The following is a 72,089-nucleotide window of genomic DNA, read 5'->3' on the forward strand; positions in this document are numbered from 1 at the left end:
CTTGAGATTAGGGTTTTGACCACTGGTCAACCCTAATCAGTTGCATTGGGCCAATCAGGGCTGGATCAGGAGATGAGGTTTCTGAAGAAGATGAGGATCATTTTGTGATTATATGGTGATTATTGAGGCTAGGGTTTCACCCTTGAGCCATTTCAGTTGGAGATTGGGGTTCAAATTGATCTGTGCATTGCCTGATTCATCTGTCAGTTGAAAAGTCAACTGTGGTCAACTGTACATGATCTGGTGAATTTGGAGGTGGAAATGAGTTAGACACACTGCATTCATGTTGGAACAAGTGTTAAATGACATCTCAAAGCTTAAAATTGAAGAAAATCAGGTCAGGACAAACACTGCCAAAAATAGCAAGTGACTTGTAACTGAAGTTTCCAAAAGTGGAAAGTTTTTGACCTCAAAAACAGAAGTCCAAGGAAGCTTCAAATGAAAAATTGTTCAACATGACAGATGTAGATCTTGTTCTCACCTTTCCAAAAAGTCCAAGAACTTGAAAATCCAATGTACGGTTTGCAAGATATGGCTCAGTGAATTTCAGAAATACCCGTAATCGGGAGGGCATAACTACCACATGGTTTATCCAAAATGCAAGTTCTTTATATGCACAAACTCCATTTAATGTGTACTTCAAAGTTGCATATTTGGATTTTTTGGAAAGGGCTCAATGCAAAATGCCATTTTTGAAGTGAACTATTTGGAAGGAAGGGCAAAATGGTCATTTTTGGAAATATTGAGAATTTGGGAACAAGGCTTATACCAACAGCTTCCAAATGCTATTTTGAGCTGGTTTTCAATATCCATTTTATGCTGTCATGCTTCAAGGCATTGAAGAGCTCGAATCCAAACTTCACCATAAACCATTTTTTCCATTTAATTCATTTGCTTAATTATGTTTAGACTGGGATTAAGAGATGATATATAATTAATTCCCAACAGAAATAGACTCTAACTACAACTGCATAATCACATTTGGAAGGGCTTTTTCGGCCAATCACCCTAATCTAATCACAATCTCACAATTTTCAACTCTAACAGAAAATCATTTTTCTGCACAATTTCTCCACACTCACTCTCACCATCTCTCTCGGCATAATCACTCTCTCACAATTCTCAACTTGGTTCTCACAATCATTTTTCAACTCAAACAGAAAATCATAACTGAAAAAATCACACTCTCACATTCTCTCTTTTCTCAAAATTTTCCACAAATCCTTTTGCTCATTTTGACAAATCCTATCAAGTTCTTTGGAAATTTCTCTGTGGATTGAAAAATTGCAGGTACTGTTGAGCCTCTGTTGATGAAAGCTGGAGCAAAACCGCAACCGATTCCAACTGTTACGAAGCCTTGAACGTCCATGACAGTTGTTGATTCTTGATCATCTAAGCATCTTCGAGCTCCTAGAATCATTCTACGCACCTTCCAACACCGACTCCTTCATCTGTTTCGCATCACCGGAGCTGGAAATCGCAACGGCATCGCAACTGTCATCAAGAAAAGGTTGGGAATCAAACTTCACAGATAGATTAAATTGAGCTAGGTATATCGTAGATTGATGTGTATAGATTGTATATCAAGTATTGGATTGTAGAATTGCTGGAAATTGTATGAATTATTGTGAAATTTAGGTTTTCGTCGCGATCGCTTTTTCCATCGATTCGTCCTCCTCTTGAATTTCCGAACATATTCGATCCCATATTCGTGATCGCGGTTCAAAGCCGGTTCCAACGATGTGCTTCTCATCGATTTCCATCAAGATTCGCGCAAAACCTGCGTTCGCGATGAAGAACTTCAAGAACAGTGATGAACTTCATCAATTTCTGGAAAATGCTTCGCTTTGATCCGCTTCGTTTCCAGTTGCCTTTCGATCTTGTGTTTTTGCGCCCAGGCGTGATCTCAGCCATCCATTCTAACTTACTGCAACGGCGCCGTTTTGGCCCTAACTCACTGCTTCGTTAATTAATTCAATAAAATCCAAATAAATCATATTAATTCGAAATAATCATTAAATAATTATTTAAAATCTTAAAAAATTCATAAATGGCTCAAAAATAATCAAAAGAATATAACAATTTTTTTGTTAGTTTTGTTTCTTTCTCTACTATTTTATAAAAAATAAAAAAATATAGGTGCTTGGGAATTTTTAGAATTGACATAGAGGTCCTTTTCATGTACATATTTTCATACACATTACCATTTTAATTCTACAATCCACATACTCCATCCAAATTAATTGAAAATTGAAACATGGCTTCTAGACATCCTTCTGGATTTTTTGACATAGGTTTGGGAATTTTTAGCCTATGGTCTATTATATATGAATTATTGAAGTTGGACATGTATATATGTGACATAGTTTGGTATGCTGAATTCACCAAATTGATTACCATGCTTCCCATTGGCCAATGGCCCTAATTTTTTGCGTGAAGCTTGTTTAACATGTTAGCTATCACTGATAATTTTTGTGGATTTTTACAATCCATTTTCGATTTGATTCATATTTTTTCTTGCTGCCTAGCATATTAGAGTTCCATAGGTATAACCTTTAGCATTTATGTTACCATATCCTCATAATTAATCCAATGGACATGAAAATTGATAGCATAATTCCTGACACATTAATGTAGCTTTTGGCTTTGGTCCTACTGATTTATGATGCACCATTGCTGTTTACCATCTAATTGAAGTTGGTGCATAATTTGGACTTCATTTGATGTAGTTTTTGCATGCTGTACCATGTTTAATTAATTCCCATTGATCTACTAGTTCAAATGATTTGAAATTTAATATGTGGCTTGTTGAATGCCTTCTGGTTAGGATAGAATTTTTGTGGATTTTTTGGATCCTTTTTGACATGTGGTTGGATATGATCTTGCTGGTTGTTTGTATGAGACTCAACATTGCTTCATTTGCCTTCTAGGTTGCATAATTTAAAATAGGAACATAGTTTGAATATGGGACCAATTGGGATCCCTTTGTATTTGATATTACTTGGTTTTCATCATGAATTGGCTGCTGTTTTAGGATTTTTCCATCTTTTTGACCCTAGGCTAGTCCTAGTGGTCATAGTACTTACCTTTGAGTGTGATTGTACCTTTTCAGGTTAAAGATAATGATTAAGGAGATTTGCTCCACATTATGGATTGTGTTACTTGACACATATGACTAATGTATTTGTTTTGTAGGATGTTGGTTCATGTGAGCCTTGTGCTATGCACCTCATTATGTGTATAATTGTACTTGGTTAATTGATCATTATATTGTTGTCTGTTTGTGAAAGTAGATGCTGATTCTGTTTGACTTTTGTACAGGTACCTTTAGTTGCTCAATTCCTTGCGAACTTTTGCTTTGCGTTGCTTAAGCAACTTGCATTGAGGTAGGTCTTCTTGACTTCATGTAGTCTGGAGACCCGGCTGCTACCGGGCCGGGCAAATAAATGTCTGAAGTCCTCCTTAAGAGGCAATGATTGTGTTTGTTTATTTTTAAGCCCAAGCAGGAAAAGTCCTTCAAGTAAGGCAATTGGTGGAAGGTAGGGACAAGCAACCTGTCCCCCACTATTCAGTGAGTCTTCTCCTTGCTCCCATTACATGGTTGTAGCATTGAGATCAAAAGCCCAAGATCCTGTGCAGTGCACATTGAGTCAGAGTCATCGAGTATAGAAGGGTTCCCCCATTCTGGACCCATGCTCATTTGTCAGCTCCCCCTGGTTAGGGATATGAGCTGTGAGGTCTGATCCTCACTTCACCTCTTCATCTGCTTCACCTTAGCCTCGTAATGGCAAGGTTAAGAGCAAAACCAGCCTGTACAGACGACTCGCTTCGGCGGTCAAACCCCGTTGATTGAGCCTCTTGTTTGGTTATAGTGGGTGTTTTGTGATTATTTGATTGACATGTTGTTTGAGATGCCTGTTCTCATTTAATGTTGATATATGATTGTATGCTTGTGTGCTAGCTTCTTTCCTGGTTAGGTTAGTTTGCTTATGCAAGTAGGATAGAAAACCGAACTTAGGGTTAACGATGCATGACAACATTAGGCTCGAGTCTCAGCTCCCTAGTTGTGTATCTTTCCCCGGTTTCTGGTTAGCAATTTAGTCCCTTTCAGGGGAACTACATCGCCCTGATCCTCGTGCCAGACGAGGTATGTAGGCAGGTGGTCGTGCGAGACCACTCCGGGCAACCTTTTTCTTTTTTGCGTGTGTTTACTTGTTATCTGATTATGTATGTTTGGGTTCGGATGCCGACGTAAGCCCAGGATTGGCTGTCGAGCTCCATGTTTGCCCTTTTGAGTGTGTTTTGGTTCGGATGCCGACGTAATTCCATCCAGTGGTTGTCGGGCTCCATGTTTGCCACCCTTGTTTGTTTTGTTGTTTTGTGTTGTTCGGCGGGCGTAAGCCGAACTACAGTGGCTCTGATTCTTGTTCCAGACAAGATATGTAGGCATAAGGTGCGATACCTTACCGAGCCCCTTCTTCTTAACCCCACCTGTGTGATCCGGTAGCGTGTGTGTGTGATGTATGTTTATAGCAACCTTATCTTTCTAGAGCGTGGATCCCGTCGAGTACGACGGACGTGAGGGGTGCTAATACCTTCCCCTCGCGTAACCGACTCCCGAACCTTTTCTCTCTGGTCGCGAGACCATGTCTTTCCAGGTTTCTCTGAGCGTTTCCTTTCCCTATCTTGGGATAAATAACGTTTAGTGGCGGCTCTGTGTGTTTTTATTTTTAGGCTCGCCGGTTGATTTTTCGCAGGATGCGACAGCTGGCGACTCTGCTGGGGATTTGAGCATGTTGACCTATGCTGGTCCATGGTCCCTAAGCGAGTCTCTCCTAGCGCTTTAGTATAGGTTTGGTTGCTTGTATTGTTTATTTATTGCATTTATTATACTAACCATTGTTTATATACTTGCATTAAATGTTTGCATGCATCATACTATCATGTTGTTGCTGTCCTCTGCAGGTGGTTTGTTGTGTGGGGTGGGTGTTCTGAGTGGGGCTAAAACCCAGGCCCGAGTGTACACCTAGGATTAGCGTGGTCTCATGTCGCTCATGTGTCGGTTGGGCATATTGTTGCGACGTGACATACCACAAGTCGGACGAGGTTCATCTGAGAAGTGCTCTTCCAGTGGGGTTCTCCACTTTGGTTGGGTTATCTCTTTTGGGCTGTTGACTCTGATGACCGATCATTTCCCGGATCTTTGGTTTAGACGATCTTAAGGGAGCTACAATGGCACACCCGCAAGGGCAAACCCATTGAGTATCTCCGCCCGATCGTTGAGACTATTATCCGCCTTAGGATGACCTGTTTAGAATTAACCTGTGAGGGGAGGTTGATTTGTTCAGATGCATAATCAGATGGTGACTTTTTGAGCTGTGATTCAGAGACATATTTATGAGTCGGATTTATGGTTATTTGTTGCCGTGACGCCGGAGTGCTGTCCGTGATTTATCAGTGGGGATCCGTTTATTTCGGATTCCCCGGGCCGAGATATTTATCAGTGGGGACCCGTTTATTTCGGATTCCCTGGGCCGATTCAGATGGTGATGGTGTGTCTGATCAGAGACCAGTGGTGATGATGATGTATCTGTCTTCCGTTTATTTCGGAACCCGTGGGTCAGAATTGTGATTGTGTATTCCTCAGATGGTTATGATCAGTTCAGAGCCCAGATTCAGTGCAGATGACCAGATGGCTTGGAGGATGGCAACGCATTGCATTCATTCATCAGCATCATTGCATCTTGCATTAATTACCTCTAACACATGTTTACCCATATGCAGGGACCCTTTGGATCGAGATCTTGGCTGAGAGACTTTCTATTCAGAGATGAGAAGACCCGGCTTGAAGGATGATGTTGCTTACAATTTCTTTGACCCGGATATCAGTGTGTTGAAGGATATGATAGCGTTGATCACTCCTGACCATGTGGGGTTGTTTCGTGCGGTGTATGGGGGTATTCTGAAGATGGTTTTCAGGCTCATGGACAGAGACAGGAGCGCCATCCATACTCTACTTCAGTTTTACGATCCCGAGCTGAGATGTTTCGTCTTCCCAGATTACGTGCTAGGGCCGATGTTGGAAGATTATGCTGATATTTTGAATATCCAGATCAGGGATCAAGTTCCTTTCCGGGTTACTAAGGAAGAACCTGATATTGGTGGGATTTCCCGTGCTTTCTATCTGAGTCCAGAGGAAGTGAAGAGTAATCTGAAGGAGAAGGGTAAGCTGCCTGGTTTTCATCTGAGTTTCCTAGAGGCTAAGGCTAAAGAGCAGTCAGAATTGGGGAATTGGGAAGCTGTCTGTGCTCTGGTTGCGGCGAGCATTTATGGGATCATTTTGTTTCCCAACCAGAAGAACTTTGTGGATATCAATGCCATCCGCCTGTTTATTCGAAGGAATCCTATCCCTACATTGATTGGAGATGTCTATTATTCGGTTCATAACCGGAATGAGAAGAGGCGTGGGGGTTTGATTCGATGCTGCGCGCAGTTATTGGTCAAGTGGTTTATGGGTTACTTACCATCCAAGGGTGCTTTTGTTCTTCTGGGCCAGAATGTTACTTGGGCGACCAAACTGATGGGCTTGAGGGCTAAGGACATAGATTGGACTCACAGTAGTGGAGTTGGACAGGACTTTATCTGCAGTTGCAGGGGTTTTCCTAATGTGCCGCTTATAGGGGTTCAGGGTTGCATCAATTACAACCCGACACTTCTTAAGAGGCAAATGGGATTCGCTATGGAGCTTCCACCGTACAAGAGTGAGATTCAGGAATCTGTGTACTTCCCGGTTGAGGGTAACCAGGATAGGGTAAAGCAGGTATCCGATGCATGGCGCAGCATTCAGAGGAAGGGCAAGGCTTCCTGGGGTAGAGCTAACAACAGATCTTTTCCTCCGTTCGATGATTGGCTCAGAAAGAGAGTGGAGCTTACTTGTCTACCATTTCCTATGGTCGATCCGTGGTATCCGTTGGTTGAGGAGACTCCTTCTACTGTTAGTATGGATGAGTTCTTAGAGATGAAGCGGGAACGAGACCAGCTACTTGCAGAGAAGACGGAATTGGAGATGAGTGTTGCTCGGGTTCAGAGAGCTAATCAGGAGCTCAAAGCGAAGATGGAAGATCAGGATAAGCGGCATGCTTTGGAGACCAAGCGATTTGAGATGGATACAGCCTATTATGGGAAGATCAGCCAAGCTTTAGCATCGTCCAACCGGGAGCATGACATCACAAAGGAGAAGCTGTTCAGAGCATCAAAGGTGATTGAAGATGAGAAGAGGAGGCAAATCCTAGTCAGGGATCAGAGGGATGAGAGAGCCAGAGTCCTCGCTGCAGAGTGGAGGCGGCGGAGAAAGCAAAGATCAGGACCGAGAGAGATCATTACATGGCAGAGAGAGACCACTACTTCAGACAGATGAAGATTCATCAGAAGGAAGTTGGAAGACTACAGCAGGAGAACATAGAGCTCAGGTTCGCCGCAGAGTTCGCGAGGATGGAGGGCGAGATAGGGCCATCTGCGGGACCCTCATCCAGTTAGATCTTTCTTTCGTTGTGAATTACCGTCAGGCTTGTTGACGGAATTCACTTGTCTGTATTTCTTTCCTATTCTTGAGGATTGTATCTGACCTTATCTGGTTGATGTATGACTACTGCACTGATTGTGCACTTTTGCTATGTGATGGTGATTTTCATTCAGTGATTGGTTTTCAAGCTTTATTTGCTTTACCGTATGCACTTACACAAGCACACACATGGTTGGGGGTATTCTTGCTAAATCACATATCTCCGATCTGCACAACAAAATCAAACACTGCTAATCAGAATGTTAATGCCGGCTTATTATTTGTCTCGATGATGCCAGGGTCGAGAGACAAAGTGTCCTTCATATGGATAGGCACTGCATACATGCATTAATCATGATAACTTGTGTTTTATTTTGCAGGTGACTATTACTAACGTGCTTGTTTGTAAACAGGAACCATTGCTCGCGCTCGAAGAGTAGTACCCCTGCACTCAACTCGCCCTCACCGATATTACACAAGAAGAAACACTCCCAGACTCATGGAGTTTCCCAGTGCTGATATGCTGGAATTGAAGGAGAAAATGACCGAACTGATCAATATAATGCAAGGTTTTGCCATTGGTCAGAAGGCTCTCGCAGATAAAGTTGAGAAACTCGAGCGGGTTTCTGCTCAGAACAGTGGGGTCAACCTGGATGGAGTCTCCAACCAGGGGCAGGGATCTCGTGATGGTGGAAAGAGGACAACAGTTGGTCTGGTGAATAATGCTGGTGCTGCTGGTCAACCTGGGCCTAGTCAGAATATGAAAGACAACTTTGTGCCTCCGTTTTATGGGTTTGACGAAGATCAGGAGGAAGATAGAGAGGCTGACCAGTTCTCTATGCGAAATGAGCCTTTTGTGCCTTACGACATTCCTCCTCAGAATAAGGAAATCCAGCTGCTGGCTGAGAAAATCAAAGTGCTGGAGAGCTATGCCACGCCTGGGGTGGTAAATATGTCCAACATGGGGCTGGTGGAGGGGATTGTCATTCCTCAGAAGTTCAAGGCGCCTGCGTTCGACAAATACAATGGCAGTTCTTGCCCGGAAACTCATCTCCAGGCATTTGTCCGCAAAATCTCGGCATACACCGCGGATCAAAAACTGTGGATGTACTTTTTCCAGGATAGCCTGTCTGGAGGCTCCTTGGAATGGTACACCAAGTTGAGATCGTCCGATATCAAAAGCTGGCAAGATTTGGGAGATGCTTTCTTTAAGCAATACCAATTTAATGCTGATATGGCTCCGAGTCGTACCCAGCTGCAGGGTATGTCTCAAAAGCATAACGAAGGATTCAAGGAGTATGCGCAGAGGTGGAGAGAACTGGCTGCAAGGGTGCAACCTCCTCTGGTGGACAGAGAGATGTCCGATTTGTTCATGGGGACCCTGCAGGGGCCGTTTGCAGAAAGAATGGTGGGTTGCCCTGTCACCAATTTCTCTGACATTGTGGTGGCAGGAGAAAGAATCGAAAGTTGGTTGAAGCTGGGTAAAATCCAGGGTGGTGCATCTGCGTCTTCTTCAGGAACGAAGAAACCGTTCGGTAATAACGGTCAGAGAAAGAAGGAAGGAGACACCAGTGCAGTTTATACACAGCGCGGACCCAGTAGGGACCGTTACTTCCAGCACAATGCTGCAGTAACAATTCCTGCTGAGTCTCAGTCAGCACAACCGCAACAACAACAGCAGCAACAAAGACAACCGTTCCAACAGAGGCCCCAGAGGGCTGGATACCAGGTCAGGGGCAGAGCAAATGATAGACAATTCGACAGGCCTCCGGTGACTTATTCGTTTCTGTTGAAGAAGCTTCTGGATCTCGGGCTGGTGCAACTGAGGACGCTGGCGCCTTTGAGACCTGATCAGAGGCCGCCCAGTTACAATGAAAATGCTAAGTGCGAATTCCACTCGGGTGCGCCCGGGCATAATGTTGAGGACTGCAAAGCTTTTAAGCACGTAGTCCAGGACCTAGTGGATTCCAAAGCAATCAACTTTGCGCCTTCTCCCAACGTAAATGCAAATCCCATGCCTGCGCATGGTCAGAGGGGAGTAAACGCTATTTCTGTGGAAGATAGAGTGGGGCTGTCTGAGGTCGATCAGTTGAAGACGCCTTTGGTTGAGTTGAAAAGACAACTGCTGATGAATGGGGTTTACCCGGGCTGTGGGTTTGAGTGTGCTGAGTGCACTATTTCTACGAACGGTTGTGAGCTTCTGAGGAAGCATGTCCAGGGTCTGATGGACGGTGGTGAGATTGTGGTCGAGAGGACTGAAGGAAAGAAGGAAGAGGTCTCCACCATAACTATATACTATGATCCGGTGGATTTGTCTAACCTGGTGGAGGAGGCTCCAGTTACCATCACGGTACCTGGGCCAATTCCATATGACAAAGATGATGCCGTGCCATGGAATTATGGGGGAGAGGTCTACTGTAACGGTGAGAAGGTTGAAGAACAGACTGCTAGTGAGACCACCGTGCTAAGGGTGGATAATGCCGGTCCCAGCGGTTTCACGCGCAGTGGAAGATTGTTTGCTCCAGATGCATTGAGGAGGGGAGAGGAAGAAAAGAGAAAAAAAGAAAAGGCCGAGGCTTTAGCCAGGGCAAAGGGTAAAGCTGTGGCAGATAACGGTAGTACTCCTGTGATGACACCGGCGCCTGCGGGGTCGGATAACAAATTTAATGATGAAGCTGAAGAGTTTCTGAGAATAATCAAGAAGTCGGAGTATAAGTTGGTGGATCATTTGCAGCAGACTCCGTCCAAAATCTCCATTCTTTCATTGTTACTGAGCTCAGAAGGGCATAGGGAGGCTTTGTTGAAAATATTGAAGAAAGCCTATGTTCCTCAAGAGATTACAATTAACCAATTGGAGACGGTCGTATCCAACGTGCATGCCAGCCATGGGTTGGGCTTTACTGATATGGATTTGACCGTGGATGGGAGAAATCACAACCGGGCTTTGCACATTGCGATGGAATGCAAAGGAGCCGTGCTTTCGCATGTGCTGGTTGATACCGGTTCCTCGTTGAATGTGTTGCCTAAGAAGGCCTTGGCAAAGTTAAACTGTGATGGGCTGATTTTGACCCCGACTGATTTAATTGTGCGGGCGTTTGATGGGTCAAAACGGGCCGTGTTTGGGAGGTGGAATTGCCAGTGAAGATTGGCCCGGAGGTGTTTAAGTCAACCTTCTATGTTATGGACATCCAACCAGCTTACAGTTGCTTGTTGGGTCGCCCATGGATTCATGCTGCGGGGGCAGTTACGTCGACTTTGCACCAGAAGCTGAAGTATGTCTGGGGAGGCCAAGTCGTTACTGTTTGCGGAGAGGAGGACATCTTTGTCAGCCACCTGTCTTCGTTTAAGTATGTGGAGATGGATGGAGAGATATGGGAAACGCCTAGTCAGGCATTTGAAACCGTCAAGGTGGAGAATGCTCTGTTTGCTAAGCAAGAAGAGGAGAAACCATCCATCGCTTCGTACAAGCAGGCTGCTGAGGTAGTTAAAAGCGGAGAAGCTCCAGGCTGGGGCAGGATAATGGAGGTCCCTGAGAAGAAGGACCGATTCGGGGTCGGATATAAGCCGAGCCGAGGCTCTGGGCCGAGCAGAGGGGGTCGTGTGCCTGTGACTTTCACCAGTGCTGGAATGCTAGATCCAGACCACATCTGCATGATGGGTGAAGATACTGACAGCGACTGTGATATGGACCGATGGATAACACCGTGCGCACCAGGGATGGAAATCCACAACTGGAAGGCCGAAGAAATCATCCGGGTCACTCTCCTCGAAGAGTAATATTTTTCTTGTTTTCTTTCTTATTTGCATGCAAACCACACGTGTTGCCCGACACGTAATGGTCCATTGTAAGGGCCTCCTCATGTTCATAAATTTGTAAGATTTTGCATCATTAATAAAAGGATGTTTTTTAGTCAAAAGCGGTGTTCCCTGTTTTTCATTTATTTTTGCAGTTTAAAAATTAAAAACAAATAAAAATGGCAATGTTTTCATTTTTCTTTTTCGATTTCTCACACCGGTTCTAAAGCAGTGCATGAATCAACATTCATGCAGATGCGATTCCTCTCCGGATCTCATTGATAACAATCCTGTTACACCCTTGTATGACTTCGACAATCCAATCTATCTTGCTGAAGAAGAAGACGAAGAAGATTGTGAACTGCCAGGGGAATTAGCCAGATTGTTAAAACAAGAGGAGAAGGTGATTCAGCCACACGAGGAACAGATTGAGGTTGTGAACCTGGGTACCGACGAGGAGAAGAGAGAAGTGAAAATCGGGGCTGCTTTGGAGGAAAGTGTTAAGGGCAGATTGGTGGTGCTATTGAAAGAGTATGTCGATATCTTTGCCTGGTCTTATCAAGATATGCCAGGGTTGGATACCGATATCGTTGTGCACAAGCTACCGTTGAGAACAGATTGTCCTCCAGTGAAGCAGAAGTTGCGCAGAACTCGACCTGACATGGCAATGAAAATTAAAGAGGAAGTGCAGAAGCAGTGGGATGCTGGTTTCCTTGCTGTCACTAATTATCCGCCATGGGTTGCGAACATTGTGCCAGTCCCGAAGAAGGATGGGAAAGTAAGAATGTGTGTGGACTACCGAGATCTGAACAGAGCTAGTCCGAAGGATGATTTTCCGCTACCTCACATTGACGTGTTGGTAGATAATACAGCTCAATTCTCGGTGTTTTCCTTCATGGATGGCTTTTCTGGCTATAATCAAATCAAAATGTCGCCAGATGATATGGAGAAAACAACGTTCATTACACCGTGGGGTACCTTTTGTTACAAGGTGATGCCATTCGGTCTCAAGAACGCCGGTGCTACTTATCAGAGAGCTATGGTGACTTTGTTTCATGATATGATTCATCATGAAATTGAATGCTATGTTGATGACATGATAGCAAAGTCCCAAACAGAAGAGGGGCATTTGGTAGATTTGGCCAAGTTGTTTGACCGGCTGAGACAATTCAGACTGAGGTTGAATCCGAATAAGTGCACGTTCGGAGTGCGGTCCGGTAAATTGCTGGGGTTCATTGTAAGTGAGAAAGGAATCGAGGTTGATCCTGCAAAAGTAAAAGCAATAAAAGAAATGCCTGAACCGAGAACAGAGAAAGAGGTTCGTGGTTTCTTAGGTAGATTGAACTACATTTCACGGTTCATATCTCATCTAACAGCCACGTGCGAACCAATATTCAAATTGTTAAGAAAAGATCAAACGGTCAGGTGGAACGATGATTGCCAAGCGGCATTTGAAAAGATAAAAGAATATTTGCAGGAGCCTCCGATTCTGATGCCTCCTGTGGAGGGAAGACCGTTAATTTTGTACCTGACAGTCCTCGAGGGGTCTATGGGGTGTGTATTGGGACAGCATGACGAGTCTGGTCGAAAAGAGCATGCCATATACTACCTTAGCAAAAAGTTTACCGACTGTGAAACAAGATATTCATTGCTCGAGAAAACTTGCTGTGCTTTGGTCTGGGCTGCTCGCCGACTAAGGCAGTACATGCTGGTTCATACCACTTTGTTGATTTCCAAGATGGATCCAATCAAGTACATTTTCGAGAAGCCAGCATTGACCGGACGGGTTGCGAGGTGGCAAATGATTTTGACTGAATATGATATACAGTATACCTCTCAGAAAGCGATTAAGGGGAGTGTATTGTCTGATTACCTCGCCCAGCAACCCATTGATGATTATCAACCAATGAAGTTTGAATTCCCTGATGAGGACATCATGTTTCTCAAATCGAAAGATTGTGAGGAACCGATCCCGGAGGAGGGGCCTGACCCTGAATCCGAATGGATTTTGATGTTTGATGGGGCCGTTAACGTGAACGGAAGCGGTGTTGGTGCTGTTTTGGTTACGCCGAAAGGATCCCATATTCCTTTTGCTGCCCGGCTAACATTTGAGTGTACCAACAACGTAGCTGAATATGAAGCTTGTATATTGGGGATTGAAGAGGCGATTGATTTAAGAATCAAGAACCTTGTCATATATGGAGATTCAGCTCTGGTGATAAATCAGGTTAACGGAAAATGGTATACGCATCAATCTCATTTGGTTCCGTATCGAGATTATACGAGGAGATTGTTGACGTTTTTCACCAAGGTGAAGATGCATCATGTGCCTAGAGAGGAGAATCCTTTGGCAGATGCTTTGGCTACTCTGGCTGCCTTGATTAAGGTGCAGAGGTGGAATCAATTCCCCAGTGTGGAAGTGGGACGTCTGGATAGGCCGGCTTATGTGTTTGCTGTTGATACAGCGCCTGATGATGAGAAGCCGTGGTATTACGATATCAAACGCTATCTTGAGACGCAAGAGTATCCTGAGGGAGCATCTAAGAAAGATAGAAAGACTCTGCGGAGGTTAGCCATGGTATTCTACCTGAATAAGGATGGGGTTTTGTACAAGCGGAATTTTGATTGGGTCTTGCTCAGATGTGTTGATGATGCAGAGGCAAGCCAAGTAATGAAAGAGGTTCATGAAGGTTCGTTCGGTACCCATGCCAGTGGGAATGCAATGGTGAAGAAGCTGCTGAGAGCAGGTTACTATTGGATGACGATGGAGGCCCAATGTTTCAACTACGTGCGGAAGTGTCATAAATGCCAGATTTATGCTGACAAGGTGCACGTGCCTCCAAATCCGTTGAGCTTAATGTCATCTCCATGGCCGTTTGCTATGTGGGGCATTGATATGATTGGAAAGATAGAGCCTACGGCTTCGAACGGGCACCGGTTCATATTAGTGGCTATTGATTACTTCACCAAGTGGGTAGAAGCGGCCTCTTATACGAACGTGACGAAGCAGGTTGTAGCCAGATTTCTCAAGAGAGACATCATTTGCAGATATGGGGTTCCCGAGAGAATCATTACTGATAATGGTTCTAATTTGAATAATAAGATGATGGCAGAGCTGTGTCGGGAATTCAAGATTGAGCATCACAATTCTTCTCCCTATCGTCCGAAGATGAATGGGGCGGTTGAGGCAGCCAACAAGAATATAAAGAAGATTGTGCAGAAAATGGTGGTAACCTACAAAGATTGGCATGAGATGTTGCCGTTTGCATTGCATGGGTATCGAACGTCGGTACGCACATCTACTGGGGCAACTCCTTTCTCGTTGGTATATGGGATGGAGGCTGTACTACCTGTTGAGGTTCAGATTCCCTCTTTGAGAGTCCTGATGGACGTGAAGTTGCAAGAGGCTGAATGGGTAAGGACCCGGTATGAAGAGTTGAGCCTAATTGAAGAAAAGAGGCTAGCAGCCATTTGTCATGGGCAGTTATACCAGCAAAGGATGAAGCGTGCTTTTGACAAAAAGGTGCGACCTCGGGTGTATCACGTGGGTGATATGGTGCTGAAAAGGATCCTTCCTCCTCAAAACGATCGAAGGGGCAAATGGACACCGAATTATGAAGGTCCGTTCGTGGTCAAGAAGGTCTTCTCTGGTGGAGCCTTGTTGTTAACGACCATGGATGGTGAGGATTTTCCGTCCCCTGTGAATGCGGACGCAGTTAAAAAATACTTCGTATAATTGACCCGCTGGACGAAAAGAATAAAATAGTCCAGGCAAAAATGGGCATCCCGGCGAACCAAAAACAGAAAGAAAGGTTCGGGCAAAAATTAGGGATAAAAAATGGAAAAAATGTACACCCGGCAAGTCGAAAACCTGAGAAGGCGACTTGGGCAAAAAGGGGTATCCCGGTGGACTGAAAACCCGAAAGGGCGGTCCAGGCAAAAGAGGGATTGAAACGAACCACTGCGTCCAGCATGATCGTTTGCGCTTTGGTTGAAGCATCATGGATAATACCCGGTGGGGATCAATCAGAATTGTCTTATTCAGAAGGCAGAAAGCAAGGAGAGTCTGAGGACGTATGGGGTGTAACCGAGTTGGAACTCGATGAGATCACGGGTTTCACATTGCCATTAGGATAGATTTTTCCTTTTGAGCGCAATTACCTCTTTTCAGGAATTGCTTCCTTTGTATTGCTCATTTGAGCCACACTTTTTTTCAATTAATAAAATGCATATTCAGTCAAATAATTTTGTTTTTGTTTTTCATTACCGCTTTGATTGCGAAAACGTCCAGATATTTTTGATAAAAAATCTTGCATTTTTAAAACATACAGGTTTCCTTCCAATGCATGTTTATAAGATTGAAGCTTGAAATTTTATTTGGAAGGTTGAGTGACCCAAAGGTTGAAATCTTGACGCGCCTGGGGCACGGTTTTATCTAACGATCTGTTTTGCAGGAACTGTAGATACTTTTCACTCACTTGCAGGGTGTGATGTGGAAGCTTTGACAAGAGAAATCCCCAGAGAGTCCGGTCAGGGACGAGTGTATGAAAAATGACGAAGGCGTTGAGGCGTACGACGAGCCTTGATGATAATCAAGAAGACTCTTCAAAGTCGGAAGACTGGAAAGTTTGTAATTCCCCGCAGAGTTCGATCAGGGAAGAAGGAGGAACGGTGGAGAGACGACGAGAGACGTCCGACGACCATTGAAATTAATCAAGAAGACTCTTCAAAGTCAGAAAATTGAAATTTCTGTATAATTCCCAGGAGTACGTTCTCGTCGAGCACGAAGCGGCTTGAAATACAAGATGATGGAGCAGAAAAGGTCCGGACGAGTCCGGGAATTCTTATTTCCCAGCTAAGTCCCCAAGCAGAATCGTAGGACTAGCTCCCCAGCCGAGTCAGTGTGGTTATACCTGGCAGGTTTATAATGGTGTTTCCTCAGCAGTCAGGTCTGAAGGTTGCTACCCCCGAGTGGAGCGGGTCTTTTCCAAAGAAATATATCTCCAGCAGTGTTCATCTTACCGGAGGATTGAACAAATTCCCGTGGCGGACGGGTTTCTGCATCCCCAGCTGAGCCGATTCTACCTATGGATTGCATGGGTAATCCCCAGCGGAGTAGCAGTCGTTTCTCCTAGCATGGTCTGGATGGTCATCCCCGGTAGGTTGAAGATTGCCCATTTCCTCAGCGGGAGTATCGGTAAGGGTTCCCAAAGCAGAGTTGGGGCGTGTATCCCCAGCAAGACAAAGAGATTGTGGTATCCCCACAGAGCGCGATGATGGTTCTTCTGACCCAGCAGGTCCTCGAGAGGGTTGGGTGCAAAGGAGGTATTCCCCAGCAAGGGTGGCATTCTCCCAGCAGCAGTACTATTCCCCGGCAGGGTGGAAATCGGAGCAGTGACGAGAGCCTCAGCAGAGAGTCTCGTGTCCCCCAGAGGATTCCCCAGAGGGGGATATTTCTTTTTATGCATTCATCATGAAAAAATAGCATGGCATATTGCATAAAAAATGAATAATCGCGTAGCATTTCCATGTTTATGGAGCATTACGCAGAAAAATCAATCATGCATCATTGCAAGCATAAGCTAGTCCCAAACCGTGGTTACCGTTTGAGGGGTGGTTTTGCTGAAAGATAAAGGTGTTATTCTGAGGAGTCTAGCATCAGAACGTTAGATCAGCAATGTTCTCCAGTAGTGCGATATTGGAGGAAATGTTTCCGTCGGGCGGAGAGGGAAATAAAATCAGAGGACGTTACGTGATTAGCAGTTTTCCGGAGTTCAGACCGAGGCGGTATCCAGACCGAAGTGGCGTTCAGGCCCAGTTTCCGATTCTCAGATCGAAGAAGTTTCCGACGATCAGGTTGATGTACTTGTGGTATTCAGGCCCAGTTTCCGATTCTCAGATCGAAGAAGTTTCCGACGATCAGGTTGATGTACTTGTGGTATTCAGGCCAGTTTTCCGGAGTTCAGACCGAGGCGGTATCCAGACCGAAGTGGCGATCAGGCCAATTTCCCGGAGTTCAGACCGAGGCGGTATCCAGACCGAAGTGGCGATCAGGCCAATTTCCCGGAGTTCAGACCGAGGCGGTATCCAGACCGAAGTGGCGTTCAGGCCCAGTTTCCGATTCTCAGATCGAAGAAGTTTTCGACGATCAGGTTGATGTACTTGTGGTATTCAGGCCAGTTTTCCGGAGTTCAGACCGAGGCGGTATCCAGACCGAAGTGGCGATCAGGCCAATTTCCCGGAGTTCAGACCGAGGCGGTATCCAGACCGAAGTGGCGATCAGGCCGATGTCCCGGTGTTCAGACCGAAGGGGTTTTCAGACCAAGAATTATCAAAAGTTCCGGGGTTCAAATGCAGAGATCCGAGGATCGTTTGCGCAGAGAAGTTTCGGGGTTCAAGAAAAGAACAAGAAGAAAGAATAATACTCCCGAGGGGATGTGCGGTGTTCAGACCGATTTTCTCCGTACCAGACGGATTTTTGTTCAAAGTTTGTTTCTTCGCCGATGCTGACAGGCGTTGTTAATTATTATCCCATCAGAGTGCAAATTGTTCGCCTGTTCTTGGTATTCAATCACTCTTCATCCTGATCATCCGAAAGCCGAGGCTATTTCGTATCGACAGGTTCACAGTGGATTGAATAGGGGCAGCTGTAACACCTCAAAATTTGCCCTCCTCTCTTGGGACTAGCATTAACATATTTGCATTGCATTTTAGGACATTAGGCAGTTCATGTTGCATATCATGTGGTTACATTATGCAAGCCATTCTCCCAAGTCTTGATCAGAAGATGAGGAAGTCAAAAGTGCAAGCCTAGGTTACTGACTGATCATGGCCATCTGAGGATTGGGCCGTGAATTAGGGTTTCATGATTCTCAAGGGTATCGGTCTTCATATTGATTGAATTGATACATCATCATCATGGTTGGATGTCATCAGAAGATTGAAGAAGATTCCTTGAGATTAGGGTTTTGACCACTGGTCAACCCTAATCAGTTGCATTGGGCCAATCAGGGCTGGATCAGGAGATGAGGTTTCTGAAGAAGATGAGGATCATTTTGTGATTATATGGTGATTATTGAGGCTAGGGTTTCACCCTTGAGCCATTTCAGTTGGAGATTGGGGTTCAAATTGATCTGTGCATTGCCTGATTCATCTGTCAGTTGAAAAGTCAACTGTGGTCAACTGTACATGATCTGGTGAATTTGGAGGTGGAAATGAGTTAGACACACTGCATTCATGTTGGAACAAGTGTTAAATGACATCTCAAAGCTTAAAATTGAAGAAAATCAGGTCAGGACAAACACTGCCAAAAATAGCAAGTGACTTGTAACTGAAGTTTCCAAAAGTGGAAAGTTTTTGACCTCAAAAACAGAAGTCCAAGGAAGCTTCAAATGAAAAATTGTTCAACATGACAGATGTAGATCTTGTTCTCACCTTTCCAAAAAGTCCAAGAACTTGAAAATCCAATGTACGGTTTGCAAGATATGGCTCAGTGAATTTCAGAAATACCCGTAATCGGGAGGGCATAACTACCACATGGTTTATCCAAAATGCAAGTTCTTTATATGCACAAACTCCATTTAATGTGTACTTCAAAGTTGCATATTTGGATTTTTTGGAAAGGGCTCAATGCAAAATGCCATTTTTGAAGTGAACTATTTGGAAGGAAGGGCAAAATGGTCATTTTTGGAAATATTGAGAATTTGGGAACAAGGCTTATACCAACAGCTTCCAAATGCTATTTTGAGCTGGTTTTCAATATCCATTTTATGCTGTCATGCTTCAAGGCATTGAAGAGCTCGAATCCAAACTTCACCATAAACCATTTTTTCCATTTAATTCATTTGCTTAATTATGTTTAGACTGGGATTAAGAGATGATATATAATTAATTCCCAACAGAAATAGACTCTAACTACAACTGCATAATCACATTTGGAAGGGCTTTTTCGGCCAATCACCCTAATCTAATCACAATCTCACAATTTTCAACTCTAACAGAAAATCATTTTTCTGCACAATTTCTCCACACTCACTCTCACCATCTCTCTCGGCATAATCACTCTCTCACAATTCTCAACTTGGTTCTCACAATCATTTTTCAACTCAAACAGAAAATCATAACTGAAAAAATCACACTCTCACATTCTCTCTTTTTCTCAAAATTTTCCACAAATCCTTTTGCTCATTTTGACAAATCCTATCAAGTTCTTTGGAAATTTCTCTGTGGATTGAAAAATTGCAGGTACTGTTGAGCCTCTGTTGATGAAAGCTGGAGCAAAACCGCAACCGATTCCAACTGTTACGAAGCCTTGAACGTCCATGACAGTTGTTGATTCTTGATCATCTAAGCATCTTCGAGCTCCTAGAATCATTCTACGCACCTTCCAACACCGACTCCTTCATCTGTTTCGCATCACCGGAGCTGGAAATCGCAACGGCATCGCAACTGTCATCAAGAAAAGGTTGGGAATCAAACTTCACAGATAGATTAAATTGAGCTAGGTATATCGTAGATTGATGTGTATAGATTGTATATCAAGTATTGGATTGTAGAATTGCTGGAAATTGTATGAATTATTGTGAAATTTAGGTTTTCGTCGCGATCGCTTTTTCCATCGATTCGTCCTCCTCTTGAATTTCTGAACATATTCGATCCCATATTCGTGATCGCGGTTCAAAGCCGGTTCCAACGATGTGCTTCTCATCGATTTCCATCAAGATTCGCGCAAAACCTGCGTTCGCGATGAAGAACTTCAAGAACAGTGATGAACTTCATCAATTTCTGGAAAATGCTTCGCTTTGATCCGCTTCGTTTCCAGTTGCCTTTCGATCTTGTGTTTTTGCGCCCAGGCGTGATCTCAGCCATCCATTCTAACTTACTGCAACGGCGCCGTTTTGGCCCTAACTCACTGCTTCGTTAATTAATTCAATAAAATCCAAATAAATCATATTAATTCGAAATAATCATTAAATAATTATTTAAAATCTTAAAAAATTCATAAATGGCTCAAAAATAATCAAAAGAATATAACAATTTTTTGTTAGTTTTGTTTCTTTCTCTACTATTTATAAAAAATAAAAAAAATATATAGGTGCTTGGGAATTTTTAGAATTGACATAGAGGTCCTTTTCATGTACATATTTTCATACACATTACCATTTTAATTCTACAATCCACATACTCCATCCAAATTAATTGAAAATTGAAACATGGCTTCTAGACATCCTTCTGGATTTTTTGACATAGGTTTGGGAATTTTTTAGCCTATGGTCTATTATATATGAATTATTGAAGTTGGACATGTATATATGTGACATAGTTTGGTATGCTGAATTCACCAAATTGATTACCATGCTTCCCATTGGCCAATGGCCCTAATTTTTTGCGTGAAGCTTGTTTAACATGTTAGCTATCACTGATAATTTTTGTGGATTTTTACAATCCATTTTCGATTTGATTCATATTTTTTCTTGCTGCCTAGCATATTAGAGTTCCATAGGTATAACCTTTAGCATTTATGTTACCATATCCTCATAATTAATCCAATGGACATGAAAATTGATAGCATAATTCCTGACACATTAATGTAGCTTTTGGCTTTGGTCCTACTGATTTATGATGCACCATTGCTGTTTACCATCTAATTGAAGTTGGTGCATAATTTGGACTTCATTTGATGTAGTTTTTGCATGCTGTACCATGTTTAATTAATTCCCATTGATCTACTAGTCCAAATGATTTGAAATTTAATATGTGGCTTGTTGAATGCCTTCTGGTTAGGATAGAATTTTTGTGGATTTTTTGGATCCTTTTTGACATGTGGTTGGATATGATCTTGCTGGTTGTTTGTATGAGACTCAACATTGCTTCATTTGCCTTCTAGGTTGCATAATTTAAAATAGGAACATAGTTTGAATATGGGACCAATTGGGATCCCTTTGTATTTGATATTACTTGGTTTTCATCATGAATTGGCTGCTGTTTTAGGATTTTTCCATCTTTTTGACCCTAGGCTAGTCCTAGTGGTCATAGTACTTACCTTTGAGTGTGATTGTACCTTTTCAGGTTAAAGATAATGATTAAGGAGATTTGCTCCACATTATGGATTGTGTTACTTGACACATATGACTAATGTATTTGTTTTGTAGGATGTTGGTTCATGTGAGCCTTGTGCTATGCACCTCATTATGTGTATAATTGTACTTGGTTAATTGATCATTATATTGTTGTCTGTTTGTGAAAGTAGATGCTGATTCTGTTTGACTTTTGTACAGGTACCTTTAGTTGCTCAATTCCTTGCGAACTTTTGCTTTGCGTTGCTTAAGCAACTTGCATTGAGGTAGGTCTTCTTGACTTCATGTAGTCTGGAGACCCGGCTGCTACCGGGCCGGGCAAATAAATGTCTGAAGTCCTCCTTAAGAGGCAATGATTGTGTTTGTTTATTTTTAAGCCCAAGCAGGAAAAGTCCTTCAAGTAAGGCAATTGGTGGAAGGTAGGGACAAGCAACCTGTCCCCCACTATTCAGTGAGTCTTCTCCTTGCTCCCATTACATGGTTGTAGCATTGAGATCAAAAGCCCAAGATCCTGTGCAGTGCACATTGAGTCAGAGTCATCGAGTATAGAAGGGTTCCCCCATTCTGGACCCATGCTCATTTGTCAGCTCCCCCTGGTTAGGGATATGAGCTGTGAGGTCTGATCCTCACTTCACCTCTTCATCTGCTTCACCTTAGCCTCGTAATGGCAAGGTTAAGAGCAAAACCAGCCTGTACAGACGACTCGCTTCGGCGGTCAAACCCCGTTGATTGAGCCTCTTGTTTGGTTATAGTGGGTGTTTTGTGATTATTTGATTGACATGTTTGTTTGAGATGCCTGTTCTCATTTAATGTTGATATATGATTGTATGCTTGTGTGCTAGCTTCTTTCCTGGTTAGGTTAGTTTGCTTATGCAAGTAGGATAGAAAACCGAACTTAGGGTTAACGATGCATGACAACATTAGGCTCGAGTCTCAGCTCCCTAGTTGTGTATCTTTCCCCGGTTTCTGGTTAGCAATTTAGTCCCTTTCAGGGGAACTACATCGCCCTGATCCTCGTGCCAGACGAGGTATGTAGGCAGGTGGTCGTGCGAGACCACTCCGGGCAACCTTTTTCTTTTTTGCGTGTGTTTACTTGTTATCTGATTATGTATGTTTGGGTTCGGATGCCGACGTAAGCCCAGGATTGGCTGTCGAGCTCCATGTTTGCCCTTTTGAGTGTGTTTTGGTTCGGATGCCGACGTAATTCCATCCAGTGGTTGTCGGGCTCCATGTTTGCCACCCTTGTTTGTTTTTGTTGTTTTGTGTTGTTCGGCGGGCGTAAGCCGAACTACAGTGGCTCTGATTCTTGTTCCAGACAAGATATGTAGGCATAAGGTGCGATACCTTACCGAGCCCCTTCTTCTTAACCCCACCTGTGTGATCCGGTAGCGTGTGTGTGTGATGTATGTTTATAGCAACCTTATCTTTCTAGAGCGTGGATCCCGTCGAGTACGACGGACGTGAGGGGTGCTAATACCTTCCCCTCGCGTAACCGACTCCCGAACCTTTTCTCTCTGGTCGCGAGACCATGTCTTTCCAGGTTTCTCTGAGCGTTTCCTTTCCCTATCTTGGGATAAATAACGTTTAGTGGCGGCTCTGTGTGTTTTTATTTTTAGGCTCGCCGGTTGATTTTTCGCAGGATGCGACACTGATCAAGACTTGGGAAGATGGCTTGCACTATGTAACCACATGCTATGCAATATGAGATGCCTAATGTCCTAAAATGATATGCAAATATGTTAATGCTAGTCCCAAGAGAGGAGGGCAAATTTTGAGGTGTTACAACAGGTTAATTAGCCAACACTGCACTCTTGCATGCAACAACATAATGTCCAAGCTCGATACAATTGGATCATCCAAGAGAAGCAGACGCTTCTCCCCCACTTATTTCATTCCCAACCTGCAATGGAGAATAAAACAAGCATCGACAGTGTTCTCACACACATGTCGCATACTAGGGAATAAACATAATTAAACAACCTGGCCGGACGGGCCGACCTGCTTTGATACCACTAATGTAACACCCCTTTTTCTACCCCAAAATACTTAACATATAATCAGAGTAAATAAGCACGCATAAAAACAAAAGGGCGTCACATCGACGTTTTCAAAAACTAAAAGCTTTCAAAAACCAAACATCATTCATCATCAATATACAATACAACTGGTCATTTAAAATAACACATTTCAATTATCATGAATATTCAAGAATATGCGTTCGCAGTGGAAAATAATGAATACTCATGTATTTCATAAAATGATCCATGTCCCATACCATGATCATCTCTCAATAATCTCCTCAAGGTAAAATAAAATCATAACCAAAATATTTGGCACTATGGCCTCTCAACAGCAATTGCAAATAAGCATGTTCACAAGTAATAACATAATACTTATCCAAATAGGATACGAGTTCAATACTACTAATCTACCCCGTGTTACATGACCAGAGCATTGACTCATTACCTAGTCTCTAAGCTAAACACGGAAGCTCTCCGGCTAGATCTCGAATGAGCTACCTTCCACTTACTTCAGCAATACTACTCTGGAGTATCTGCACGATGCCATGTAAAGCATCATTCCAACAGAAGGGTGAGAATTCAAATTATTATGAAGAAGTATAATAAGACACAATGATTAAATCAACAATTAACGGAATTCATCACACCTTGTATAACCATGCAAATAATACTAACCAATATTTATTTCACAGGTTTCAAGCATACATCAAAACTCAAGGAGTATAATATTCAAATCCAATATTATATTCCCAAATATACACACAACTACAACTATCACATAAGCACATATTTTTCCAAATTATGTATCCAAACATCACCAAATTCAATTACCATATCTCATACACACCTCACAATCACATCAATGCAAACATTCAATTATCACATAACTCTAATGTGACTCAATGCAAGACATGTGACTCTATGCATATGGTACCGCAATGTGAACCCAACGTTTCACCGCTTTCCGATTCAATATCTAGAATCCAAGCCACTACGTCTATTTCCAATTAAGGATCAACGTCTGCTACGCCTATTTCCAATTAAGGATCAACGTCAATGTGAATCCACAGTTTCACCGCTTTCCGATTCAATATCTAGAATCCAAGCCACTACGTCTATTTCCAATTAAGGATCAACGTCTGCTACGCCTATTTCCATTCAAGGATCAACGTCTATGTGAACCCACAGTTTCACCGCTTTCCGATTCAATATCTAGAATCCAAGCCACTATGTCTATTTCCAATTAAGGATCAACGTCTGCTACGCCTATTTCCATTCAAGGATCAACGTCTAATACCATGTGAACCCACAGTTTCACCGCTTCCACCATGAAGCCGACCATGCCATGAATGAATGTACAAATACCAACAACATATGCAATTAAGATCATCTCTACCATCTTAACATTCCACATATCACCATAATTCAACTCTATGAATTATCCACCAATGGTACATATACACATTCATAACAATATATCATTCACAAATATAGGCTAATTATCAACTACGCACACTTAGATTGCAATTCAAAATAAATACAACTTTTAAAATCTCAATTTTTCATTTTTCAACAGTGGTAACCGATTAACGCTCGGTGGGTAACCGATTAACATAAAACAGAATCAATTTCCTGCGCAGATTTTTAAGCAAGTAACCGGTTAACGCTCGATGGGTAACCGGTTAACATAAAACAGAATGTAGAATTTTCTGCGTTTTTCATCGTTGGAGGACTTTCGGACCTCCGATTTCGATTCCGTAAAAAGTCAAACGTTCAGAAAATTATAACTCATACAATACTTCAAGTATATAACGTTAATTTGCAGTTTTAACACAATCAAATCACCACAAATCAAGAATACTCATCAAAACCTAACAATTTCAAACAACCATACAAAATTAGGGATTTTAACCTAAACATACTTCTATCCATTGACCCAATCATACTAACCCATAATAATAAGGATTCTCCCCCTTACCTCTTCAATTTTCTGGAAACCCTAGCTTCTCTCTTGTTCTTCCCCTCTTCTCCTTACTTTTCCTCTTCTCTTTCTCTATTGCCGTCAAATGATCAAAATAATCCTACTCCTCACTCTCCTCACCTCTTATATACTAATATTCTATTTGGACTTAAAGAATGATACCTCTAATTTAATTATTAGGCCCAATAAGACCTAGTATTATAATATCTCTGTTTAATTCAAATAAATTAAACCAACTCAATATGCACACCAAGTTAATTAATTCAATTATTCATTATATCTCATATCAACTAAATAATTAATTAACACACCAAATCAATTAATATAATCAATTAATTACTTAACACTCCAAATAAATAAAATATAATATAATAATAATAATATAAGAAATAATTACTAAAATTGGGTTGTTACACCTCTTCTCAACTGATACACATGGGCGACAATTGGATTTACTGCATCATGTGCCCTAGCCAATCCAATTGACGCCTCCATTCTATTTTTAAAAGGAGTCGCCAATTGGATTGACGCTTCCTCCTAAAAATGGAATACTTTGAGAAATTTTTTAAAACCAAGATTATTTTGGGAATTTTCTTAAAAAATGGGATTATTTTCGTAAAAAATTCAGAAAAAAATGCTAGTGAAAGAAAAAATATTAGTGCAATACATGTTTTTTTCTTTTTACTCAAAGTATGGTTTATGCCGTAAATCACTGTTAGTGTATTATGATTTGCTTCAAATTTTCATTCAAAAGATTTTTAAAAATTGTAGTATTAATAAACTACATAATTATCTTTTAACTGAGTTGTTTAGTGAAAGACCATTTTCTATGTAATTGATCAAATAAACTCTTAGATGTTGGCATGTTTGTGGATGCTTTCAAGAGTGTGGAGTTTCTCAATGTTATTCAAATTTTGACATCTGCAAATAATTTTTATGGTGGGTGAGTCTATTGAGAACAAAAGGTTTTAACTATAATTTGACCCCATTAATGAACGGTTGGATTAACCCCTTAATTTAGTTAGTCTTTAGATCGGATACCAAAAGAATAAAATAAAAATAATTGACATAAAAAATATTGTTTCATATAGTAATGATATTGATGAAATATTTTTTCTTTATAATTTTCTTTCTTTTCAACAATTGTTATAATAATAATAATAATAATAATAATAATAATAATAATAATAATAATAATAATAATAATAATAATAATAATAATAATAATAATAATGATGATGATGAGATAAAGTGGCTCAATTCCATGGAAATCTGAATTTTACAAATGAAACAAGCAAATACATTTGACCTAACAAGAGAAAACTAATTTGAATTCCATATCTTAAGAACGTTGTCCTGACACAGAAACTACCCCTATAAATCATCTCAAAAATAAACGCATCAAAGGATAAGAGTTTTAAGAGGAGTTAAACAAGATGACGGTAAATTAGGAGAGTTTAATAAGATGACGGTAAATTCTCTATATTTGTTAGGAGGAGTTAAGCAACTCCAATATATCACCTTGTTTTTTTCCACCTCTCTAAAAGATGTGTTGTCGTAATAAAAAAGGAGTATAATGTGGATCTATATGCTTGCATGTATAAAAGATTGTAATTGATAATCATATGTTAATCACGATAGTTTTGATGATGACTCTGATGTTCGATGGAATCGTGTTGCTTGATCATGATGATCACTGGTGATGATATTCATCCTTAAAGTTCTCAAGCCTCGTTAGGGAGAAGATTCAAGGTTTTTGTGAAGCGCTAAAATCAAAGATAATGCAGCAAGAAACATAAAACTTCAAAGTTGTGAAAGAGATGAAGTGTGAAAGCTCGTCTGGTCGATTGAGCGTTTTGCATAGTATATGAGTGATCAGAGTATTGTAAATATGTTAGAGTAACTCACAAGTTACTAAGGCAACTCTCACACACTTACCAAACGTTTTTTAGGACCCTCTCATTTTGATAAAATAACCATATAATGTTTTTCGCAAGGTTGATTACTAGCTCATATAATTCTTTATGAGTGAAAATTATGCTAAAGAATCAATTATCACTTAGGGATAATCAATTATCACTTTAGGAATGCCTCATAATCGACTATTAGGACTTATAATTGATTAGTAACAACCTAATTTGAAAATATTATATATTTATACTACATAACCAATTATCCTTATTACATAATCGATTATGAGCATTAAAAAACTCATGAATTATTTTTTTAGCTATACTTTCTCCTAAATAAGGAGGGTGCCACCTCACTATTATACATACCAGAATTCACAATTCTCTCTCTCTCTCTCTCTCTCTCTCTCTCTCTCTCTCTAAAAGTTTTAGTGCCTTTGTGAGTAAAACACATTTGTGAGGTTTTAAGTTATACTGGTGTTCACTTGTTTTTATCAAGAGTGTGGTTATCTTGAGAGTTTCTCTTGTTTGATTGTTGAGATTATTCTGGTAAAACCTCTATTTGATTTCCGATATCTAATCGAATAAAATATCATTCTTGGTTCATGAGCTTAGCATGTTAAAAGCTCCATTTTAGTTTGAGAGATTGTCCTATTAAAATCTATCAGTCGATTGTAAGAAGGTTTGTGGGCATAACATGTTAAAAGCTCAAAGATATTATTTTAGTGGAACTCTCAAGATGAATTTATTGAGGAGAGGAGTAGTCCAATAGATCGCTCTAACCTCTAAATCCTGGTGCAATCTCTCTAAACTCTTTCTCTTTACTTTCAATTATTTTTTTCCCTTTATATTTATGTCTTTTCATTTTTCGCTATTTTTATCTATGCTTTTTTAACTATATTAACTCAAACCCTTGTTTTAAGTAATTAAATTTGAATTAATCATAATTTATGAATACTATAATACACCTTCTATTTGGAGTCACTTGTTCAACATCTTTTTGGGAAAATGAAGAAAGAAGAGTCATCAGATTTCTAATCACTAAATGCAAATTCGTTTACAAGTGCATAATGGGGATACCGACATTGGCATAATTATGTGTAGTGTCTTCAACTATCTATATGAAGACAAAATTTAACACCACCACCTAGAAGGTTTATATGCTCAAAACATAATTTGAGGAGTCTTCCACGTGTTTTCTAGCATTATTGGCAAAGTATAAACCATCAAAGGAGAATAAGGCCCTCATCCTAGTATCTAGAGGGTCGATAGAGATAAATTCACGGTAAGAGAAACAACCCCTTCAAAAGGAGGAAAAGGACAATGAGTAACTCCCATAAGAGGAAATAAGAATGGTAGAGCATCTAAAATCCAATGGAGAGTTCACTGAAGTGGTCATTAGGAATGATCCCATGAAGGTCTTCAAGATTGAGGTTGGCTTACCCAAGTTTGAACAAGACCAGGTTGTCAAATGTCTATAAAAGAATGGATATTTGTTTGCTTGGCCAGCTAAATAAAAGTTAGGCATAAGTCCTGAGGTTTTCTACCATGCACTGTCTTTGTAGAGGAATGTGTCGTACATGGCCCAACACCGCCAAAAATAGTCAGAAGAGAAGACATAGACAACTAAAAGTGTTGTCCAAAACCTCTTGAAAGTCAATTTTATAACTGGAGCTAAGTACACAACCTAGTGGTCTAACGTCGTACTGGTGAAAAAGAAAATAAGCAATGGTCCATGTGCGTCAATTATTTTGATGTGAACTAAGATTGTCCCAATGACACACCCCAACCAAACACCAACAAATTGATGGATAACTCATTGAGATTCAAACTTATGAAATTCATCGATGTGTACACAAGTAACAATCAGATCCCAATGAACCCAGATGAATCCAGCAAAACAATATACATGATAGACGCAATGAACTTTGGTTACAAGGAAACGCACTTCGATCTCAAAAATGTGAGGGCTATTTACTAGCAGATGATGAACAATACTTTTAAAGACCAGATATGTGACATGTTGGATATGTACATGGACTGTATGGCTTTTTTATACAATGAAGAAGTGGATCACATGGTCCATGAGGTTTAAAGACACAACATGCACTTGTATCCGGACAAGTGCATGTTTTGTGTAAAAACCATGAAGTTTTTGGGATACTTGGTAACTCATGAGTCATAAACGGGATAAACCTCTAATCGGAATGTTAATTTTCATTTCAAGATTCATCTCTAGATCCGCTTACCCCATGTTGCAGTTTTATAAACTATTGAAAAATAAGACAACCTTTGAGTGAACCATAGAATGCGATACTGATTTATCTAAACTCAAAGAAGTATTATCCCAACCGCTCATCCTAGGCCGACCTAAGGTAGGCAAAAACCTTTTTGTTTATTTATATGTATCGGCAGAAGTTGTAAGGGCCCGTTGATGCAATATAATGAGTCTTCTAAAAAATACCAGTTTATTTCATTGAGAAAGTGATACAAGAACCAAATGAACGAAACCAAAAGATAGAAAATATTGCTTTATCCTTCATAATAATGACCTAAAAGCCAAGGCGTTATTCTCTAACATATTTCATTATAGTTAGGACAAACGACCCAAGACAAATCCTTTTCAATCCAAATTTAACAAGTAGAATGACAAAGTGAGTCGTTGAGATCTCCAAATTTGATATCTCTCCCCATACAAATCACTCTGAGCCAAAATGCTAGCCAGATTTATTACATAAACCACATCAAAGGAACCATATGCACCTTCCTGGTAGACTTTATTCGTGGACAGTTCTTCCAATGTTAAAATAAGTGGGGTTGGGATCCTTCTAGCAAGTGATAAAAATCTTACCATGAAGGTTACAATAAGGTTCAAATACCCAACTTCCATTAATCAAGCAAAATTGTAGCTTGACTAGTTAAATTGTGTATTAACCTCAACATGGGGACATATGGATGATTGTTAAAGCTGATTTAAAATCGGTCCCTTTGTAAGACCCTAATTTTGATCCTAAGATCCCTCATGATATCTCATCATTTGCATTGGCTTTGGGATCACACCTTGGTATCCTCCTTACCTATCATTCATTGGGTTTGTATTGGGAGATATAACCAAGCACTTTTGATTGTATCATACTTTGTTTTTGTTTTTTTACTAACCAAAATGCCAACAATATATCTAGTGTAGTTTCATTTGTTTTGTAGGTAATGTATGCATCCACATGTGGTCTATTAAGCTCAGATCTAGGATGTGACACCCTCGGTGCAAGATATAAATCAAGGAAAGGTTCACATTGGTTCTGAGCATCATATATGGATCCCCGTGTTCTTTATTTGTCATTTTGATCAAGATTTCATCAAGAGTTTGAAGCTTGTTTGCCTTGGAAGCCCTAATTCATTCGGGTATCTTGTGTGATTTTCTCAGCAAGTTTCTTCAAAAATTGGTTAAAGATATTAAGGGATACTCCACTATACTTCATATCAAGCATATATGATTGTCCATGATCACCAAAGAGAAAAATAACTTCAAGTTTGCAAGTTGGTTCAAAGAGGTTGACCAGAGAAGTCAACTGGTCAAATCTAGGGTTCCCTAGACCCTATCTCCTACAATTTTTATCATATGAAAATTATTCTAAGATAAAATTTACTCTATGACATTACAAATAACTTTCATGTTGTCATCAAGAGCTAATTTTACTTGTAAAGTCATTTTTTATGGTGAAACATTATAGGTTATTTTGTTTGTGCACTAGATAGAAGGTCAACTTCCAAGAATCATAACTTGCTCATTTTTTTTATATGAATGTCATCCAAGTTTCATGATCAATTTCAAGATATATTCTCCAACTTTTCTTCTTTTAGAAATGTCATATTCTACTTGCAAGGGCATGTACCAAGAGGAAACATTATAGGTCATTTTGGGCCATCATCATTGAACAAGCAATTTTCCTCAACTTCTAAAATCCATAACTCCCTCATTCAAGATTAAAATTGTGTCAAATTTGTGACCATATTGAAAAGGATTGAAATAGCTACAACTTTGAAGAATAAACCAATTTCATTTGAAGCTCATAGCAAAAGTTATTCAAGGTGTAAAAAGTGGTCATTTAAATTTTAACTTAGAAAATTTTCAGTTATGTTTGATTCTTCCAACTTCCACCTCAAAATGAATCATTATCCAAGATCTAAATTGAAAAAGTTTCAACATCAAAGTTGTTCCCCTTCATGTTATCTTTCCAAAAAGTTCAAGATCATGGCATTTGGATTTTTTTTAGTGACTTGTGCATGCGTGTAATGCAAGACCTCATTTGGAAACTTTCATGACCAACTTTCAATTAACAATGCATGGCTTCATGTTAAGGCTTCAACATCATTTGCACACAATTTGGGAATTGGATCACATCACTTTTAGGCCTTGTTTCATGCCTATGCAACCATGCACACCCTATTACTATTTTTGGAAAAAATTTGAAAGTGTGTGGAAAGTAACTTGCAAGCCTATAAATACATCTCCTTCTGCTCATAATCAGGGACTCCTTTGCCCAAGCTTTGATCTGCAACACTCCCACCCTCCATTGATAGAATAACCTTGAGGATTTCACTTGAAATCAGGTTTCATTTCCCCTTCTGTTTTGGGATTGAAACTCCAAGGGTTCAAGCTCTTTTTGCATCCAATTCACTTCCTACAAGATTCTCCCTAAATTCTCCATCATTTCTCTTGATCTTTGATTGTATGAAGTTCTACCAATGTAGGAAACAAGATTGAGTTGCTTTAAGGTTAAATCAAAGCAACTCAGTTCATACACCTCGTTTTTTCAATTCCACATATCTTCTTATATATTGTGAATTGAGAAAAATGGAGGTCAGATTCGTGCTCTCCGTCATTTTTCCTTTAAATTAGTATATAGATCTTAAATTTTGGTAAACTTTGGTGGTGGACCAGTCCGGTGAGGTCCACCAGAGAAGATGATCGGAGCCCTAGCTCCGGTGGTGTGTTGGCTTCATCCCATCCATCTGATCTTGGTCCAATGTTCTAATCATGGCCCTTGGTTTGAATTACTTTTGTTCCAACGCGTTTGACTTGGTGCATGATGGAACACGTGTGGCCATCAGATCTGCCACCTCAATTAATGAGGGAGATCTTATGGTCCTTGTTTTTTCTATTTTTATTTTAAATTCTGATTTTATTTCTAATCAGCTTATTTTGTTTAATTCATATAAATTTCATTTTTAATCCAAAAAATATGGGACTTTCACCAAAAATCTTTAAATATTTTCCTCTTCCATATTTTGAGTTAAAATCATTTTTTGGATTAATTTTGATATTTTTTATGGATTAAATGATTTTTTGACTTGTTTTTAAATATTTTTAAATACTTCTGACTTTCCAAAAATTCTCAAATTTTTTTGTCAAAGGTCTTTTAACCTTGTTTGACCTAGGATAAATCCCTTGGCCATATATTTGGTGATTTGAAGGGATTTGAGGTTTTTCCCCTTTTAAAATGCATTTTTATTTCATTTTTAAATTGATTTTTAATTGTTTAAATATTTAAAAATATTGTTGAGCCATTTGATTGACCTTGTGATATTTCATCTTTTGTTTGGCCTTGATCATGGTTGATTTGAACTTCTATTTGATCAATGTCGCTTTCCCTCTTTATATTCATCCCTCTTCTTTCCCAACATCATTGACCAATGATTTCTCTACAAGTCAAATGCTAGTTGATTCATCAATGACCTTGTGTCAGATGAATCAACATGTGCCTGATTGAGATAGATCACTCCCATTTTATTTTTGTGTGTGGTATGTTTTAGAAGCTTGGTTCTTTGTACCATGTCTCTAACATCCATTAACACCAATATTTCATTGCCCTGCCTCAGATAGTTGTGACTTCTACATAAGTCCAATTATGATTTCTTAACATAAAGCTAAATCTATCCCAAAAGGCATAGTATTCTTGTACGTGAGATTGCAAGCCTCTCATTCTTCATGGCATTGTGTGAAGACTTAACCTTTTTTTCATTTGTGAGAGCTAGTGGCATAATTTTTTATTTATCCAAGTTTGAGCCCTTCTCCCAGATGATGTCTTGGTTCATGTCTTCATACTTGTGAATGAATGGTTGAGTGTTCTCCAAGGAATGACTTAAACAATTGAATTCTTCGCTAACATTTGACTAGCTTCTCTTTATTATTGCTTTAATTTTATGCCATTTACTTAATGCAATTTAAACTCTAGCACCTTTATCATTCATTTCCATTTATATTTCATGCAAGATGTTTATGTTTCATTCATCTTCATTTTGCTCACTTGAGCCATATCTCCGTGATTGTATATATTGTGTGCTTTTGATTTTGTTTTGTTTGTGATCTTAGGATCTTAAAATACCTAATAACAACAAAACCCTAAAAAATATGTTGATGGACTGTTGGACCTCTGCCCTTGACTTGATCTGAACTCTTGGACTTAGAGTAGGCAACTATCACATACTTTGAATGACTTAGCCAATACCATTATTTGAGACTGAGTTACCTTGACTGTGCCATTCATCTGATGCAAGCCTTGAATTTCCCTTAGTCTATCTATTACTTTGTCTATATATGCTCAATCTGTTATACTGTTATTATTGTTGTTGTCTGATGATTGTTTCTCTAAGTTTGCCACAAGGAATATTTCATCTGATACATTTGAAGACAATGAAGATTGATTGCTTTTGGAATGCTTGCTTGGATTTGGGTTATATTTATTTGATGCCTTGGTCTTCATTATTATTTGCTTGGACGTTGCTTATGATTGTTTCTTACTCAATAGTCCAAAGGAAATGGGTTTATATCTGACATTCTTGTCTTGTGGATTGCTTCCCATTGATCAGATCTTTTCAACTCTGAATTTTTAAATTTCTATCTAGGATGGTCCCTTCATCTCATCCTCTTCTTCTTAAATTTATAAATCTCCCCCTTCTTTTAAAAACTTTCTTTGTTTGTGTTTTCAACTTATACATGTTTTAAATGAGTAGAAACTTTGGCCTTATGCCATTGATTTTCAAAACATTTTCTTAATCAACCTCGTAAATAAACTTAATCATATTGGCTTAACTTTCAAAAATACAAAAGAACTAACAACCTCATTTAATCTTTGGTCATTTTGTGCCCTTTTTCTTTTAAACTTTTGTTAAAATTAATCCAACAATTTCTTTTGAAATTTTTACCACGAACTACGGGGTTTTGATCCCTCATTTTTATGTTTGTACGTATGCATAAGACTGAAGGTCTTGTCAAATACGAAAGTATGATAAATAAATTTTTTTCTCATTCCCCCATTCCATTTTTATCAAACATATTTTCAACTAAAGCACTTGCACACAAAAAAGGCTCCATAGGAGTACTTAGGACACTTTTAGTGCTAATACCTTCCCTCTGTATAACCAACCCCCTTACCTGTAATCTCTAACATTTTATTAGTTTCGATTTGAAAACTTCTTAACCTTGGGATTTGTTCATACTCTCCCCCTTTCCTTTGGAAACAATAAAAGCACGGTGGCGACTCTGATTTTTCATTGACATCGGGTTTATCCATAGCTCGATAGTCACGAATGCACCGTTACACCCTTCATAAGCCATATGGGAATACTAGGCTAAAGGTACAACCATACAACAAAATTTAGTAAGTGTGAAAGCCATGATGGCTAAGTTGAGCAAGGTGGAAATCTTGAATATTCTTAGAGAACAAAAAGCAAAGGCGCACCCCCTATCCAAATTATTCAATCATAAGGAAAAATATTGCCATAAAACAGTGATTCACAAAACATTAATACCCCCCCCCCCCCCCCCAATATTAGCCACAAAGTAACTCCTTAGGAGAGGCGAATGGGAAAATCAAATCTCATAGTTGGATGGCCCATATCACATGTACATCACAACATGGGAGCTACCAAAAGGAAGCAACAAAAGTCTGAAGGTCTGCATGTTCATATTCATTGGTGGAAGTCCATAAAGGATTCACAGACCAACACCTGAGAGGGAGATATTTAGGTAATAAGATCTTGAGAGATTGTTACTACTTTATGGAAATGAATCATAATGTCAAATAACACATTCAGTAGTTCCATAAGTTTTAAAAGAATGAGGATGTACATATCACTTTATTGGTGATGATGAGTTACACATCCTCTCCTTGGTTGTTCTCCTGGTGATAGATGGATGCCTTAGGTAATTTTTCAATGACCCTCATCCAATTATTTAATTATATTCATTGACTATTTCACATAGTGGGTTGAGGCAAAACCTCTAGTGAATATAACATGGCATACTATCCTCCATTGTTTCAACTGAAACATTACCACCATGTTTGGCATACGATAGGCCATGGTAACTGAAAATGGTACATAAATGAAGTTCTATTAATGGGCCTTGGACAAAGGTTGGAAATCATAAAGGGAAACTAGGTCGAGGAACTTCCTCATGTCCTATGGGCATATATAATGGCATTGAAATCCTTCATGAAGGACACACCTTTTTGAATTATGTATGATATTGATGACGTGATCTCTATTGAGATAGGGGAATTAAGATGAATGATATTACCCTTAATTATAGAGGAAGGTGAATAAAGAAATATGCATGGAATAATTAGATCACCTAGAAGGGTGTAGAGACTGTGATGTACTAAGTGAAGCTCTAATAAAGTGTATAATGGCGTCAATGTACAACAAGAAATCTATCCCACCAGATTTTACCCCAATGAACCTTGTACTAATAAAGGAAGATGTATGAAAGATAAACGTCTCCAAGGGAAAGTTGACTCTCGATTAAGAAGGAATGTATTGATTTTCACTAGAAATGGGATATGGGTGTATACATCAGGGAAGTTGGTTGGAAAGCCGATTTCCATGACATGGAATGCAACAAAATTGAAATACTTTTGCAAATAGTTTCTAAAAAATATTTTAATCACACCTTTTAACCTTACCAAAGGTATGGGAAAAAAGCACAACCTATCCCATAAAAGAGAACAAAGGCAAGTCCCAAAATGTCACTAGACTCCATAATTTCTCCAGAGATCAATGAAAAGTTTGTGTTAGGGTGGGCATAAACCTCTTCTCTTTCTAATGACTTCTGATACACCTTTATGATGAGTCTTTCCTTTTATAAGACATGACCCACCTCATATGGTTAGTTGAATAAGGTAAAGACAATTCAAGAGAGGTTATGGTCAGAGAAGGATCAACAACAATGACGGAATGCAAACTTACTTGAGAGGTCGTTACATCAAGACCCATTGGGGATACAACATCTTCAGTAGGCAGGTTGGCTTATGAAGGATCAACTTTCGTATATTTTATTGTTGTCCATGTTATCTATAAAAGAAATCAAAATAGTTAGTAGGAATTTTGAAATTGGTTATTTTTAAATGTCAAAAAATGAGCTAATGATCTTAATTGGATCCTTCTTTATAAGGGATGTCACAAAGTATCATTTATATATATATATATATATATATATATATATATATATATATATATATATATATATATATATATATATATATATATATATATATATATATATATATATATATATATATAATGGTTTTTTCCTTACTTTCCTCTGTTTTTATTTCTACATATGCACCCTTATCAAAACTACTAAAAAACATATTCTATAATATTCCAACATATTTTTTCTCAACATAAACAATGTTCATATCATCAAATAGTAATGTTACTTTCACCCTCTTGAAGTGAGGTGGGTCGCAACAACGAGTGAACAACACTTCACAAATAGGCACGTCAGGACCAATGGGTATTTTCTCTCATATTTTACATGTGGTCTAATAGACAATATCGATTTTGGATCATATAACCACATACCAAAATTTAAAGACTTTAAGGGATTCAATAAAGTCTTCAAAAGTTATGGAAGACTATTTGAAGAAAATCAGTCCATATGGGGATGCAACACGATATAAAGTAAAAGAGAATGTGAATAAGAAAGACTCGATTGATTCTTCAACACACATATAACATTAGTGGAACAACATATGGAAATCACAAATATATGAAAGTCTATCACACAACAATTTTATTACCTAAATTTGTTGATTTTAAGTACTTCTAATATTAATGCATTTTAGTTTTGTAGGTTTTAATAAAGAATCCGAAGATTCATGGAAAAGACGAAACTATGTGGAAATCATTATGATCTGACAAACTTTATAGTGTATCAATGTGAAAGTTACGATGAAGCAACAATGAGAATGATGGAATATGAAGAACAGAGGAAAGACATAGAAAACTATAAAAGTCATGCAAATCACTGGGAAAATATATCTTACAACAAGGGAATTCAACGTCTAAAGGCCAAAGTGTTAGACAATGGCAATGATCTAGAAGGGAGGGTTGAATAGATAGCCAAATAACATTTTGTTATAAAAATTCTGCTTTGAAAAATAATTTTCTATGGCAAGCAGAAACGAATTTGGATCGACTCTTGTCTATCTAAACTGTTATTGGTAAGATCGGATATGCGTACAAACCGTAATATAAAGTATGCTAAAGATGAGAAAATCCAATCAATAAGATCAATATAGTTTGTTTGAATATAAACCACATTTAAGATAAACGATTTCCAATAAGAAGTAACAAATAAAAAATAAACTTGACAGTAATTTCTTCGAACACTTGATTTGCAGTAATTTTATCGAACACTTGGTGTGCAATACACCAAGCTTGATTCTCTTTGCTTTGAAGTTACAATATATCAATTGCATGGTTTTACATAAATGGTTTTAAACAGTTCAACACAACCATAATTTTCAACAATTCAAATTACACACTAAGTGTGACCAAAATCTAAAAAGAATTTTGTGTGTGTGTGCGTGAGAGAGAGAGAGAGAGAGAGAGAGAGAGAGAGAGAGAATACAAATATTTGTTTAGGCAGTTCCCCAATTGTCCTCACTATGTGTACGTCTCCCCTCAATTTGAAATCGATTTGAGATGTTGTAATTAACCTTTGCATTATCAGTTTACAAGAGAAATAATAGAAATTCAAACTCCAAACCCTATGTTTGATGTTGATCCTGGCTCATTCTCTACCCTTGATCTTAGCAAGATCAAGTCACACAAGATCTCCAATATGATCCTCCAATTACCGCTACTCTTTTGACCGAACTTTTTGTCCTTCAAAGCTTTCACTCAATTGAATCCAAATTGTGAAATCTTGCCCCAAACCTTTTAATTGATCCTCTAGTTACAGCTACTCCTTTGCAAGAATCCCCATTCTTCAAAGCTTTCGCTCAGCTGAATCCAAGTTGATAAGACTTGTGCAAAAACCTTCAAATAAACCCTTGATCTTGGAGTAAAAACCCTACAGGTTTTATCCTTGAAACCCCCAAATAAAACCTCAAATCAATTTGATTACACAACCCTAAATTGGATCTTATCAAATTATTCTTGCGAATAAACAATAAAAAATGATTATGTGTAGTTGATGAATGTGTCAAGAGAGGTTGAAGACGATGGGAATTCTTTGTATCTTCCAGGTTTCAATCTATGAAATGATGCATGAATGAGTATTTATATGTATGTGTATGTGTAGAAAAGAAATTAGTAAAAACAGATCTTTAGCCAAAATGCCATTTTGGAAAATTAGTTTAGAATGTATTGACTCTAAACTCAAATGAGTAAATACATAAGTTGAATGAGTCAATACGAGACCAAATAGAGTCGATATGTTGGAGGTAGTAGTAAATTTGAGAGAAGAATGTTTTAGAATGAGTCGACTCCAAACACGGGAGAGTCGGCCCATTTGCTTGATGTATCGACACATCCCTTCAATGTATCGATACATTGAAGGCAATGCCAAGTCTTTGAAAACACCTTTCAGATTGAGTCGACCCAACCAAGAATGAGTCGACCCATTTGCAGGATGTATCGACCCATTCGAGGCAGACTCAAATTCTTTGAAATTCCACTTGGTATGTATCGAGCCATACCAAAGGTGTATCGACCCATGTATGAATTTTTGTGAAAAATTCATATTTTGGGCATGTGATGGATTATGTAATCTAGTCTTACATGTCCTATGATAATGATGATATACATTCTAGACTGTAAGGTCTAAATACACAAAGATCTAAGCTACCTAGTTTTGACATCATTCAAAATACATTAAGAGCATATTACACTCACATACTCCCCCTTTTTGATGATGGAAAAACATATTAGACATCCTTGATGACTTTGGAAAAGCTTCCTCTAAATATGTGTACCATAAAACCTTGTGCTTCTCCCCCTTTGACAACATCAAAAAGAGGCAAAGGCGGATAACGTGAGAAGCATCGTGAACAAGAACGCAACAATATATAAAATTAAACACACTCAGAGGCGTTGCAAAGATTAAACGAATCAACTAAGACAAGCACTCACATAGAATTGTGTCTTAAATGAAAATAGAACACAATCGTAAATACACAACCAAGTATAGCAACATAATATTCAATTCACAATTGTCATAAAGAGGTTACAACATAAGAATACAATAAACAAAAGGACGTGAAAGCATAAATGCATTTTTCATGCAAGGGAAAGATAAATAATATTCTAACCCACACATATCATTTCAACTACTTCAAATATTTGACGTTAATGATATGAGATACATATGATGAAGAGATCAAACAAGATGTCCCTATAAGCATATAAATTGAAAATTCATGTGTAATCAATTGGAATTTTTGGAAGTGAACACATATTAACTTCATGATTTATAATTTATATCATGAATTATGGATCATAAACATGCAATCAATTTATTCATAGTTAAGCAACATATTTTATAGAAACTTTAAGGGCAAAGAGATAAATAGAGAATGATATTACCTCATAGGATGAGACGGAAAATGCACTTCACAAAAAAAAAACTTTCGAACAAATGTTAAACAAAATATATAAAGCGCGTGCAAAAACATATTCTAGGCAAGATTTGAGATATCGAGAAAGCTCAATTCCCAATGAGTATTGAAAAATGACTCAGTCGCAAGTGGTTTTGTAAAAATATCCACAAGTTGGTTTTTGCTATTAAGATGCTCAAAAATGACATCGCCTTTTTCAACATGATATCGTAAGAAATGTGACATATCTCAATATGTTTACTACGATAATGTAACACCGAATTTTTTGTTATGTTGATCGCACTAGTGTTTTCACACATGATAGAAATATGGTCAAGTTTAATATCAAAGTCAATTTGTTGTTGTTTAAGCCAAGGAATTTGAGCACAATAACTACCAGTTGCAACGTATTTCTCCTAGGAAGTTGACGAAGCAACCGAGAATTGCTTCTTGTTATGCCAACTAACTAAGGAGTTTAAAAAGAAGTGGCTTGTTCCACTCGTACTTTTCCTATCTAATTTGCAACCGAGAAAATCAGAATCAGAGTAGCCAACTAAACTACAATTAATCCCTTTGGAAAACCAAAGCCTATACTTAGATGTATCATAAAGATATCTAAGAATGCGCTTTACTGCTTTTAAATGTGATTCCTGGGGAGCGAGTTGATACCGAGCACACATGCACACACTAAACATTATAGCAGGCCTCGATACAATGGGGTATTCAAAATATCTAGTCATACTTCTATACATTTTAATGTCAACATGCTTACCATGTTCGTCTCTTTCCAAATTTCCATTTGTGGACATCAGAGTGTCAATAGACTTCGAATCTATCATTTCGAAGCGTTTAAGTAACTCGTGACAATATTTAGCTTGACACACAAATGTCCCTTCCTTGAGTTGCTTGATTTGAAGTCCTAGAAAGTAATTTAAATCCCGCATTAGACTCATCTCAAACTCATCATGCATAAGCTTATAAAACTCTTTGACTAGTTGCATGTTAGTGGAACCAAATATTATATCATCCACATAAATTTGAACTAAAAGAAGATGATTTCCTTTACGCTTAATGAAAAGTGTAGTATCTATCTTCCTTCTAGAGTATCCTTGGTCAAGCAAAAAATTATAAGTCGCTCATATCAAGCCCTAAGGGCTTGTTTGAGATCATATCAAGCTCTCTTTAGTTTATAAACATAATTGGATTACTCATGGTTTTCAAATCTAGGAGGCTGGGAAACATATACTCCCTTGATAACACTAAAATTTACGTATTTTCGACTCCGATTTCACATGCATTCTAGTTGTTTTATTGTCATTTTGTTGTGTTATTACTGTGTTTTCCTTTGTTTTCAGGTTTTTACTTTAATCGGAGCCCCGATCGAGAAAAGGAGCGAAAAAGGGCTAAAAACCCTAAAATTCAGCATTTTGTGCTTATGGCCTACCCAATGGCGGGCGCCACAGACCAAGCCATGACGTGTCAAACTCAACTTCCCTCAACTCCCACGTTTCCCCACTACATCCACTAAGGCACCTCACTTTGGCCTTGTGGCGGGCGCCACAAGAGGAAAAACGGTTCCCTCCTGTTTTCAAGTTGAAGGGCATCCAAGTCATTTACATATTTTTACTTGCTTATAAATAGAAACGCGAATTCACTTTTACAAGCATCCAAACTTAGAACAGAGGCAAACTCAGAAGCAAATTTGTTTCACTTAGGCATATATTCAGTATTTTATAGTGGTAATCGCTTCGCATTGGAGTGTTACCACAATTGTGTAATCAAGTCTGTGATAGAGTCTGTAATCGAGTTTGGAGCACTTTGGAAGGAAGTTAATCCTGCCGCCATTTTCATTTCCGCATTGCAATTTACTTAGCCCTCTGATTGGAGCAGGTTTTTATTACTCGCCTTTACTTTATTTATTTCCCGCACTCGCTTTTACTTTATTTATTTCCCGCACTCGCTTTTACTTTATCTATTTCCCGCACTCGCTTTTACTTTATTTATTTCTCGCACTCGCTTTAAATTATTTATTTCCTCGCACTCGCTTTTACTTTATTTATTTCTCGCACTCGCTTTAAATTATTTATTTCCTCGCACTCGCACTACTTTTATTTACTTTCCGCACTCGCACTACTTTTATTTACTTTCCGCACTCGCACTACTTTTATTTATTTTAATGCACTTTTACTTTACCATGTCTAGCTAAATTTATAAGGTTAGAATGTAAGGATCATAATTGAACCGATAATCCGTACAATTGTTCGTAGAAACACTTAAGGGCTATTTTAACTTTCAACTTAAGTTTTCCCGCACTTCAATTCCGTTGAGTAAGATCGAAAGCCGTCCAACGTCTTTATAAACTTAATTGTTTTTAACTATTTCAAAAACAGCGAAAGTGCTTTGTTTAGTTCATTAGGAGTTTTTAACATTAAGAAGAAAAGAGATTTTAAAACTATTTTCGGACGCGTTTATAAGTTTAGAGTCGGGTTCGTAAGAACCTCTCTTGGTTAAGAAGTCCAGGTTATAATACTTTTCAACTTAGTCAAGATACTATATTTCTTAAAAATAGGTTTACTACTCTAACGCAATGCGCGCCTTTTTATAAGTGACAATAAGAGGGTTTGATTAGGGAGTACAACTCGATTCTGAATACGCGAAAGTGACAGTTCCCGTTAAATTAGTTCTTTTCAAAGTAGGAAACATTGCCCATAAGTAGTTCTATTAGCAAGTACTTGGATTATCAATTGGTTACGTGAATTACATTCGACCCTGTCTTTATTAATTAAATCTATTTAAATACTTTACTTTTCATTGCACACTACAAAAACACCTATTTTGATTTCCTTTGATAAACACCATAACAACAGATAGCGATAGCTTGACACTTGGTCTCTGTGGATTCGACAATCTTTTATATTACTCTGACGCGTTCGTATACTTGCGAAAAACACCGCATCAAGTTTTTGGCGCCGTTGCCGGGGACCAATTTCGTCAAATTTCATTTTCCTGTTGTTATATCATTTAGACTTAGGTTATTTCCCGCCGGTCAATGCGAAGAACTCGCAGTACCGGAAGTTTAAGTTTAGTATACCCTCTGGCGGAACCTGAACGTTACGCTCGCACACGTTTATTCTTTCATAGAATTAAGAGAGCTATGGCCGAAGATCAAAACCAAAGACCTCTTAAAGATTTCGCTCAACCGTCTAATGAAGAACCTAGTTCTAGTATAGTAAACCCAATTATCCCAGCCAATAATTTTGAACTTAAACCATCCCTATTGCAGCTAGTGCAACAAAGACAATTCGCAGGTCTCGCTACCGAGAACCCTAACCAACATTTAAAAATATTTCTTCAATTAGCAGATACTTTTAAAACCAATGGAGCTTCTCCTGAGGCAATACGTTTAAGATTATTTCCTTTTTCCCTCAGAGATAAAGCCCTATCGTGGTTAGATTCCCTTCCACCCAATTCCATTACGACTTGGGATAACCTTAGAAGATTTTTTCTTGCTAGATATTTTCCCCCGAGTAAGACCGCCGTTCTTCGAAACCATATAACTAGATTTACCCAAAACCAAGGAGAATCGTTGTTCGAAGCTTGGGAGAGATATAAAGAGTTGTTACGAGCATGCCCACATCATGGCTTAGAAAACTGGTTAATCATTCAAACCTTCTATAATGGACTTCACTATAACACAAAGATGACCATCGACGCTGCCGCAGGCGGTGCTCTGATGAACAAACCTTACCCTGAAGCTAGTGCCCTCATTGAAGATATGGCTCAAAACCATCAATCATGGGGAGTCGAACGAACGACAGTTGAGAAGAAGGAAGCCCAAGGGGGAGTGCATGAACTAAGCTCTATAGACATGATGCAAGCTAAAATGGACGCATTAGCCCTCAAAGTCGAGCATATGTACACGAACCTGAATACTGTAGCCGCAGTTTCTTCGGATTGTGAGATATGTGGAACCCAAGGACACCAACCCGCAAAATGCAATCTATTAAATGAAACCCACTCCGAGCAAGTGAACTACACCCAAGGGAACCCATATTCAAATACCTATAACCCTGGATGGAGGAATCACCCGAACTTCTCCTATAAAAACAATAACCCTGTTCAAAATAATGCACCTCCGAGACCTAGTTATCAAGCCCCTAGATCAAATCAACCTATGCAACCTGTACCACCAAAACCGAGCCTTGAGAAAATTATGGAAAATTTTATCACCGCTCAAACCCAACAAAACAAGGAGTTCATGAACCAAAACATTCATGTAAACGAATTGATCACTCAGTTAGGAACCAAGGTTGACCAAATAGTTACTCATACCAAGATGCTTGAAACCCAGATCTCTCAGGTAGCTTTAAACCCAGATCTCTCAGGTAGCTTTAAACCAAGCCCCTCAGACTACACCTGGAGGAAAATTCCCTGGACTGTAAGACCCCAATTTTGTCCCTAAGATCCCTCATGGCATCATATCATACCATAGCATTGTCTCAAGGATCATTGTGTACCTTTGCCTCCTTTCCTTGTGGGTGGGCTATCTTGTGAGTGTGGTTCTTGATCACCAAGCATGTTTTTCATTTGTATATCATTGCTTTTCATTGTTTACTAACCAAAAGTACAAAAATATTGTCAGCTAACCTTGTTACTTGCAGATGAAGCAATTAGGTCAAGGCAGTTAAGGCAAAGCATTAAGCCATAGATGGTGGCCATTCTGAAGAATTTGGGCACCATGATCATTCATCAAGAGTTCATATGAGTTGTGACATCATTTTGAATCAAGATCTCAAGTGGTAGAGGCTTGGAATTCATCGAAGCATGGCTCAGTCAACCAAAACCCTAACAAAGTCAATTGTGGTCAACTGTGCATAAAATCAGGGATTTGATGGTGGGAGATGGTTGGAAAGGTCTCATTCATGTCCATACAAGCCTCATACAACATGTCAAACATCCACATTGAAGAATTGGAGGTCAGACAAAAAGTTTCCAAAAATAGTAAGTGACCTGTAATTTCCAACTGCCAAAAATGGAAAGGTCTTCTCCTCAACTTTACATCATCAAGCAAGCTTAAAATCAAATTTTGTCCAACATGAAAGTTGAAGATCTTGCTCTCACCTTTCCAAAAAGTCCAAGAACATCAATTTCTCATTTGTAGTTGGCAAGTTATGATCAAATCATTGTCAAGAAATTTTGGACTTCAACAAGGCATAACTTTTGCATCAAATGGCCAATTCATGTGATTCTTTTTTGAGCAAATTTCTTTTGATCCCCTCTATTCAAATCATTCATTACATTTCATCAAAAATCATCATACAAAAAGTTCATTTTTCAAGTGAATTCATTTTGAATTTTGGTGGGAAAAAGTGATTTTGAAAAGTATGCACAATTTTCACTCCAAACCAATTGCAATGGCCTTAAAACAGAATTTTGGACTTGCTTCAATTGAATTTCGCACTGTTCCATTGGTTACATGTGCATAAGGGTGGTTTTGACATTTTGGCATAACATGCTTATTTCACTTAATCCATTGCACTTTGCCTAATCATGTTTAACAAATTGGATTAACAGGGAGTATAAAGTGTTAATCATAACATAATTCTGCATCAACACTTCACAATTTCAGATCCAAACTCATTTTCATCTCAAATTCTCTCAAATTCTCTCAAACTTTTTCAACTTTTTTTCATCGAATTTCACCATTCCTTTTGCTTGTTCTTGTGCTAATCATCATCTGCAGGAAGTATTGAAGATCTGTTGAAGCAAAGATTGGAGAATTCTTGAAGATTTGCAGCTGTTGAAACTTGAGCATTCACATGGCATTTGGAGTTTTCTTCGAATCTGAGCATTGTTGAGCTAAAGTACATCATTCATTCATCTTCCTCTTCATCATTGAGCATCTGTTTTCATAATTGGAGCCTTGAAACACACGAATCAAGTTCTGCATCTTCAAAGAGGTTGGAACTCGATACTCTCAATTCTTGCAATTATCATGTGGTTCTTGTAGAGCTTAGCATGTAGATCATTCTGCAATTTGAATCGTGAAATTTCATTAGGTTTTGAGCAAGTTATGTGGATTTGAATCTTTGATGCCAAAACTTATTTCGATCGATTCTCTTGCCATGGTTAGAATTAGAACAAATCATTGCCAGATTATTGATGTATGTTGAATGACGATTCGATTCATATAATTTTCGTGCATTTCTGTGGAGTTTGGATCTTGAGCATGATGAACAGGTTGAATGTGTGATGAATGTTAGGTTTTCGCGTTTCCAGGTCCATTTGATCTTCATTAGCCATGTTTGCATGTAATTTCGCTGTTTCTGGCTCATGCATCCAATTACCGCACGCCACCTCACTTAATGAAACGCAGCGTTTCATTAAGTGAGCGCCATATTTGAAATCCTCAGCGGTTCGAATCCGGCCGCCAGCATCCACATGTTTTTGGCTTTTTGCATTTTCTTTCAATTATGCTTACATGTCCATATGCTTCCTCCATGCATTTTTATTTCTTCATCACATTAAAAAATCCATAACTCATGAAACAATAATCCAAATCACATGCAATTTTTTGTGGAATGTTCATCATCATGTCTACTTTTTTATGGTTATTTTTTCAAGATTTGTGCACGGAAGGATTAAATAATTGCCTAGGGTTTGTTCATACATGCCATTCCTTGCACATTGCTTACCATTTCATTTGTGAAATCATGATGGCTTATCCAATGGAGCTGAAATTTTATATGCATAATCTAGACACTTTGATGAATCTTTTGGTATAGAGTTTGTTATTTTTGCATGTCTGGATGTTGAGATATGAGCTGATCATTGGAGGTGTGACAATGTATGTCACACCATTTCTTGTTCATGTTGCTGATTTTATTTTCCATGCCATTTGAATGCCAATTGCTCTGAATTTTTGCATAATGACGCTTCTGGATGTCTAGTTTGAGTCTGATTTTTTGTAGAATTTTTAGATTCATTTCCGATTTGTTTGAGATATTCTTTGCTGTTTAGTCATAATTGGACTTTTGTTGAGTGTTCAACTTCCATGATTTGTGAAATTCTCATGCCTTATCATATGAGCCTGAAATTTTGTACATTGATTCTTAACATGATGAAGTTCATTTTGGTTTTGGTTTGGATCATTTATCTTATGTCATTTTTGTTTTATACTTGCTTGAAGTTGATGCATGATTTGGTGCTTTGTATGAGCTTGTTTGAACATGCTTTGACTTAGGGATTTTAATTGACTTGCTTCCCTTTATCCAAATGCCATGATTTTTGGTGTGTTGCTCATTCAATGTTCTCTGTTTTGGCATGATTTTTCTTGGAATTTATTGAGCCATTTTTGATTTGATTTGAGTTGGTTCATTCTGTTTACTCCAATGTGACTCCAACTTGCCTAGTTTGACATGTTTTGTTTGTGAAATAGATTTGGTGCATAGTTTTGATATGGGACCAATTGGACTTTGTTATTATTTGATTAATCTTGATTTTGATCAATTTTTATGTTCTGTTTTGGTCTACTTCTCCTCCTTTGACCCTAGGCCTTGTCCTAGTGGTCTACTTCTCATGTTTGAGTTTGATTTTCAGGTTAAGAAGCAATTGCTTTAAGGAGATCAATTCAAGTTGATTGAGTTTGGTTTATTTGATTGTTATGGACTAACTTGGTTTGTTTTGTAGGATGCCTCTAGCTCATTTGATTTGAGTTTGTGCTTTGCACATGTGATTGATTGTGTTGACTGTTGGTTCTTATCTTGTCTATTTTGACTTTGTGATTGGTATACTGATTATATTTGATTGATTTCAGGTACCTTAGTTGCTATAGTTCCTTTGTGAACTTGCTTTTGCTTTGATTGATAGCTTAAGCATTGAGGTATACTATCTCTTCTCCATGTAGTCTGGAAGACCTGGCTTGTTATGTAGCCAGGCACCTGTCTGAAGTCCTCCTTAAGAGGCAATGTTTGTGATTGTTTATCTTTGTCCCCAAGCAGGAAAAGTCCTTTTGATAAGGCAATTGGTAGATAGAAGAGATGTATAGTCCATCTCCTACTATTCTGTGTGTCACTCACCTTGCTCACACCACATGTGTTGATGCATAGTGAGTAAAAGCCCAAGATCTATCGAGTCCTTAACTTGTGGAGAGAGTTCCAACTTTCTGAACTCCCACACCTTCTGATATTCAATGCTCTCCCTGACCAGGGATAAGAGTAATTAGGCATACCCCTCATATCCTTTCATCTGCTTCACCTTAACTCTCAACGTTAAGGTTAAGAGCACCATTTACCCCATTCCAGTTGACTTTAAAGTCTAACCCTTGCTTGAGCCTATTTGCTTGGTTATAGTGTGTGCTAAATGACTTTGTTTGATTCATACGTACATGTTTGCTTGCATGCCTTTGTGCATTTATCATCATTAATTGTTCATTATTGCACGATCATCATTTCATATCCTTGTGGTTTGTTTGAGTTTGCCGATTGAGGACAACTGTAAGTCCATTCATTGGCCCTTGTTCCTATGATTTGGAAGGAATGAAGTGTAAGACCATTTCATTGGCCACTCATGTCCTCTTTGCTTAGTGCTTTTATTTTGTTTGTTGTATGTGAGGATGCAATTATAAGACCATGTTGTTGGCATTTGTACTCCCATGATCATCTGTTGGAGATTAGAGTAAGTCCAGATAGATTGGCATCTGACATCCATTTTTTTAGTTGTTTGTTGTATGTGAGGATGCAATTGTAAGATCATGTTGTTGGCTTTTGTACTCCTATTATCATCCTTTGGAGGTTGGTATAAGTCCAGATAGATTGGCATCTGACATCCATGTTCTGTTTTACTTTAGGAGATTGGTGTAAATCCATTTATTGGTATCCGGTATCCACTTTTGTGTGTGAGATTGGAGTAAGTCCATTTATTGGCATCCAGTATCATTGTTTTGTTTTAGGAGATTGGTGTAAATCCATTTATTGGTATCCGGTATCCGCTTTTGTTTGTGAGATTGGTATAAGTCCATTGATGGCATCCGGTATCACCCTGCCTTTTATTTGCTTACTTGCATTGTTGCCTCATTCCAAAGGACACACTTGAATCATCTTCTATATGATTTCAAGAGGTGAACTTCTAGGAAGTTTTACACTCCTCCATCCGCATCCTTTTGTTTCAAAACCCCTTTTCACTTGTTGATTTTAAAACTTGTAAATACATGTTGTGCAAACATTCTTATCTCTTTTCAAATTAGAAACCTGGACCCTAAGTCCTTGACTTTTCAAACTCCATTTCACAACACTTCCTTAAATTGAATCTTAATCATACCTTGACCATATTTTGTAAATACTCATTATCAATTAACTTCACCCATTCAATTGTTTTGTGGCTTTGTCCATTGTTAATATGCTTTCATACATTAGCCATAGGTTTCAATTACCATAGTGGTTGATGTAAATCTTACCTTATCCTTAGTGAGTTGATTGTAAGTCTTCCATACTTATTATAGGGTTAACCCCTCACTAGTATGTTGAAGCCGTCCTCACATGGTGGATTGTTGATTCAGGTTGAGTTTTCTCCCATTGGTAATGAAAAGCCTTAGTGCTTGTGTGTTTTAAAATGAATTCACTAATTTTTGGAAATCTTTTAGCCGAACTACGGCGTTTTGATCCTTACCTTTCATGGAAGGTACGTAGGCAACGGGTTCATCCGTTCAAACACAAAAATAATAAAATTGTACATTCTTTTCTCATCATCCCATTCATGTTTGCACAATATGTCATGAACAAATAAACATTTTTATACAACAAGTGTGAAAAGGGCTCCCTAGGAGTACCTAGGACGTGATGGGTGCCTAACACCTTCCCATTGCGTAATTTACCCCTTACCCAGATTCTCTGATCTTTTCATTAGTTTTCTATGTGTAAAACTTCTTAGGCTTTTGTTCGCTTTTTAGCCAATCCTTTGGATAAATAAAAGTGCGGTGGCGACTCGATTTCTTTGTATGCTTTGCTTATGGTTTAATCAATAAATCATATAGCGACGAATACACCGCTACATGGACAACCTCAACAAAATCCGAGAGGACAAGCCAATGCCATTACCCTACGAAGTGGGAACGCTTATGATGAGCCACCAAACCCAAGATTGAGTGAACCCGAAACTTCTAAGGAATGTACCAAACCCCCGGACAAAGTAAAGGAACCAGAGGAATCTGAAAACCAGGAAGGTCGAGAGAAAGGAGAAGAACCTAAAGATAAAATTTATGTACCGCCCCCGCCATATAAACCACCTATACCATATCCGCAAAGACTCAAACAAACCCAGATCAATAAACAATATCAAAAATTTATTAAAGTTATAGGAAAACGTCATGTAGAAATCCCTTTCATAGAAGCCATCACCCAAATACCTTCTTATGCAAAGTTTCTCAAAGACATCCTTACCAACAAACGTAGACTTGACGATCCGAAGCCTTTGGAATGTAATGCTATTTCCGAGGACAAATTAGCAAAGAAAGATAAAGATCCTGGAAATTTCTCCATTCCTTGTCTTCTGGGTAATCATATCATCGATAAAGCTTTTCTAGACTTAGGAGCTAGTGTGAGCTTAATGCCTTTAGCAGTTTGTGAGAGATTAAACTTAGGAGAATTACAATCCACTAAGATGTCACTTCAGTTAGCCGATAGATTTGTCAAGTATCCGATAGGCATTTTAGAAGATGTTCCTGTTAGGATAGGTCAGTTATTTATCCCTACTGATTTTGTTGTCATGGACATCAAAGAGGACAATGATATACCAATCCTTCTAGGTAGACCATTCTTATCAACTGCAGGAGCCATAATAGATGTCAAGAAAGGAAAGTTGACATTTGAGGTAGGTGACGAGAAAATAGAATTTATACTTTCGAAATTTCTTATGGCACCTGTGATGGGAGACTCGTGTTATGCCTTAGATATCATTGATGAATGTGTTAGAGAATTAGAACAAAAAGAAATTATTAAGTTACCATCAACCCCTATAAAGGAAGATGATGACTTTAAAGAACCTTACATCGATGATAACCTTTACGAATGTTTATCCCTTACTCCAGATCCTATGCCATGCCCTGAGAAACCAACCTTAGAACTTAAGGAACTGCCTAAGAACCTGAGATATGAGTTCCTCGATGAAAAGTTGAACCGTCCAGTTATAGTTAGTGCTACCTTGAGCCAAGAGGAAACGAACCAACTTTTAGACGTCTTACGAAGACACCCCTCAGCCTTAGGATATAATATCTCTGACCTTAAAGGTATAAGCCCATCCGTATGCATGCATCGGATTTCTCTAGAAGAAGATTCAAAACCCTCTAGGGAGCATCAGAGAAGAATAAACCCTATAATGAGTGATGTTGTTAAGAAGGAAGTTCTTAAGTTACTTGAGGCAGGTATAATCTACCAGATCTCGGATAGTAAGTGGGTGAGCCCTGTGCATGTAGTACCTAAAAAGGGAGGCATCACAGTCGTGCAAAACGATAAAGGCGAACATGTAGCTAAACATTTAGAAGGAGGATGGAAGATGTGTATAGATTATAGAAAATTAAATAAAGCAACTAGGAAGGATCATTTCCCTTTACCATTTATAGACCAAATGTTGGAGCGTCTAGCCAGACACTCCTACTTCTGTTATCTAGATGGATACTCTGGATTCTTCCAAATACCTATTCACCCAGAAGATCAAGAAAAAACTACCTTTATATGCCCTTATGGAACTTTTGCCTACAGACGAATGCCTTCGGCCTTTGTAACGCCCCAGCTACTTTCCAACGCTGCATGATGTCAATCTTCGCAGATTACCTAGATGGTATCATGGAAGTGTTTATGGATGATTTCTCGGTTTGCGGATTTGATTTCCACAATTGCCTTGCTAACCTTGAGAAAATCCTTGAGAGAAGTGTGGAGGTGAACCTCGTGCTAAACTGGGAAAAGTGTCATTTCATGGTGACCGAAGGAATAGTTTTAGGACATATAGTTTCCGAAAAAGGCATAGAGGTAGATAAAGCTAAAATAGAAGTTATAGAAAACCTAAAACCCCCAAAAACCATCAGAGAAGTCCGAAGCTTTCTTGGACACGCTGGATTCTATCGGCGTTTTATTAAGGACTTCTCCAAAATAACTAAACCGTTAACCGGACTTTTAATGAAAGATGTTGAATTCATTTTCAATGAAAAATGTAATGACGCATTTAATCTTTTAAAGCAAGCATTAATCTCAGCACCCATTATGAAACCGCCCGATTGGTTGGAACCTTTTGAGATAATGTGCGATGCTAGTGATTATGCAGTTGGAGCCGTTCTAGGACAAAGGAAAGATAAAAAATTACATGCCATTTATTATGCCAGTAGAACCCTAGATGCTGCCCAACTTAACTACGCAACAACTAAAAAAGAATTACTCGCTGTAGTTTTCGCTATAGACAAATTTAGATCTTATCTAGTAGGAGCAAAAATTATTGTTTACATCGATCATGCTGCCATTCGTTACCTATTAAGTAAAAAAGATGCCAAGCCCAGGTTACTCCGATGGATTCTATTACTACAAGAGTTTGATTTAGATATAAGAGATAAAAAAAGGCACTGAAAATGTAGTATCCGATCACCTTTCTAGGCTAGAACATCTAAAACCTGAACTAGTACCCATAAATGATGATTTCGCCTATGATAGACTGATAGCTAAAGTAGAAACCATTGAAGATAATAACCTAGATCCTCAAGAGCATTCCCAAAATTCCTTAGCAATAAGTAACGTACCCTGGTATGCAGATTTCGTTAATTACCTAGCTGCTGATATAGTACCCCGTGATCTTGACTACCACCGCAAGAAGAAATTCTTCCACGATGTAAGAAACTTCTATTGGGACGAACCGCACCTTTTCAAAAGGGGTAAAGATGGCATCTTTCGCCGTTGCGTCCCAGAAGAAGAGATAAATAGTATTATCGAGCATTGTCATTCTGCACCTTATGGTGGACATGCGAGCACCTCTAAGACATACGTCAAGATTCTTCAAGCTGGCCTATTTTGGCCTACCATGTGGCGTGATGTCTATGCTTACATTGTCAAATGTGATAGATGCCAACGCACTGGAAACATTTCAAGACGTGATGAAATGCCCTTAAGAAACATTCAGGAAGTAGAACTCTTCGACGTATGGGGTATAGATTTCATGGGACCCTTTCCACCATCCTTAGGAAACAGGTATATTTTAGTAGCTGTAGACTATGTGTCTAAGTGGATTGAAGCTATAGTTGCACCCACAAACTACACTAGGGTAGTGATCAAACTATTTAAAAATTATATATTCCCTAGATTTGGAACACCACGTTTAGTCATAAGCGATGGAGGATCACACTTTGTATCAAGAATATTTGACAAACTTTTAAGAAAATATGGAGTTAGGCATAGAGTAGCAACACCATACCACCCACAGACTAGTGGCCAAGTAGAAGTATCTAATAGGGAGATAAAACAAATCCTAGAGAAAACTGTTTCTATTTCTAGGAGAGACTGGTCTCAGAAGCTTCAAGAAGCATTATGGGCCTATAGAACCGCTTTCAAAACCCCTATAGGAACTACTCCTTATCAACTAGTTTATGGAAAATCTTTTCACTTACCATTCGAGTTAGAGCATAAAGCCTATTGGGCCATTAAAACTTTGAATTTAGACTACCTAGCCGCTGAAGAAAAGCGTACCCTAGACATTCATAAATTAGAAGAACTTAGGCAATCTGCCTACGAAAATGCAAAAATATATAAAGAGAGGACAAAAGCCTATCATGACAAAAGAATAGTAAAGAAAAACTTCAATGTAGGCGATTATGTTCTCCTTTTCAACACTAGGTTATGACTCTTCCCTGGAAAGCTACGTTCAAGATGGACTGGTCCTTTCGAAGTATCCAAGATTCTGAGATCAGGAGCCGTAGAAATCAAGAACGAAACCTGTAGTCCATTCGTTGTAAATGGACAAAGACTGGAGCTCTACGAAGGAGGAGACATTCCAACATACTACTCAAGCCACACCCTGATTGATCCACCAATTCCTGCAACTACAGGTGTATAAATTCTAATCGCCAAGCTAATGACGTTAAACAAGCGCTGTGTGGGAGGCAACCCATGGTTTTTCTTTCATTTTTACTTTTTCGCATTTATTTACATTTATTTTTATTTTATTTTATCATATTTGCATAGAGACTAAAAGTTTGAATGGTTTGCATTTTCAGGATCACTTTCTTAACCTTTACAGGATGCAGGATTTTGATGACATGCATGTGGCCTATAGAGATAATGCTCAGAGGGAGTGCTACATCACTTTGTATTAGTGCCCTATGGCACCCACACGTTATCCTGATCAGCACTGTATGGAGGCACTGGGTATCGAGCCGAGTATCCGATTCCTTAGCCACCAGCTTCACTGGGACGAGTTTGCTGATGACTTGAGTAACACAAATAGGAACCTGACTTTGGAGTTCCTCAGTTCATTCGACTATGACCCATATTCTGGACCAGATGGGTACGCTGCTTTCAGGCTTTTCGGAGTTGAGTACTCCTTCAGCCAGAAAGAGTTCGGCGACTTATTGGGTTTCCAGACTACTCCTGATGCTATCCCGGAGACACCTATGGGATATTTCCTGGGTAAGGAGGTTGAGAAGTTTTGGAGTGATATATCAGGTGGAGGAAGCCAGGATCCATCTATGCAGCTGTCTCATGTCATACATAACCCCGCCTTTAGATACTTTCAGATGATATTAGCACATTCCTTCCTGGGAAGGCCAGATACAGAGACACTACTGAGTGAAGAGGAGATCTTCCTATTATTTTGCGCATCCCAGTCTCGCCCAGTAGCATGTGGGAACTTTTTATCGAATAATCTTAGCGGTATCTCTAGATCCACCGAAGGAGTCATCCATGTTGGTGGAATCATCACACAGATTGTTGTCGCTTTAGGTCTGTCTCACAAGTTGTCATATCTTCGGATCTACTGTGGATACACTACCATGGACATCGATTTCTGTTTGACCAGAGGATTGATGAGGAGAGCCTCTTTCCACCCATGTCAGTTCCGATTGCTAGTAGACAGTGAGGCCATCCATTATTTCACACTGCCAGACCCTATGATGACCAGTGTGCATGATCCAGCGAATTGGAGTTATGCTCTAGAGGGCCAGGGAGAGACTGTCGAGGCACCGAGATCACCACCCATTGCTGAATACACGCCTACACCACCATCTCCTAGAATCACTGTTTTCTCTAATAATCATTCATTGCAGACACCCGACATACACACCCAGATTGCTGAATGCCGTAGAGAGATTGCAGAGCTTAGATAGGAAGTGGCGGACCTAACTTTACAGATGGGAGTGTCTGATCTCACCCATGCTACTAAAGCCGATTGTCTATATCAGGAGATCGCAGAGCTCAGGCAGGAGATAGCTGTGCTCCGTGGATCCACTCAGGCAGACGACACCCCTAATACCTGATCTCACCATTTCATTTTATTTCTCTTTTATATATTTATCGTGTTTGCATTATCTATTTTATATTATCGCATTTGGATATTATCTAAACTACTACTATACATTAGTATTTCTATTTTTTTATCTATATATGTTTTATATTTATTTTATTTGCATTTTAATTTTTCAGTTATTTATTTATTTATAATTAATTTCTGTTTTTGTTTTTGTTTCAGTTTCACTTTTTATTTTCGTTTTTACTTTTATAAAATTATGCAAGTCAAAGAAACTAGGAGAATCACAAGACAAATGCTATCCAGATCCCTCAAAGCCAAAAGACAAGAGAAGCCCAAACCAAAGGACCAAAATCTGGCCCAGCCAGATTTTGCCTTGTGGCGCCCGCCATAGGACCTGTGGCGCCCGCCACAGCGTCTGTAAATGGTCAGGGCAGACCCCTTTTCTTCACCATTTTTGCAACTTACAACCTCCCAAACCCATTTTTTCACCTTGGTAAAAAGTCCTTGAACCCACAAAAAGCTCATACTTTCCTAACCACCATACCACACAAATCATTAATCCACTTTCCATTTTCGATTTCATCCGTCGGATTTTGTAAAAATCCAACCTTTTCACAAAACCACTTCATCTTCTTCACCACTTTTCAAGAGCATTCAAATGGAGTTCAACGGATTCATACTTCGAGGAGGGAAACCGGGGGAGAGACAAAGAAAAATCATTGAACGGTTGCAAAATCGGGAAATCCTCCCGACAAGGTATGTTGACGAAAATTGTCTCTATACTTTAGGTATCTACCATAGCATTTTTCATTTATTAGACAACTTAGGTTTGCATAATTTCTTTACAAATAAAGAACCCACCTATGAGCGGCTGACAATCGAATTTTTAAGTTCCTTAATTTATATTGTCAGCCCTAACACTGCTAGCACAGTCGGTACTGTCAAATTTAGAATGTTTGTTGTTGAATACCAATTCAATACCGATGAACTAGCCAGCCTGTTAGGGATCCCTCATGGGGAAGGTGCCATTTGTGAGGCCCCTTTGGATTCCGAATGGTCTGTTGAGGTATTTTCCTTCTGGGAGCATTTATCAAACACTTCTATAAACTCTTTTGAAGGAGTTCTTGCCTCAACTATCCATAACCCGACCATCAGAGTTTTTAGATATCTGTTGGCATGCACTATTTTTAGCCGGGAAAATCCAAATAAGGTTAACCCTAGAGAGCTTCTATATTTGCAAGGAAGCCTCACAAATAGGAGAATTAATTCGGTTCCGTTCATGCTCGCCCATATGATTTTAACTCTGAATAAGGCGGGACCGATTTCTTTTGGTGGATTGATTACGTCTATTGCTCAGGCACTTAACCTGAACAATGAGATGGCTACCCCAGACCCCTTACCTTCTCGCACAATTAACTTAAAATTTCTGAGAGACATGAAATTGTGTCGTTCAAGGAGAGAAGGAGGTTATACACTTATGATTCATGGTGTAGCCATCCCATCTGTTATTCTACCTTGCACTAGACGTACAAATATATGTGATAAGAGGAATTGGACCTACGATTTAGATGCTCCACCTGTTTTGGGTCCTCTTCCTCCTAACATTCCTGATGAGGCGGGACCAGACACTGATGATGAATATGATCGGAGAGAGAGATCTCCCGTACCCCATGTGTCCCCCCATCATCCTTCACCACCACACACCGCACCATCTTCTTCTTCTGCAGGTACCACTCCTGGCTTCTATATTACAAAAGAGATGTGGCGTGACCACATGGCTAGAGAGCAGAGGCAGGATGACCTACTCTCTACCATCCAGCAACAAATGGCGGACAACATGAGCTTTATGCAAGAGTCGCAACGGAGGACAGACAGGTCCTACGAAACTGTTCTTCAGTCTCTGCTTGCGATAACAAATACGCAAGCCCATCAACAACACTACCACCAGCAATACTATGCTCTCATAGAAAACACTCAAGGTACCATTTTAGGTAACCTTAGAGACGTGAGGACCGCTCAGGATGCCCTACAGGCGAGGATGGATCAGAGAGACCGTCGTCGTACCCGATCCCGTCGTCCACCTCAGGATGGCGAGGGCACTAGTGGTCAACAATAGGTTGCCAGGTAACCCTTCCTTATCTTATTTCGAAACATTGGGGACAATGTTCGATTTAAGTGTGGGAGGAGCATTTATCGTTTTCCTTTTATTTTTAGTTTTATTTGCTGTTTTTAGATTGTTTATTTCCTTTTAGTTGTTTATTTGTTGTTTTTAGGTAGTTTATTTCCTTTTAGTTGTTTATTTTTTCTTTTTAGTATAATGCATGAGTCTGACGAGTCACCGAATATAGTAGATCTTTAGTATAATCTAATCTCCCCATACCTTTAGCCCCACCAAATTTTTTTGCAAAAGAAAACAGTGTTATTACGAAAGTTTTCAGGTTTTAAAGACATGTTTTGAGTAAGGATGCGGTGACTTGGGAGAACTTTGGGAAAAATCAGTATCTTTTTTAGCACCATAAGCTTCGCAAATATAGGAATCATTCCCGAAACCCCATATACCATGGCCTTAATCATCATTTGCGTATAAGTCCTCAGTAGTTTATCCTAGCAGTCACCTCTGGCCTACGCATCCTCTATGTAGGGGACCGATGCAAATAAGTGAATGATCTAGAAAAACAAAAAAATAAAAGAAAGCAAAAAGGCAACTCCGGTATAGGTGACCCTCACAAAGTCATTTAAACCAAAGGATTGTAAAAAATTGCTAGAAAAAGAAAAAGAAAGAAACTCACCCACTGTTGGTTGGTTCAGAGGTATCTGGCACTGAACTCGGTAGGGTGGATTACGATCCGACCCCCCACAACTACAGTTGGGTCCAATGAAAGGGTTTACACATATTTATGTGCCAGAAAACCCATGCTCAGATCATAATCACTAACAGGCCACTCTACTATGAAGCATGTACGGATAACGGGCTTAATGTGATTGCGCTTGAATGAAAAGGACACAAAAGAGATGAAGAGGCAGGCCTAGGTATTGTGGGATAATATGGGTTGGTTAATATAGGAATGAAGTTTATGTCCGTATTTGCGGATTAGTGTCATCATGATACCCTTAGTTCACTCAGTTAGTACCTATCACTGCATCCCGACTTGAACTTAGAATTTTTACCTGAAGCGCTCGTTTACACCGGTTTTTCTTTCATGAGCTTTATAATGTTTTGCTTAAGGACAAGCAAAGGTTTAAGTGTGGGAGAGTTTGATAACACTAAAATTTACGTATTTTCGACTCCGATATCACATGCATTCTAGTTGTTTTATTGTCATTTTGTTGTGTTATTACTGTGTTTTCCTTTGTTTTCAGGTTTTTACTTTAATCGGAGCCCCGATCGAGAAAAGGAGCGAAAAAGGGCTAAAAACCCTAAAATTCAGCATTTTGTGCTTATGGGCTACCCAATGGCGGGTGCCACAGACCAAGCCATGACGTGTCAAACTCAACTTCCCTCATCTCCCACGTTTCCCCACTACATCCACTAAGGCGCCTCACTTTGGCCTTGTGGCGGGCACCATGGCCTTGTGGCGGGCGCCACAAGAGGAAAAACGGTTCCCTCCTATTTTCAAGTTGAAGGGCATCCAAGTCATTTCCATCTTTTTACTTGCTTATAAATAGAAACGTGAATTCACTTTTACAATCATCCAAACATAGAACAGAGGCAAACTTAGAAGCAAATTTGTTTCATTTAGGCATATATTCAGTATTTTATAGTGGTAATCGCTTCGCATTGGAGTGTTACCACAATTGTGTAATCAAGTCTGTGATAGAGTCTGTAATCGAGTTTGGAGCACTTTGGAAGGAAGTTAATCCTGCCGCCATTTTCATTTCCGCATTGCAATTTACTCAGCCCTCCGATTGGAGCAGGTTTTTATTACTCACCTTTACTTTATTTATTTCCCGCACTCGCTTTTACTTTATTTATTTCCCGCACTCGCTTTTACTTTATTTATTCCCCGCACTCGCTTTTACTTTATTTATTTCCCGCACTCGCTTTTACTTTATTTATTTCTCGTACTCGCTTTAAATTATTTATTTCCTCGCACTCGCTTTTACTTTATTTATTTCTCGCACTCGCTTTAAATTATTTATTTCCTCGCACTCACACTACTTTTATTTACTTTCCGCACTCACACTACTTTTATTTATTTTAATGCACTTTTACTTTACCATGTCTAGCTAAATTTATAAGGTTAGAATGTAAGGATCATAATTGAACCGATAATCCGTACAATTGTTCGTAGAAACACTTAAGGGCTATTTTAACTTTCAACTTAAGTTTTCCCGCACTTCAATTTCGTTGGGTAAGATCGAAAGCCGTCCAACGTCTTTATAAACTTAATTGTTTTTAACTATTTCAAAAACAGCGAAAGTGCTTTGTTTAGTTCATTAGGAGTTTTTAACATTAAGAAGAAAAGAGATTTTAAAACTATTTTCGGACGCGTTTATAAGTTTAGAGTCTGGTTCGTAAGAACCTCTTTTGGTTAAGAAGTCCAGGTTATAATACTTTTCAACTTAGTCAAGATACTATATTTCTTAAAAATAGGTTTACTACTCTAACGCAATGCGCACCTTTTTATATGTGACAATAAGAGGGTTTGATTAGGGAGTACAACTCGATTCTGAATACGCGAAAGCGATAGTTCCCGTTAAATTAGTTCTTTTCAAAGTAGGAAACATTGCCCATAAGTAGTTCTATTAGCAAGTACTTGGATTATCAATTGGTTACGTGAATTACATTCGACCCTGTCTTTATTAATTAAATCTATTTAAATACTTTACTTTTTATTGCACACTACAAAAACACCTATTTTGATTTCCTTTGATAAACACCATAACAACAGATAGCGATAGCTTGACACTTGGTCTCTGTGGATTCGACAATCTTTTATATTACTCTGACGCGTTCGTATACTTGTGAAAAACACCGCATCATCCCTCATTTATGTAGCCATTAAGGAAAGCACTTTTCACGTCCATTTGAAATAACTTTATTTTTTTGGAGCAAGCAAAGGCAAGTAAAAGTCATACAGCTTAAAGGTGGGCAACCAGAGCATATGTTTCCTCATAATCTATGACATCCTCTTGGTTATATCCTTGATCCACTAGTCAGGCTTTGTTCCCAATTATCACTCTGTTTTCATCCAATTTATTTCTTAAATCCCACCTAGTGCCAATGATTTGATGATCTCGCAGAGGTGGGACGAGGTCCCACACATCATTTCTTTTAAACTGATCTAACTCATCTTGCATGGCCATTAACCAATGCTCATCAATCAAGGCATCTTTTGCATTTTTATATTCAACTTGTGAAACAAATGCAAAGTGATAACATAAATTTCTTAGCTTAGAGCGTGTGGTCACGACTTTGGTGATATACCCAAGAATGTTGTACATTGGATGTTCCTTGGAAGACCCCCAAGCCAAAGGAAGATTGATCACCTTATTTGAACTTTCATCCTTCTCCTTTTAAAGATTTTCATCTTCCTCCTCCTCCTCAAGTTTCACCGCTTCAGGTTGATCAAAATTCCCTTTTCGGTGTCAATGAGTATGTCTTCTGAAGATACACTTGTATCATGAAAAGAAATACCTTTTTTGAAATTTCTCAGACAAGATTCATCAAACGTGAAATGAACCGACTCTTCAATAATAAGTAATCTCTTGTTGTATACTTTATAAGCTTTACTTGATTGAGAGTATCCAATAAGGATACCCTTATTAACTTTTTCATCAAACTTTCCAAGATTATCCTCACCATTATTTAAGACAAAACATTTGCATATGACGACATGAAGATGTGATAAATTGGACTTTATACCTTTTAAAAGTTCATAAGGTGTTTTGTTCAAAATAGGACGCATAAGTATCCTATTTAAAACATAACACAACGTGCTAATAGCATTGGTCCAAAAATATTTTGGTAGACTATTCTCATTGATCATAGTTCTTACCAACTCCTCTAAAATTCTATTTTTGCGTTCCATAACACCATTTTGTTGCGGAGTTCTAGGAGTGGAAAAATTATGTTCAATGCCATGTTTATCACAATAATATTCAAATAGGTGGGTTTCAAATTCACCTCCATGATCACTTTGAATAACAACTATGTTTGAGCTTAATTTGTTTTGGGATAACTTTGCAAAGGAAGTAAAAGCCGAAAAGGTCTCATCTTTACTACACAAAAAGATAGTCCAACAAAATCTAGAGTAACTGTCTACTATAACAAAACCATAATAATTTCCACCTAGGAATTTTGTCCTAGAAGGACCAAATAGATCCATATGGAGAAGCTCAAGGGGTCTAGAAGTTGAAATAATATTTTTGGAGTTAAAAGAGATCCTTGTTTCCTTTCCCATTTGGCATGCATTGCATAAGTGATCTTTTGAAATTTTGATTTTCGGTAGACCGATGACTAAATCTTTTGAGACCACTTTATTGAGTAGATTGAAATTAACATGAGTTAAGCGTCTATGCCACGACCAAGAGTCTTCCATAATGGTTACTAAACACTTAGTGCTTGTTAATGATACATCGTTCAAGTCAAGCGTATAGGTGTTGTCAACCTGCAAGCCCTTAAATGAGTAGTCTTTCTTATCATTGTTTTCAATATGCAACAACTATTTGTAAAAGTAATTTTATAGCCTTGTCACATAGTTGACTAATGCTAAGCAGATTATGTTTAAGACCTTCAACAAGTATTACGTCAGAGATAGTAGTAGAAGAGGGATTACCTACACTACTTTTACCCAATATTGCACCCTTGTTGTTATCTTAGTAGGTCACGAATCCTTTCTTCTTTGGCTTGAAGTAAATAAATAAATAAATGTCACCAGTCATATAGTAACCACTATCAAGAAACCATATTCTCTTAGTAGAGCCAAGACATTCAACCTACAATAATCAAACAATAGTGATAAGTACCCAACTTTCATTGGGTCCTTGAGGGTGGGTGGAACTATTGTTGCATTTGGGCAACCATTGAAACACACCTTTAGGAACCAAGTTCTCCTAAATTTTCATTTGACAATAGTATGGCCTTTCTTACAACAACAATGACAGGTCAAGTGTCGGTGAGAGTGACTTTCACTATTAGATTCCTTTTCCACATAAATGTATTTATTTTATGGAACATTTAAAGATATTTTGAATTTAGTAGGATTAGTATCGAAGGTGACCTTTGGTTCTAATGCCTTGTCTAATTTGGATTTAAGAGTATTAAACTCCTTTTTCCAAATGTGACAAGTCTCACAACCAAACCAAAAGGGTTTCTCATCCCCAATCTTATCTTTTTTAACATCTAACATAGTTTGCTTAAAAAGCTTCCGACTGTTTTTCAGTTTCTAGAATCTTAGCTTCATAATATGAAAATATTCTTTTGTTTGAAGCTTACTTTATAAAGGCATCTATCGCATCATCATATAGATTTTCAAAAGAAACTTTTAACTTAGAATAAGACACTTCATCACGAAGTTCATATTTAAAATGACTTACATTTTTCTTTTTATGATGATGGGGCATGAGACAAAGATTTGATTTTTCGTCACTTTCATTTGAGCTGCTTTCACTTGACAATTAACTATCACTTTCCCAAGCTATGTATGCTCTTCCAATATTTCTAGACTTCTTGTATTTGTCCTTATCTTTATCATTCTTAAGTTGTGGATAATCCGACTTGTAATATTCTGGTTTACCACAATTAAAACATGAACTCTTTGACTTTCCTTTCTTATTCTTATCATATTTTGAGGAGTCAACTCGTCTTCTAAAATTGATGAGATTATTGTCGGAGTGCTTTACTTTGTTTCTCTTAATGTAGTTATGATATTGTTTATCAAACAACACCATTTTATTATCATCCAACTTCTCATTATCATAATACCCACTTTCATCATGCTCTTTTGTTGAAGACTTCGAACTAGAAGCCACAAGAGCAATTGACTTATTTTCTACCTATTTTTCTTTGTTCTCTTCTTTCTTAACATTCTCCTCGTGCTTATCTAAGATAATAAGCTTTTGATCATGTTCTTCAAGCTTTCCAAAAAAAGTTGTAGTGTCCAAAGTCAATAAATTATCGGCTTCCTTGATGGCGATAACCTTATGTTTCCATTCCCTATTAAGACATCTAAAAACTTTATTAGTAGCAATATCATTGGAAACCGGCTTACCAAGTGAATTTAAACGGTTTATAAGATGTGAGTGAAACTCTTTTACATATCGATAATGATTTCACCATGATTCATGTGAAAGAGCTCAAACTCTTGATTCGATCTTGTTTGACATCATTTGTACCCTCATGGGTAACTTGTAATGAGTCCCACATAACTTTAGCGGTTTCTCAATGAGATACACGGTAATATCCATCAACTCCTAAAGTGGAGATTAAAATATTCCTTGCTCTTCAATCACAATACAACTTTTCTCATCTTCCGCATTCCATTGTGCTTCCGGTTTAGGTATGGTAACACCTTCCGCATTGTACATAGTTATTTAAAATGGACCATTTTGGATGGCTTTCCATACATTCCTATCAATATAATTGATATGAATAACATACAATCCTTCCAATATAATTGAAAATCGGTGCTTAAATATACGACCCTTTGGTTCGAAAGCCATAATCTAATAAGCAGATTTTGAAGCACAAGATAAACTGGTGCTCGTGATACCACTTGTTAGACAAGAGCAACGATCTAGAAAAGTGGGGGTGGGGTGAATATATCTCCAAATAACATTATCTTATAAAAAAATTCTTTGAAAAAAAATTTTTTATGGCAAGCAGAAATGAATTTGGATCGACTATCGTCAATCTAAACCGTTATTGGTAGGAATAGATATGCGTACAAACCGTAATATAAAGTATGCTAAATATGAGAAAATCCAATTAACAAGTTCAATATACTTTGTTTGAATATAAACCATACTTAAGATAAACAATTTCCATTGAGAAGTAAAAATAAATAAACTTGGTAGAGGAATTTTGTCGAACACTTGGTGTGCCGTAATTTTATCGAACACTTCGTGTGCAATACACCAAGCTTGATTCTCTTTGTGTTGAAGTTACAAAAAATCAAAGTAATGGTTTAGATTGCAATGGTTTTACATAAACAGTTTTAAACACTTCAACACAACCAAAATTTTCAATAATTCAAATTACACACTAAGTGTGATCAAAATCTAAAATGAAATTTGAGAGAGAGAGAGAGAGAACACCAAGATTTGTTTAGGCAGTTCCCCAATTGCCCTTACTATGGGTATGTCTTCCCTCAATTCAAAATCGAATTGAGATAATGTAATTAACCTTTGCAATATCAGTTTGCAAGAGAAATAGTAGAATTCAAACCCCAAACCCTATGTTTGATGTTGATATTAGATCTTTCTATACCATTGATCTTATCGAGATCAAGTCACACAATATATCCAATATGATCCTCCGGTTACCGCTACTCCTTTGACCTAACCTTTCGTCCTTCAAAGCTTTCACTCGGCTGAATCCAAATTGCAAAATCTACCCCATACCTTCCAATTTTTCATCTGATTATCGCTACTCCTTTGCAAGTGAAATTCTGGTATGCAGATCCCGAATGTCGTACACGATATCACGACACCGGGGTCAGCAAATTGTCACACCATAAACAATATCAGGATTTAAGTAAATAACACTTATGTAAATAACACAAGTAGTTGTTAAACCCAGTTCGGTGAAACGTCACCTACATCTGGGGGCTACCGAGCCGTGAAGGAAATCCACTATCATAGAATTAGTTTGAAGTTATAAACAACCTCATATTTTATAAACTTCTTACCTAATCTCTACCCGTGGATGTTTCTATCTAAGACTTTTCTAGATATGAGACCCCTCTCAATTCCCTTCGATCATACGACAGTGACAACAACTTATATCAGAAAATACAATCCGCTCTTGCTTAAAAGCTCATGAGGGATTAACAATTACAACTCAATAAAACAAGTCTAATTCAAGTATCAAGGAGATACTCGAATGACTCACAAAAAGCAAAGACAACTAAATCTTAACACATACAATATTCAACGTTGCTTCAATGCCTTCTTAGGTTTAGAAACGATCTATAAATAGCATTTGAAAGACATGGGCTTCAGGCTTGATTCATAGTATATCCAAGGGCTATACACAATCTTTTGCATATTTGATTCCAATCAAATCAGATGTTTCCTAAAATGTTGATATCTTTACTTCGAAAATAAGTCAAAGCAAAATCGTCTTTTGCTTTTAGAAAACGTGTTTCTTGACCCAAACATCTCGTGAGATAAATCTTCAGAGTATCTTCAGATATCTCACACATAGAAGCAAATATTTAAATAAAATGAAACATGACACTTTCCAATGTTGAACCAACATGTCAGGACATCTTGTCCAACATCGTACTTGAATACTTGTTTTTCCAAAATGCAGCCAATCACTACACATTAGACCTAACAATTTCCCTCTTTGGCAAATTTTGGCTAAAATAACCTTTGCATAGACCAACTAGAAAGAGGGTAAAGATCACAATAATAAAACCATCATACAAGCATAACAAAAAAACATGATCCTTTACAAACCAAAAACAACAGAGGCATGCACAGCAGAAAAGAACATAGCCTCGCATCTGAGAGAGATAAACTCTCACACGAAGAACCTACTTAAGAGAAAAATAAATTCTCTTAGTCAGGATGTCAAGACATTTTATCTGACTTTATTAAAACTGACAACTCACATGAAACTAGCATATCACCATATACTCAAAAAGAAAATGCTCCCCCTGAGTAGCAGATCAGGGGAAAGAGATACTCCACCTCCATAAGTACTCACCCTCAAGGGGCAAGAGTCATGGCAAGGCTATCAATCAATCATCAATCTATCATAGAACTAATCAATCACATAACTATTTCCCCTTTTTAGCCAAAAACTTGACAAACACAAACAAACTTTAGACATAACAGAGTAATCAAAAGTTAAGTTACAAACCAAAATAACTTTAAAGTGTATAAATATTAAGGGCATAGCCCACAAAAAAACTATAAGCACAGACAAAACATAGAAGAACCAGAATACTTCAGTCCTCATCACCACTGGTTATCTATTCATCATCACTTGCATTAATACCTTCTTTATTAGCATCTTTTTCACATGTTTCATCACCTTTCAAATTTACTCCTTCTTCAGACAAGGCCTTTATCAAGATCTCAAGCCTGCTCTTCCTCTCAGTATAAATTTTTATATTTTCATCTAAGGTCTTGCAGGTATCTTTTAGGTCAGCAAGGATGCTTGTTCTAGTAATAGGCCTGGAAGGTTTTTGGGCAGATGTCATGACAATATTTGGAACATGTTTCCTAGTGAAAAAGCCTATAATATAATGACAGAGGGGGATCTATTTTGTAGACACTATCAGAACTGACCAAAATACTTGGGTGTTGACTTATTATAACACCACAAATTAATGAGGGAAATGCTATTGGCATCTTCACAATGAAGGAGGTAACATGCTTCATTGTTTGATCAAAGACATAGAATCCAAAGTAAAAATTTCTTTTAGTCCCTACAATATAAATGAACTTACCCAATCATGTAGCAATGTTGGAAGTATGATTAGTTGGTACCCAATTAGCAGCTCCAATTATGTGAAGTACTGCATACTTCACACTCAAGTCACTTGCTGACAACTTCCCTTTCCTTGGCCATTCCTTCACTTGTTTAACAGTAATCTCTTTGCAAATGATATTATCAGAAAGTTCCACTTCAGCTTGTTCTTCTTCATTTCTGCCCAAAAACATATTTATGATTTCAGAAGAGAAATCCACACACCTTCCTCTTACATACACTTTTATAAACTCCTTGCTCCTCTTGTTATCATATTCCTTTGAGATATTGATAATGAATTGTTTAACAAGCATTTCATAACACTTTCCAAAGCCAATTATAGTTTTCATTAATCCAACTTCTTGAATCAGACCCATCACTTCTTTGCATTCAAAATCATCTTTGCCAAATTCTGTTTCTAGCGTCAGTCTTCTTTGGTAAACAAATTTCCATTTTCTACATTCTCCACAGAGTGAAAGGAGATATTGTCAATTTGAACTTCGGGAATATTTGTTGGAATCTTCTTCCTAGAAATAATATTGTCCATTTTTCTACATTCTCCACGATGGCTTGAACATTGTGTTCGACATCATGGTCAAATTCACTAGACTCGAACGAGACTTCCTTCCTCTTAAGAGATTTCTTCTTGGAAATAAGAATAACTACCTTGCTTCATCCTTTTGTAGGGCCAACACTAGTTCTTCTCATGATAGATTTTGAGGGTGTTTTGGAGGATTCAACGACTTTACCTTTTTTGTTCTTTAATCTTTTAGCTATTCCTGGAGCTATTCTTTTACCAATGGGCTCATCATCAGAGTCCAGATCAACTATATTTACTATGTCTATAGATTGATCCTTCTTCTCTATATATTTTTCTTCTTTGTCAGCTAAATCACCAGACATTCCACCAGAATCCTCTTTGTCTTCTATTTTTTAGGAGACCAAGTAGATACATTGACATCAGATTTATCCAGAGGGATTTCAGTAGTGTCATCAGGTTGGGCCCAGGATATGGAGACATCCAACACAACACCAGTCTTAGGTTCAATACCCATAACTTGAGAGATCAACACATGAATATTCTTATCTACGTCATCTCTATCAGCAACAATCATGCTAGATTTACTCAAAGTAGTAACAAAACTAGGTTTATTACTGCTTTCAGAGGTTTCAACATTTTCTATAACATTTGGGACAACAAGACATTTTTCAAAAGCATCAACATTAGGTTCAACATTAATATGATCAAGGTACATGTTAGTCATTGAATAAGGATTGTTGACAGCAATACAGGGTTCAATAATTTTTACATTACTAGTAATCATAGATGGAGAGGAAGATGTACTTAATTTAGAGGTCTTGCCCTCTCTCGAAGCAGATGTCATAGCTTCTTTATAGGGGTTGCATGACCAGAAACCATAGAGAGAGGGACGACATCAATAATAACTTCGGAGATATATATGTCATTACCGACATTCTTAGGGTTCGATTGCTCTTTGGTGCGTTTGCTAGGAGTTGAGACAAAAGGTTGAGGCATTTTGGAGTCTTGATTTTGAGATATGAACTTTAAAGAAAAGATAGAGATGTTATGGTGAACGAGAATAAAGTTTAGAGAGAGAGTAGAGATAATAATGAGGGTAGCATGAAAGATATTGATAGAGTAGGTAGGATAGAGTGTTGGGAAAATAAGGAAGGTTTGTAATTATTTTCCCTGAGTTTTGTGCACCATTAAATAGAGGGAAGAGGAATTTTGATTTCTATATCTCCATATCAGTTATTGCTATAATTCTTCAAGCATGCAAATGCTCAATTCATCCTTTAACTTTTCAAACTGATTTGCATCAAAAGCTTTAGTGAAAATATCTGTCAGTTGCTTCTCAGTGGCTACATGCTCAAAAGTAACAATTTTGTCTTCAACAAGATCCCTGATAAAATGATGACGAATATCAATATGCTTAGTGCTATTGTGCTAAATAGGATTCTTAGATATGTTGATAGCACTTAGGGGTTGTCAGAATATAATGTCATGGCATCTTGATGGACATTGTATTCCTCAAACATTTGTTTCATCCAAATTAATTGAGAGTAGCTGCTTCCTGCTGCAATATATGCAGCCTCAGTCATAGACAATGACACACAATTTTACTTCTTGCTGAACCAAGATATTAGATTATTTCCTAAGAAGAAACATCCTTCATAAGTTATATTTCTATCATCAGCACTGCCTGCCCAATCTGCACCACAATATCCTATAAGCAAAGAATTTGCATTATGAGAATACAACATTCCATAGGCACTAGTCCCATTGATGTATTTTAGGATCCTTTTCACTTGAGTAATATGACACATTTTGGGTTCAGACTGATATCTTGCACACACTCCTACAACAAATGTAATGTCGGGTCTGCTAGTTGTAAGATACAACAAACTACCAATCATACTCCTGTACATACTTTGATCCACATTTACACCTTTTTCATCTTCAGTCAACTTCAAGTGGGTTGGTGTAGGTATTCTTTTATGACTAGAATTTTCCATTCCAAACTTCTTTACTATACTCTTAACATACTTTCTTTGAGAGATAAAGATAATGTCATCCATTTGTTTGACTGGGAGGCCAAGAAAGTAAGTCAACTCACCAACAAGACTCATTTCAAATTCAAATTGCATCTGTCTGACAAAATGTTGGACCATATGGTTCGACATCCCTCCAAACACAATAACATCAACATATATTTGAGCTATCATGAGTTTACCATGCTCTTCTTTAACGAAGAAAGTCGTATATGTCCCTCATTTCATGTAACCATTATTGACAAGGAACTCAGTGAGCCTTTCATACCAAGCCCTAGGTGCTTGCTTTAATCCATAAAGAGTCTTCCTTAGTTTGTAAACATGATCTGGAAAGTTAGGATCTATGAACCTATTGGGTTGTTCAACATACATTTCTTCATTCAACTACCCATTTAAGAAGGCACTTTTCACATCCATCTAAAATAACTTAAATTTAAGCAGACAAGCCACTCCTAAAAGCAAACATATGGACTCAAGATGAGGAACATGAGCAAAAGTCTCATCAAAATCAACCCCTTCAGTTTGAGTGTATCCTTGAGCAACAATTTTAGCCTTGTTTCAATTCCCTTTTCGTCAGATTTGTTCTTGTAGATCCATTTTGTCCCAATAACATTCATTCCTTTAGGCCTATGAACTAGGTCACATACATCATTTCTTATAAATTGTCCTAGTTCTTCTTGCATAACATTGATCCAGAATTCATCAGTCAAGGCTTCCTTCACTTTTTTAGGTTCAAAATTTGAGACAAAGCAATCATTTAATATCACATCTCTAGATCTAGTGGTGATCCATTCATTAAGATTTCCAATAATAAGTTTTATTGGATGAACTTTCTGAATTCTAATAGAGGGACCTTTGTTGACTTGATAGTTGTCTGGTTTAGTGCCTACCGGTTCACTGTTTGACTCAATAACTCCCTCATTTTTAGAAGTATGAGTCTGCTGAAATGATGTGCCAACATCTTCTTCAATATCAACTCATTTCTCTGTGATTTTATCATCCATTACAACATTGATGGATTCCATGATGACTTTGGTTCTGGAATTAAAAACTCTATAGGCTGTGCTGTTTGTAGAGTACCCCATAAATATTCCTTCATCACTCTTGGGATCCATCTATCTTCTTTGTTCACGATCATCCAAAATGTAATATTTGCTTCCAAACACATGAAAGTATTTGACAATAGGCTTCCTTCCTTTCCATAGTTCAGAGAGAGTAGATGAAGTACCAGTTCTTAGAGTGACTCGTTTATGAATATAGTAAGCAATATTCATTGCTTCGTCCCAAAAATGGTAGGGTATATGCTTATCATGAAGCATGATCTAGCTGATTCTTATAGAGTTCTGACAATTTCACTTTCCTTTTCACTTTGAAGCATTTGACATAAATCTTTGAAGACCTCAAAGACATCTGATTTTTCCTTGATGAAGTTCACCCAGGTGAATCTTAAAAAATCATCAACAATAACATATGCATACTTTTCCCCACCAAGGCTCTCGACGTGCATGGGCCCCATTTAGTCTATATGAAGAAGCTATGGAACCTTTGAAGTGGTCTGGTGTTGCAACTTTGGATCTAACATCTTGGTTTGCTTCCCAATTTGACACTCACCATAGACTTTACCTTCTTCAATCTTGAGCTTAGGAATACCTCTGATGGCTTCTTTTGACACAATCCTTTTCATGCCTTTCATATATAAATGTCCAAGTTTTTGGTGCTATAGGTTGACTTCATATTCTTTGGATACCAAACATGTGAAAGAGAAATTAATTTCTTCAGATGTCCATAAGTAACAATTATCCTTAGACCCGACTCCCCTCATCAGAACTTCATTTTTTTCTCATCAGTGACCAAACACTCAGATTTTGTGAAATTAACTTTAAGACCTTCATCACATAGCTAACTGATACTAATCAGATTAGTAGTAAGACCTTTTACCAATAGAACATTATCATGACTCGGGAGTCCTATACAGACTAGTCTTCCAACTCCTTTAATTTCACCTTTATCCCTATCCCCAAAAGTGACATAAATGGTGGAATAAAACTTGATGTTCTCCAAGAACTTCTTGACACCTATCATGTGTCTAGAACGTCCATGACTAAAATACCAGTCTTCTCTAGATGAAGCTCTAAGAGAGGTTTA

The 72,089-nt window shown here is 38.3% G+C and overlaps 2 protein-coding genes and 1 non-coding gene across 3 annotated transcripts; 1 reads left to right on the forward strand and 2 right to left on the reverse strand.

Moving 5' to 3' along the window:
* Nucleotides 1–2,793: 2,793 nt before the first annotated feature.
* LOC127129543 (uncharacterized) lies at nt 2,794–37,747 on the forward strand. Its single transcript, XM_051058699.1, has 3 exons — nt 2,794–3,386; nt 5,785–7,335; nt 37,576–37,747. The coding sequence occupies exons 2-3, from the start codon at nt 5,831–5,833 to the stop codon at nt 37,745–37,747; spliced, it is 1,677 nt and encodes a 558-aa protein (XP_050914656.1). The 5' UTR covers nt 2,794–3,386; nt 5,785–5,830.
* A 2,900-nt stretch (nt 37,748–40,647) lies between these two features.
* LOC127129544 (secreted RxLR effector protein 161-like) lies at nt 40,648–41,232 on the reverse strand. Its single transcript, XM_051058700.1, has one exon. The coding sequence runs from the start codon at nt 41,230–41,232 to the stop codon at nt 40,648–40,650; it is 585 nt and encodes a 194-aa protein (XP_050914657.1).
* Nucleotides 41,233–43,769: 2,537 nt separating this feature from the next.
* On the reverse strand, nt 43,770–43,876 carry LOC127133253 (small nucleolar RNA R71). The gene has a single exon (XR_007807241.1). It is a non-coding gene; the product is annotated as a small nucleolar RNA R71 (small nucleolar RNA).
* Nucleotides 43,877–72,089: the final 28,213 nt, after the last annotated feature.

The sequence above is a fragment of the Lathyrus oleraceus genome, chromosome 3 (genome assembly GCF_024323335.1).
Source record: "Lathyrus oleraceus cultivar Zhongwan6 chromosome 3, CAAS_Psat_ZW6_1.0, whole genome shotgun sequence".
NCBI lineage: Eukaryota > Viridiplantae > Streptophyta > Magnoliopsida > Fabales > Fabaceae > Lathyrus > Lathyrus oleraceus.

Excerpts from the sequence above, each read along its gene's own strand:
- LOC127129543 (XM_051058699.1), top strand. The coding sequence starts at position 5,831 with ATGAGAAGACCCGGCTTGAAGGATGATGTTGCTTACAATTTCTTTGAC. Across the intron at positions 7,336-37,575 it reads GCCAGAGTCCTCGCTGCAGA|TTACGATGAAGCAACAATGA; the intron begins GTGGAGGCGGCG and ends TCAATGTGAAAG.
- LOC127129544 (XM_051058700.1), bottom strand. The coding sequence starts at position 41,232 with ATGCAACTAGTCAAAGAGTTTTATAAGCTTATGCATGATGAGTTTGAG.